We start from the raw sequence: 68596 nt of genomic DNA, 5'->3' as shown, positions 1-68596 counted from the left end.
TTGTGTTCAGCTTGCACACGTCCACAGCGGGATAACAAGGAACTTAGCCTTCACAGTTGCTTTTTTTGGATGTGGCTATCCTTCGCCAAAATGCTGAAACCGGTTGCTAGGCAACGCCAAATATGTCAGCAGCAGGGACATAGTGAGGTACCTCTTCTTGCTTACAACTTTAGTCTTCTCCACAAAGAGGGAGCACAGCCTGTAGGTCAGGAAATGACATAGGCACGACAGAATTGAGGCAAGCTAAAACATTGTTCCCATTTTCAGTGACTTAATCATGACTGAAACAACGTTACATAACAGAAGAATGCAGGGATGACAGATACTACAGCAGTGACTCACTGTCACCTCACAAATTACCCAGCAGCAAACATCTAAACAACAGGGCTACAATGTGCACAAAACATGTTGGCATTTTAATGGGCCATAAACACGATGTTTAACGCCACATAAAAAAATAATAATATCCATTCATTCCACACACTGCCCACATATTGCTCCGTCCTTTCTCTATTCTAATTATCGCTGCAGTCTTAAAAAAAAAAAAGCGAAGCGACCCATCTAAATTTCATCAGATCTTTTTTAATCTGGTCTTGTCATGAGACATTCCCATGCCCTGGCCTCCCACTCTGATCTTGTTGGTGTGAATCTTTTCAGTTCCTCTTGCTCAGGGCTTGGCAAGGATAGGCAGCGATGGATTGTGGGCGGCGTTCAGTTCTCGGCTTGTCACAGCGCGAGGAGATAAGGGGGCGAAACTGCGGTGACCTCTGCTGTATCCCTGCCCCGCTCGCCGCTGTGGCAGAGAGCAGGGGAGCTGGATCTCTGGAGAGCTCAGGGGGCAGAAGGTGATGGATACCTGGGATCACACCCAGAGGTTCTCCAAGGGAGACACAGTAGGAGGCCGGGAACAGGGGTTAGGAAAAGAGAGTTAGAGAGAGTATGTTGGGGCGAGGGGGTTGGAGAGAGGGGGAGAAAGGGAAAGAGAGGTATATGGTTAGGAAAGAGGACTGGAGGGAGAGCGGAGGAGAGGGAAGTAAGCTAGACAGACGACAGTTTGAGAGAGAGGGAGATACTTAAGGCCTGAATTCCCTGACAGCAGCTCTAGAGCAGATGTCAGGTGTGTTTACTCTTTCCAATACTTGGAGCCTGAATGAGACGCGTATTGTCAGGTTGAACCTTTCTGATCCCAGGGGTCTAGTCTCACAGTGCTGTTTGGCCCTGGGAGGAAACGCCTGGACAGAAATGCCAGTGTAGTGAGAATGCAGCCTATGGACAAAGTGTTGCGTGATGCTAGTCTTTCATGTCAGTCAACAACTCAAATATTGTACTATAGATACTGCACACACACACACACATTCACACACACAAACACCCCCTGTACTGTAGTGTTCTGCTCTCTGTACAGCTCTCTGCTCTCATATACTAACACACACACGACACAATCTACAAGCTTCCAATGCTTGTGACCCAAATCTGAGATCAAAGGAAGAATCCACCTTTCAGGCTAGAATCCCAACTGGGGAAAAAAAAAACACTTCTATTTGTGCCCCGACGACATGTTCCTTTCCTGTGTACTGCACTGAACATGCAGGCATCTCTCAGGGCCACCCCGAGCACTGCTCTATTTTGGGGAACAGAAAATCATACAAAATTCCACAATCACTGACTTGTACAGTAAATGTAATGTGAGTGAGAGTTCTTTTGAAATCCTGAGCTTGAAGTACTACAGTAGCACATCTCCTGTAACCCTTTGGATTTGGCAACATGAGATGAATAAGCAACACAAGGATCCAGCACCAGAGAGGACCAGCTCTTCCAGGACCAGCTCTTCCAGGACCAGCTCATCCAGGACCAGCTCATCCAGGACCAGCTCTTCCAGGACCAGCTCATCCAGGACCAGCTCCTCCAGGACCAGCTCTTCCAGGACCAGCTCATCCAGGACCAGCTCATCCAGGACCAGCTCTTCCAGGACCAGCTCATCCAGGACCAGCTCATCCAGGACCAGCTCTTCCAGGACCAGCTCATCCAGGACCAGCTCATCCAGGACCAGCTCTTCCAGGACCAGCTCATCCAGGACCAGCTCATCCAGGACCAGCTCATCCAGGACCAGCTCATCCAGGACCAGCTCATCCAGGACAGCCGGCCAGGAAGCCAGGCTGGCAGAGCTCCCCTCACTCTCGCTGCTCAGCTGTGGCCCCTGGCCCTCTGCCCTCAGGTCAGAGTTACTCTCTACCCAGAAAACAGTGGTTCCCAGAGCAGCAGATGGTGGATACATGATAGGCTGTCATCCCTCATGACCAGTGTTGTGTGGCAGGGAGATGTGTGTGTGTGTGTGTGTGTGTGTGTGTGTGTGTGTGTGTGTGTGTGTGTGTGTGTGTGTGTGTGTGTGTGTGTGTGTGTGTGTGTGTGTGTGTGTGTGTGGTAAACCGAGTCGGTAGGAGAGGACGGAGACAGTAACAAACATAATGTTCTCAGCAATATGTTTGTTTCAACTGCGCTACTGCTGGCAGAAAGAGAGAGAGAGGGAGAGAGGAAGAGGGAGAGAGATAAGGAAAGAGAGAGAGATGAAGGGGGAGAGAGGGAGAGAGAGAGCGAGGAGAATCAGCCTTTGAGGTTTCAGACTTAGTCTAATGTTCCAGAAAAGTGGCTCAGAAATCACAGTAGGGTGGTGGAGGGTGTTTTGGTTTCCACATTAGACCTCCCAGACCAGCCGTTGTTGCCCTTATACACACCCACACACACACACACACATCATCCTGAATAGACCTGGGTCAGTCAGAGAGATCAATTACATTTAAGTGTTTGAAAGCAATGAGTGCACAGGATTTGCCTTACAGAGGCAATTTCTAGTTATGTAATAAGTGTCTGATTACAGAGACATTACACATCACAATTGTATTTTAACAGATGTGTCTGCAGTGGGTGGGTGTAGCAAGATGTGCTCCTTTGCACTTGGCAAAACACCTGTTTTCTGATTGGTAATTTGCATGCGTATGGACACATAAGTTTAGCTTTTCGAAACTTTTGCATCCGTATTTCTGTAGAAAAATCCACCATTTTGAAAATGTACAAAGTTAAACGCACTAATAAGGATTGCATAGACATGCCACGCAGTTCACACATATATGCAACATTGTGAACCAGGTGTTAGGGGTATTTGATTTCTCCACACTCACTTACTGAGGCAAAGCAGTACTAATGAGGGTCCTGATGACGTCAGAGATGGTTAACCCCCGACCCCACGCTTTCACCATGATGATGCCCCCTTTCCCCATCTCCTGTAGCTAGGCAACATCAGCCTGCCGCAACCTAGCAGGGTAGAGCGTCTGAGCACAAATGGTCGTCACGTATTTTAGCACAGTTCAGAGGGCTAATGCCTCAGACAGAGGAGGGGGGTGGTGTGTGTGACCATCAGAACAGGACGCTGAAACACGTCAGAGCTGAGCATCAAACCCGACTGAACAGGCCAGCCTCTGAGCTGCAATTCCTGGGGTCTGGTGGCCATCTCTTTGGTATGACTTTGCAGCTTAGCAATTAGGATAACATCCTAATCATTTGTAACACAGATATTAATGAACTTTGAATTTGCCAAATCAGTTTCTGACACTGGCGTGTTCTTTTATGCATAGATGTGTTCTTCAGCCAGCTTCTGCCCTCTTGACATTAAGCAGATGTCTACACAGCCAATTAGTGTTGAAATCTGGGGCTGGGAACCTGTGTTATCGGAGCATACCACGGTGTGTGCGAGCGAATGTGTGTGCATGTGTGTGTGCATGTGTCCACATGAGGTGCACACCTAAATCAAGCTATCATAGTCCCTGGACACCAATGACAACAAGCCTGCAGGGAACAAGCGTAGGCCAGCTAGGGTTCATTGACCTCCACTGTCGGATTACCTGGGGTCACTGTCCAGCCAGCCGGTACAGAAATACACAGATACACTGAGATAACAAAGAAGTATGTCTCACTGGTGTCTGTGTCTTTCATCAGTATCACTTCCTCACTGACATGCCCTTTCATTGGTTCAATCTTACATTTTACATTTTGTCATTTAGCAGACGCTCTTATCCAGAGCGACTTACAGTAAGTACAGGGACATTCCCCCCGAGGCAAGTAGGGTGAAGTGCCTTGCCCAAGGACACAACGTCAGTTGGCATGACCGGGAATCGAACTGGCGACCTTCGGATTACTAGTCCGACTCCCTCACCGCTCAGCCAACTGACTCCCTTGCAGGTGACCACCTCGTTAGCAAGCAACACTACGAAATAACAATGCTGAAATGTCACACTAACCATGCTATAATATCTCAGATACATAGCTAGAACATTGCAGTCAAGTTCATTGCTAGAACGTCATAGCAACGTAGCTGGAAACCACACATTCCAGGAACATTTCTGGATGGTTCTAGCTGTGTAATGTTGCTGGGAGGTTCCAGCAGTTTGGTGGCAACCCACAGACTTCTGCTCTTCTCCCAGTGTTCCCAGCATGTTACTGAGAGCGCACAGGTTGTACAGGACTCAGCTGTGTGTGTGACTGGGTTGGATGAAAAGCTGGGCGGGGGGGGGGGGGGGGGCTCCACCCTCACACAGCCAAGCAGGGGGCACAAAGCACACACTATCGTAACCAGCCAAAGGGCCCCAGTGGAGTACAAGGTCAAGGTCACCAGTTGTATACCAGACTAACTTTATCTGGATAAAAATGCTAGTTAGTTGTATCTACTGGCTCTTGTTTGCTTTTATGACCAAACATATCTTGCTAAAAAGTTGTCAGGCACTATTGTGTAAAGACAAAATGATGAATTACTGAACCAGCCATACCGGTTCTAAACACCATTTACATTGACTTTCCTATTCCCGTATGAGTTATCTAGTTAAGTTTGGCACAGAATTGCATTAGTTTCCCAAATCAATGGCCCAACTCTGTGTGTTTGTGTGTGTGTGTGTGTGTGTGCGTGTGTGTGTGTTAATGCACATGTTACCATGCATGTGCTGTGCTCACCTGCCAAACCAACCAAGCAAGCTTAGCCCCAGTCACAGAGGCCGGCATTACCAGTGAGGATGTGTGTGTGTGTGTGACATCCTGGATGAGTCTGACACCTTTGCCATCAATGACCGGCAGGCACTGTGACACTAGCTCGAGACCAAGCCAGAGGTGGAGATGATAGCCCACACACATGAACACACGCTCACTTCCGATCCCCAGCCCGATCCCATAAGCCCCCTCTTTCCCCCCAGTGTAGTGGCTGTCAGCCCCCTAGTTCTCCACAGGATAGACCTGCACACACAGGCAATCCTATTATCTCCTGGGGAGCAGTTCAATCTACATGATGCCAAAAGGAGAAAGAAAGAACAACACTAATCGATTTCATGCTTGGCGAGAGCCCGATTAAAGCAACACAGGTCGATGCCGTAGTTTCTTCTTTTGAAGATATGAATTTCCAAATCGTGGGTGATGAGCAGCTACGAAATCCTTTTGTAGACTTCCATATGTTAGCTTGAAAATCAGACATCTGACCACTCAGATACCTTCCCAAAATCCCAAGTACCCCTTCGACCCCAGCACCACGATAGGCAGGTAATCCTTGCAAAACAACTATTCAAATACATTATTGACTGGAGTGAGGGGAGAGGGATTGTTCTGCAGGGCTTCCCCCATTCTAGCAGCCGCATCCCTCGCTGTGTCTGTCAAGGTCTGCATTGCATTACTCAGGCAAAAAAAACAGGAAGAAGACACCTTTTTCACAGCTCCCTCGCTCACCTCAGGACCTCAATCCCCTGATGGCTGTTTATGGAAACCAAGACTCATTATTCTAGAGGAAGCTGTCCTGCTTGGTCTGCAGCCCTACAGGGTCGAGCTAGGGTTGTTTCCTTTACCTCGGATCTTGCCACATGTCTAGGAGGGTCACAGTCTGAGCGTCACTAGTACAGCTGTGAGTCATTGAAAAAAACATACTTTGGCGAGCTGCGTCGTCCGAAATATCCCAAATGCATGAACAAGTACATAGAGGGCACCGAAACACATTTGGCTGGTCTATGATTCATTCAATAATTGTTTCAGACTCTCCCATGAAACAGACAAGTCAGAGTCTGGAAGCCTTTGTGTCATTTGTCATTACCAGACCTAAATAGATCCATGCGTCCCAGCTTTTCACATAGAGACAGAGCAGTGAAGGGAAGTCTGCTCTTGTTCCACATCAGAGGAGGAGATACCAGCAGGAGAAGAGCAGAATCTCTCCCCTTCCTATCCATACATGCATACACACTTAGTTACTGTACATTACTTTCCATACTGTACACTTACTTTGCATCCAAGCATTCACATACTTACTGCATGTACTGTATGAGTGTATACACTCACACAAACATATTGGCAGTTATTCATTATACACTAAAACCCACCTACGCAATGGAGCCCACCACTGCACACACATAGATGCACGTTCAAACACACTCTCACAGAAACACACACACACACACACAAATAACCCTTCTCTAAACAAGTCCACCCACACACACACATACACACAGACTGTGTGCTCTGGCCCAGATCCTATAAAGCACCACTGTTTGGTGGAATGTACAGAGAAAACACACACACAGACACACACACAGACACACACACACACTACAGCTCCTGAGCATCTCCATGGAAACAGGCTGGAGAGCTGCACATCCTGCTCTGCGTAGTGTCAGAGAGAGGATGAAGCCAGTCCTCATTAGGTGAGCTAGAGGCCCCACAGCAGAAGGTGCTTCCATTATTAACCGCTTGAGCTTCTCACAGTACAGAGCACACACTCGTGCCAGGATGAGAACGTGTCCTAACACTCCTGAGAAACATTTGACCCCAGGTCTACTCCCTACTTCCACCACCCACCTCACACAATCTCACTCCCAGAAGATCATGTCTTATGATGTTAAGTATGAGTTGTGGTTCAGTTTTGTGTCAACACAGCGGAATGTGTTAACCTCGCTCCTCACAGTCATCAATATAACCCGCTCATGCTGTCCGATAGCTAGCTATACTGTCTGTGTACTGCTAGCTGGCTAATGCACTGTTTGGAATAGGCGGGGGGAGACCAGGTGTTTGTAGGTCAGAGAACACAAGAGGGAAAATGGCGAGGGAGGAAGGGTTAGGTGCACGATTGAGCAAAGCAGTGACACCTGTGACATCCAACTGTAGCTTTACATTGAAACCTATGCTGACAAACTGTGGGATAGTTAGTGGACAGCACATTCTAGATCCTTCTCAGCCCTTCATAACGAGAGCAGCAGCAGAAATATCGTAGATACAAACTGAATTTGCATCAAGCTGAACATCCTTTTCCTCTGCCTCCCACACACTCCGCAACAGTACCACACTGGTGTGAGTGAAACGGCTTGGTTTCCCCGTAGGAAGACTGCCAGTCTTGTTCTTAACATGCTATGTCTTTTTTTTGGAAAGTTTATATCGTACCAACCAGATATTTTGACACTTTCACTCAAAGGGCTGGCTGCCACACCCAACACCAACCGTCCCACTAAACATTCCCTGCCAACACTAGGCCTAGACATGGTATGTGTGTGTGTATATCTATGTATGTGACACACTCAATATATTTGAATGGCAGATTGCTGTGTACACATGAACATGTATGTGTGTGTGTGCATGTAGCAGGCACAATGGATGTAAAGGCTCTGAATGCTCTCCTGTCAAACTCACATTCACTCTCCCTCCCACCCACTCACTCACACACCCACACTCACCCCATCCCATGATGAAGCACAACCACTACATGAGCAGTGATTCAAAGCTGTGTAGGCTGCAACACTATCATGTAGTGACTCTTCCTACTACACCCCTGGAAAGCCCTACTGTTCACACACACACACAAGCCTACTGAAAGATCCCGCTAACCTGCAGTGGAAAGATATACAACTGAATTTCCTGCACGGAACCATGAGACCAAAGCTATGAAGAGCGAGAGAGGTAGAGAGAAAGAGAGAGAGAGGTAGCGAGAAAGATAGAGGGGTGGAGGGAGTCCATACATTTGGCTTATGATCACAGGGCTCGATCTACACACAGCTTTTATGGCCCATAAAGCATTGCGTGAGGAATCCCATGACAGAAACTAAAGGCCAGATAAGCACATTACCCAGCTCATAAATTGAGGATGTATGATTGATAAGGACCATGCTCCAAACACAGAACGGAGCCTTGGGAGGGCAGAAGAGGATGGAGGAAGGAGGAGCAGAAGCGGCCCTTTAGGTGGGTTGATTGTGGAGCTGGACAGGGGAAACGCCAGGAGGAGAGGGCACCTGAGAGCAGCTACTGGAGCTAGCTGTGAGGTAACGAGCTGGCCAATCCCTCTGAGACTCTCCTTTGCATTCCTCTGCCAGGGATGACAAATGACCACCTCTACCAGACACCTTGATACAAATGTATGGTGCTCGATATGGTTCATACAGCAATGTGGACTAGAGATTTGTCTTTGCTGCATGTTTGTGTGTGTGTGTGTTACAGACTATGAATACATGTTTTCCCAACTGTACTGTTCCTCAGTCAGGAATTGAGGGATTATATCAATAACAGTGAAGATTAGTATCTCTTCATTGAGGCCAAGTATATCACACTGTACTGCCTGAAGCTAACAAGCCTAGCACTGGGTAATGATCTCCTAATGGTATACACACACACACACAAACACACACAGCAGACGTGGCCAAAGCCCTGTGATGCTGCTTAACTGCGGAACGGTGTGTTTAGTAGGACCTTGAGTAGCTGCCTCTCTAATCTACGGGGATGTTGAGGGAGGATGTGTGTGTGTGTGTGTGTGTTTGTGGGATGGGGGTTATGAGGTCTCCATGGGGCTTGAAGGTAGTACCAGCCCAGTGTGTGAGGGACATAAAGAAGATAGGGAAACCGTGGCTCAGCTGTACAACACCACATGGTTCACCCATTGAGGGAGGAGAGCTCTCTCGCTCTCTCTTTTCCTTTCGATGTGGCAGCCTATCTCTCTCTCTCTTTCTCTCTCTGTCTCCATTCCACCAGCCATTCCTGCTCCCATCATTTCTTTTACTCCCTCTCCTCTTTCTATTTTTCGGTATCTCTGTCTACATAAAAAGCACACACATAGCCATCAGTGGAATGTCAATACTGATGCCGGTAGTTAAACGTTTCAGTTTGACACCATTAAAAAAACATCGCTCTGACAGCAACCAATGGGAAAATCTTTTCCATCGGGAAACTGCGGTCGAAGGACTCCTGTATGAGATTATCTCTAGGCAACGTTTCTTCAACAGTGAATTTATTTATTTTGGGAATTTGTGATGAAACACTGCAGTAAGCCAGACACCAGGAGTCACATCTAGTGATGTTGGTCATCTCCCCAGGTTAAATCCCCCCTGCTGCCCATGAAGAAGGCTGGGAGGTTGTCCCTCCTACTCTGCTGACAAACACGCACAGGCAAACACACACATGTCCACCTACACAAACTTACACACATGCATATACACACCTATACCCACACACAGACAAATACACACATGTACAGACATACACACCCAACCACCCACCCCCACACACACAAACCCTTCTACATATCCATCCATGGAAAGAATGAAGCAACATGCTGTCCATATAAATATGAACGTGTTGCATGTAGCTGATATCTTCCACTTTCCATGCTTCAACCGAGCTTAGGGTGAATTTCACCTACTTGGTTTGCTGAAGACAAAGTACTTCACCTACACTGACAACTTTCAATCTGCCTGTTCCTTTTCAATCTGCGATACACCACACCTGACAAAAACAAGATGACATGCAGACAGGAGGAGGGAAGCGATAGAGAGAGAATGAGAAAGAAGTGGCGTCTTCCTCGCCATGTGAACACGATCGAGGCACTGTGGCTGGGTCTGCGGTCTTTAGAGTGTGGCATCAGGTCATGAATCCCAAATGTTCTTACCTTCCAGCGCGTCTAGGTTCTGGAGACATTGGAGCGCATACGCTGCGTCTTCACACGATGATGGGAGGGCATGGAACCGTCATGAGAAGCGCACGCACACAAATCTCAGCCTGCCGTCGGGTCTTCTGTCTGTCCCTACCGCTTACGTCTCTCTCTCTCTTGCTGTCTCACTCTTTCTCTCTTGATTTTTCGGTGTCGTTTTTCTATTTTATCCAAGCCCTCAGAGGAATGGAGTGCTGAGGAGGAGGGGGAGAGGCTATGTAACACCAGGAACAGTGTTGGGCTCTGCGTGCGCTCCTCCACTGCAGCAATGGGAGAGACAGAGGCGCGCGCTGCATGTTTCTCAAGCTCCAAGTGCTCAACGCAAAACACGGACCTGGAACTGGCAGCCACACGGATCCAGGATCCTGCAGCTATCTGGATTTTCAGTCCACAATCTCTCGCCCTCCCTCTCTCTCTCTCTCCCTGTTGCAATGTATCTCTCGCTCTTTATCGACTCCACCTCTCTCTCTCCCTCCCTCTCTCTCTCTGTCCCTCTCTCTCCCCTTCTGTCTGTCTCTCTTCACCTCTTCAGGTTGTATTGTATTTGAATACTTTCATCCATCCTCCTCCACCTCTTTTCCGGTCTGTTACTGTAACACTCTAGGGTGGTGGTCGTGGGGCCCGATACTTTTGGCAATAAAATGTCAAGCTCAATAAAGCACCAGCCAGCCACAATTCTGTAATGACATCACTTCCTCACCGGACCCACAGAAAGAGGTTTCCTCGTCTCGTAGGTCAGTGAGGGACACTGACATTACCCTCATAGATCGATCTCGTATCACCACATGAGGCTAGCATCATCAGGCAAGCCAAACTGACAGGATCTCATGTACCACAAATGTAATGTAATGAGAGACACGCAACAACTAAAACTCAAGTATAGGCTAAAGTATATATTATTAGTTAAGGGTGAATCTGATGGTTCTTGTAACCTTGTCCATCATAGAGAGACATACTAGTAATAGATAAAACATACATCGATATGGTTCACTACCTTATGTAATCATAAATGGTATGAATGTGATCAACTTTATTAATCTGTAAAAAATGACATGGATGTGACTGGCACATGGTGGACGCAAAGCACCTCTCTCCCCAGCAAGACTCATCATTAATAATGAGATTCCTCTCAGGGCAACCCTCAAATTCACCTCACGTACCCTCTCTTTCACTGATCTCTTCCCTCTCTGAACACTTTGAAGGGAAAATCTGGAGAAAACATATAAATACTAGATTCTGAGAGGATGCTATTGATTAGGAGGTAATGTGCGGCTAGTTGGCATTATGCTGAAGTGGTCATAACTTTGGAAGGGTGGGGTGGGGGCTACTGCTGGGGTGAGGAGGGCAAATTCCTGATAAGCATCTTATAAAACTATCAAAAATGTAAACCCATCCTGATTTAATCTGCAAAGCCGGAAGGAAGTCAATACAGGACAGCATAAGTCAATGAGATCCCATCTGACTTCACAACACATCACGTAAAACGGGGACAAATTAGCACAGAAACAAGTTAGCAATCACCAAACTGTATATTTCCACACATAAAAAATCTTCATCCTCAGTATAACTACAAGCTAACGGCCACCTCTTCATAGGATAAACTGATCCATGTACAGTTTGACTTACAGTAAACTGCTGCTTCGGGCTGAAGTCAAGTCATCAAATATACAGTACCAACCTGTAGGATAAATAACCCTGCTGTAGACATTGAACAGAGAACCCCGGTCCCTGCATTATTTTGTTCCTTCCCCTCATTTGAATAAGGTGAGCATTAATTATGGTAGTGCAGACCAGAAAGCCACGGCTAGTTATTTGCCTGCTGCTAGCTCAAGGACTACGCCTGGCTTGACGACTTGCTCTCCTCCAGAGAAATGCCACTCAACACCTCTCCACCTTCCCTCAGCAATAAATACAAAGTAGCATCCGGCAATTGACATTTGATTAAGAATGCATCTGTGATTTATTAGATTTATTTTAAGGGAGTTAGACCAGCACAGGTGCTTTGGTGGGGGCTCAGAGGGGGGAGTGGAATGTGGAGCAGGATGGACTGAGAGGAGCAGGAAAAGAAGAAATATGTTTTCAAGCCTGTTAGTTCTCTGGAGCCAGACAGGCTGGAGACCGGAGATAGATAACTCTAGAGCAGCAGTGATGCCTGAAGGTCGTCTAAACACAAACCCACACACATGAGCCAGACTCAAACGTATCCCGTACAAGACATACATAAGCAGGCTCCAACCTGGGCCACATATTTTACACTCATTCAAGACACAATATTACATTGAGTGGAACCTTAACCAGACAGACTGGCCCTTTGCCACATAGGAGGCTCTTCTCCAAGCAGAGAGTGTCACCTTGTGGTGGAGGTTGAGAAAGCGGTTGACTTTGCTGGTGGGGTGCATGAGACAGGGCACGCCAATGAGGATATACGGACTAGCATGTAGTAAGTATGATATATAAATAGCGCAAATACGATGAAAATACATACACATTCTTTTTTACTTTTAATGACTAATTAATAATTCCAATCTTTTTTCAGATGTATAGCTGTATCTGTCTTTGCTGAATAACCAAATATTAAAAAGCACATTCAATAACATCCCATTCCCTTCATATCAGCTCCTCTTCAAGGTTATTTTCAATCAGGAACCGAGTAGGCAGATTTTCCATCTCCAAATGACGCCTGCTGTAAGCAATTAATATGCACAGTCTCAGTCACAACCTTGGGAAAGTGATGAGTCAGGCTTGATCTAACACAGGGTCTGAGGAGGAACACTCTGGAAAAAACCCTCCGCTGATTTTCTGTGAACATCAAACCTTCATGTCGTTTCTCAGATGCTGAGATCAGATCTACGATGTACCTTCTCTTTGAGGGGGAATCATCATGCTGATGAAGCAACTAAACGTTAGCTCCCAGCCTATACAACAAACGAACAATCAGTACAATCTTGATCATACATTGTTGGTGGACAACTGTAATCACAGCCCAGATAAGCCCAACTTGATTACATGGCCACTGTACAACAAATTGCATAACTATCATTCATACGACATCTCTGGCAGGAGGAAATAAGGATGGTTTAAGTTAAAGAAACTTACCATAGAAGTTAGGACTGGGCTGTGGATGTTGTTTATGTATTCTAGAAATAAATGGTCTGTATAGTTGGCTGGCCCAAGTCTAAAATATCCTACTCTACATCTGTGGGGTTCTTGAGGGGTCGGGGCCACCCAAAGGCAACAAACGACTTTTTTAGCTGATTTGAGGCCATTTTACTAGACGTTGTTTTGCGGATCGGACACAGTCAAGGAGGCCCCTGGAGGCACAGGGGCCCCATGTGCCCATGTGCAGCACTTGATCTGCTTGTTGGCAGAGCTGGCTCTGGCTGTGAAGTGCTTTCAGCTGAAGTATGTCATGTTTCTTACTTGAGTAGGTAGTGCAAGCAGCCTACAGCAGGGTTGGAAACTCTCTGCTCCCCCACTTACTGCTCAGCCATTCTTAGATCATTGCTACTGAATTGCTGCTTTCTGTTTGATGGATGTGACATTCATTCATGCATCATGTTGATTTAGTCAGCGCTCCGACATCTTACCTGAGCTCTTGTCAAGGAAAAGCCAGCAGTGTGTCCGAAGTAGCCATGGCAACACCTGTGACAGATATGAAGTTGAGTCACTAGACATAAACACAGAAAAGCTTAATGTATCATGTAACATGTATAAGACAAGGAGAAACGACAGCATAAGCTCTATACTTACTAAATCCATATAAAACTGGCACTGAAATGAGACATTTAAGATGTAGACACGATATAATTTAGATTAGCGTACACATTGTACCCAATTGGTGAACTAGATATCCAACATTTTGAAGAGCCTTATGTCTCAAGATAGAGCTCATACTGATCTTTTGTACATCTGCTCAGTGTAACGTCAATCACACGTGCATTACCTTGACTAGTTCAAAGGTTATACAGTGGCCACAAGTAGGCCTACATATAAACGCATAGCCTTCAGTGCATTCATTTCCTCTGTGTTGACTTCAAAACAGCTCGACTCCTAACCCCATCACATTAAACACATAGTTAAGGTTTTGCTGAAAAGGGTTGAAAATATTTTTTCCACAAACTGCACTAAAACATTTTTTTTTCCTTTGACTTCAGTTAGACATTAAGTTGTTTACAGTTGCTGATGTTAATCTTGATAATGAGCAAGTAAGGGTTGAGTGAACTTTATGAAAAATCTGGCAGCTATTTAAGAATTAATTCTAGTCTCAAGGATGCTGCTAGTATGTATGTCCTGTGAATATTTAACAGGTCTAACCTAGATGGTTCCAGCTTGCTAGAGCCATCAGTGTAACTCCCGTCAAGTCTTCAATGACGGAAACTAAATTATCTGTCTATACAAACTTTAAGCTCACCTCCTGTAATATTAGTGTCATCTGTCAAGATGTCTTTCTACCGATGGTCTTTTAAGTCAACACGAATCTAGGCAGTTAGCAAAGTAGCGCAATGGCTCGTCGATGTATTTGTATAATGAAAACAAATGCTGAAACATAATACTTCACTTTAAAAATGTGTTAAGAGCATCTTAAAGTTATGACCATCAAGCATGATATAATAACTTACCTTTTTCAGTGAGGACATTCTACCCTCTCTTCATAGCCCTAAATGAGAAGGTCACCCTTGAAACCAAATTGTGTCGCGGTGTCAACAAAGAAACGGTAAATGTGCCAGTCACATCCATGTGAATGAAATTACGCCTTTCACTGTTATTGCTTAACTGTTCAGGAAAGTCGCTGCTGCGTGCCGTTGCGTTTTTATGAGGCAATAGACAAGCTGATGGGCTTTATGTTCTAGTTAGAGATGTCACTAGACGATCTCGTGTTAGATATATTTGTGTATTTTAGCCAACATCCAAACAAGCGCAGTCTCCTGCAAGCCCTCTCGAAGGCTTTCTGTCCATACGCCTTTTTTGCGTAAGACAAGGTGTGAAATATGGATAGACGCCATTTTTCATGAGGTATTATAAGGTATACCTATTTATTACTTTCTAAGTAGGTTTGTCCACAGTCGGTTTCAGGCATGTGGCACTTTCCTAGTCAAAGTTAGCAGGGGGTGCATTGTATTTACATCAAATGGAAAATGCACCCCACCTGTAATTTCTGTTCTGTATATCCCATCATCCAATGATTCTTACTGAACATTGAGGGGACTAGTATGAGTAACCATAGTAAATTTAATGCATGTGACACTTTCCTAGTCAGAGTTAGCAGGGGGTGCATTTCACACAGACATGCCATGAAATGCCCCCCTCCCTGTTATTTCTGTTCTATATATCCCAGCATCAAATTATTCAAACTGTATATTTGACTAGTATGAGTAGCCCTGTAGTTACAAAAAAAATTGGAACAAAAGTTTTGAAAGGTAAAACTTTTTTTTTTTTTACGTTTCCCAAAAAAAGTGAAAGGAGCGGAAGGAGAGTACAGGAGGCTAAGAGAGAGAGAGAGAGAGAGAGAGAGAGAGAGAGAGAGAGAGAGAGAGAGAGAGAGAGAGAGAGAGAGAGAGAAATACAGATTACAACTCAAGTTACGAGCCTGGCTTGAATATGTAAGGAGTACAAAATACAGATATTTGTGTAAAAGATACAAGGAGGGAAAATAAAAAGTTGGCAGAAAAATGTATAGTGACGTAAAGTAGGCCTACAGATACCAGAAAGTACGCATGTGCTCCAGCATTGCGCTGAAAATTGCAGATTGAACGCGCAGATTCAAACTTCACAAAGCAATGACTAATTACGGGAACGTTGTTAGTACACAAATAACACCTTTCATCATGCCATGCCTCTTTCCAACCGTAGTGATTTACACAAAAACAATACAATAATAAATATTAGGCCTACATGATGTTTAATATGATCGCCAGATATTTTTTTGTCAACGGTGTTAATACATTCAAAAACATTATCTTTACATTTAGTCATTTATTTTAGTCATTATTTCTACCTAAGTTCCTCAAAAACGTCATCTCAATTCTCTTGCCATTTATTTGTTTTTTGTATCTATCTATGCTAAAACTTTCATATGTAAATGTTGATCTGCTCAGTTAGCCTATAGGAAATGTCCGTATCACCCACCTGAATACAAATTGCATGTACTCTGGGATTTCTCCTTCTAAGACAAATTTGAGTTGGAACCGAGTGCATGAATCCTTAACGTCTCAAATTATAATAAAACCTGGTTGTGAACGTGATTTTTTTTTTCTCTTGAGGCTGTCAGTTTGCCGCATTGGGATGCAATCCGCGCAGAAGTGAGTTCGGCGCGGGATTGAATTAATTCTCCCCTTTCTCCATTCAATAATTTTCAATCATCTGCACAAGAATTACAGAACACGTAGCTACTAAATCATCTACCCCGATCTGCATGGATGTAGATGCCTGGATGTTAGGAAAGCTGTAGAGGAAAGCAAGATTGAACGCGGTGCTGGGAGGCGGAGGTGAGCAAAAGGAAGGCTTTTCAAAACCTGACGCTTTAAGGTGGTGACGCGGTTAGTTACATGTTTCGTATTAATGGCCAAAAGCTTATGCCTTCGTCTTATTTCAGAGTGTTTTTTGCATTTAGCTCAAATGTTTGTTTGCCGTTTGCTTTGTATGTCTGGTCATTGACACGTGTATTCAGCAGGTGTAGCATTAGGCAACTACGACCCATATCGCAATCACCTTAAACATTAATAGTAAGTTAATTTGCAAGTATTTAATGCGATATTTTGTATGTATCTAGTATCCTATTTACTATCCTACATTTCATCTTGAGAACGGATATGGCTGTGGTATGACCCACTCATTTGACTTCACTACAAAATTATTGGTATAATCTATTTATTTAATATGCGGATCCTACCCTAAAATACAATTTCACACACTAATATACCTCTTCCTGAGATGTAGCCTAGATGGCCTTAGGCCAGTCAACATAATGATACTCGGAACCAGCTATCAGTTCTACAGATAATATCCTGGCCATGGGACAGTCTTTGCTTTTGAGCTTATAGGCAATGATGAGGTGCAGCTCATTGGTGGTGGTGTTTGCATTCAGAATGATGTCAGTAGTGACACCCAGCACAATTTCTATTTGATTTAGTTTCTCCTAATATTGTAAAAAAAAAAAAAAGTCTTAATAGGCAGATAAGGCAGAAGGTATTTTCCACTGAAGTGAGGTTTGGCCAGTGTAAGTCAAACAATAATGAAAGATTTATGAAAATAACTTTCTCTGCTCTCCTAGGTGTTGGTACTGCCCAACCTTACTGCAGTGGCTCCGAGACAGAACAGGACAAACAAGAGTGAAGGACCCTGGGATACATTGCCCAGCTGCTTCTCTGCGCCTACTACATCATGGGTAACCACGCTGGCAAGGACGGCCATGGCCCCACAGGTTTCCCACCTGAGCCTGCAGACACACTATACAACTGTATCTCTTCCTCTCCTTCGTACATACGAGCCAACATGCACACGCACTTCTTGGTCTCGTTTGTGAATGCAGTCAGTATCACTTATCATTACTAAACTAACTCTCAGACAGGAACTCTTTCTAAAGCAGCCTGCTTCTGTCCCAGAAAGAACGTTCTGTTCCAAATTACAATTTATTACCGCTTTTTCTGCATTCTAACATTTTCCACAGTATGTTGGTGTGTCTGTATATGTTTGTGATTGAGTCAGAGAGAACATGACTAGTTTTTACCTCAAGCAGTTAGTACCTCTGGCTGTTCTCAATTCCTGCTCTGTCAAGTTTACATGGAACTCATTCTAACACACACACACACAAACACTTGCTCCTTACATCCCTCTTTAAGGAAGCCTTCTGGTTTAAGGACGAGAATAGCTCTCATGATTTTATGCGTGCGCACATACACACACCACTATAGCAACGTGCAGTACATTAGAAGCAGCTAGATAACTGATGATTCGCCAAAACCTACAGCTTTACTGGGGAAAACGGGAGACTCCAATGCTTGCAATGAATCTCAGACAGATTATTCTGGGACTGTCTCACTTGGGGATACAAACAGAAGATGGTTACGCATGTTGATTAATTGATTGGCTGGTTTTAACCAGCACAGTAATTCTGTGGAAAGATGTGTCTAGATTCAAGGAGGGAGTTTGTCTCTCAGGATGTGGCCACTTGGGGCGTGTATGTGTGTGTGCGTGTGTGTGTGTGCGCGCGCGCCAATGATGTTGGCAGTAGAGGCTCTGCAGCATCAATCAGGCAGGGACACTGGCTGAGAGGGACATTGACTGCATAGATCTGCATCCATAAAAGCAGCCCAAGTTGGGTCCTCTCTCCCTCGGAACATTTTAACAGGGAAAAAATACTGATTTAGCTGCGGGCAGCATTATTCAGTCCCCTCCCCTCCCCTCTTCTGTGCCTTCTCATTTCTAAGCTCATGTTTCTTACACTCTGTCTCTTTCTTACTCTCTCTCTCTCTCCCCAGGTTCTCATTTAGATCTATTCCACACCCCTCCCAGCTCACCCTCTGACTCTGATCTGGCGGCCATGGCCTTATCTCAGGGACTGCGGGGGACCCAATCGCCAGGAACGGCCAGTAAAACGGCCTCATCCAGCAACACCACCATCACTGACTGGAGCCACACACTATCAGTCCCCCCGGAGTGGGCTCTTATTGGCCTGGATAGCAGCAGTTCTCCAGAGGGGACGGGGATCGAGGCGGGGAGCAGGGGGAGGGCTGTGGGCCGAACCAGCAGTCCCTCTGGCCCAGCTCCCCCAGGGCAGAGGGCTACCTCCGGGAGCTCTCCATCGGGGAGCTGCCCCTCGGAGCACAGCTGGCTGGAGCGGGATAGTGGGTTGGGCTGCCAGGCGGGATTGGACAGGCCTGGGGAGGAGATGGTTCTGGCTCTCCTGAATCTGTTGGAACACCACCGGGCTTCACTAGGGCTCCATCCTGGCAAGGATGCCACAGCTGGAGCAATCGGTAGGAGCTTGCTGTTTAACCACAGTTTACATATGGATTAATGATGAGTCAGTGCAGCTGTCTGTACTTTTTGGGTATCGTGTGTGTGTGTGTGTGTGTGTGTGTCAGAGCTGCTGAGACATTTGCTGGTAGAGAGAGAGGAGCTGGCTGAGGAGGTGCGCAGCATGAAGGACACACTGAGGGTGAGTCAGAGGCAGAATCCCTCCTCTCCTATCCCTCATTCACTGCAGTGGGGAGACAGGAGATCCCTAAAACAGAGCAGATCTTTCCGTCGCTCACATATCTGTATTTAGTCTCAAGCAATTTTGCGCCGAAGTAACATTCAATATTCTGAGAAGCTGCAAATCCGATTAATCAATACTTGCTGACCAAAGTGTGTTTGTCTGTGGCTTAAATGGGATGTTATAACTGCATTGAGGGGTTTTCCACACACCCACCTCAACATGGTGCAACTACAGTAAGCAGCTAGATGGCCTGCAGGTTGTCTGTAATATGGATCTCCAGATAACTGTCATGAAGTGTGTAAAGCAGGTCACATTACAGGCATTCCTCACATACCCGTGTGGTTTCCTTTTAGTTAGCTGGCACAAGCTGTGAACTGTAGCAAAGTCATGATTCGTTTTCCATTGGGTCAATACAAAGTCCCTGTTTATGGGATGTTTGCTATGGGATGTAGCTGTATTGATTTTCTGAGATACGGTGTACATTGCAGAATATTTGTCATTGACCTTGCCGTTTGAAAAATAAGTGCGAGTCATCCACTTGTTTTTGATGGCCTTTGTTTTCAGACAGTGTTTTTAGAATGGTAAACCAAATTGACCGCTGAGCAGAAGGTTTGTTTCAATTCACAAAACGTGTGCTTTAGAAGTCATGTGGCTTTACCAGCCTACAATATATTACAACTATACAGTGCCATTACACATCATTCTACTGAATGGAAATCTATAGATATATAATAAGTTGCGGTTGGTTTCACATGCTTATTTTCGTAATAAATGATGTTGTAGTGGAGTGGGGGCAGCTGTTTGTCTTTACTGTTATTGTTCCTGGATTCCATGAACAACCCTCTCTCTTTTTCCACGAGCCAGACAGAGAGGGAAGAATGGCAGCAGTTCCAGAGCGACCTCCAGGTGGCGGTGTCTGTGGCAGACCGGCTGCGGATGGAGGCGGAGGAGGCTCTGGGCACGCTACGGGAGCGCCACAGGGACACGGAGGGCCAGCTGGACCAGGCGCTGAGCAGGGAGCAGGAGAGGGACCGGGACCTGGAGACCTTGCGAGCCGAGCACAGGGACACCTGCCTCAGACTGACTGCCCTCACCGAGGAGCACCAGCAGAACCAGGCCCAGCTGGACGCACTGAGGAGCATGCTCAGGGAGAGGGAGAGGAGGGAGGGGGATGGAGAGACGGAGGGAGGCCAGACGGAGGAGAGTGCGAGGAGGACTGGGAAAGATCTGCAACTGGTTGCGATACCGGCTGGGACAGACAAAGTAAGGGAAGATTTGGATAATCAGAGAGATTCTGAAGGAGAGAACAGAGCAGAAGATCAAGGAGGGGATGGTAGGACACAGGGGTCTGTTCCTGAGGAGTTCCCTAAAGGAGAAGAGAGTCAGGTGACTAGGAAAGGGGTGGCGGAAGCCTACTTGCAGAAACTGGCAGCCGTGGAGAAGAAGAGGGAGGATGGGTGTGGCCTGAGAGACCCGCGGAGGATTGTGATGATGTCAGAACGTTCTTGGTGAGATCCTCACACATTCTGCACGTAATATTTTTAGGCCATTTTCTTAGAGGAAGCTAACCTGGCTGACCATGCTAACCTGGCTAACCATGCTATTTCACAGGAGTCTTTCTCGTCTTCCCCTTCCAATTGATCCCCCCTCCAGACAAAATGGTACCTCCCAGAACCCTACCAGTACGACATTACCTCTATGCAAGGTAAAACTAATATTGTCGATTTTACATCGCTGCACTAATATTATTACCGTGGTCTTCTGGTCTCAATCATTGTATCCATCATTATATCATTTCTATACAGAAAGAAGACTCAACCAAGGAAAAGAGGATGGACCGCATTCTGAAAAGACAGGATAGCTGGTCAAGTTTCTATACAAGTGTGTTCATTTTATAAGTTAAGTGTTATCTTTATGTGCTTTTTGATACTGGTTGAGTATAGAAGTGTAATTTTAACTTCTGTATCAGAAAAACAGGAGGAGGATCAAAACACAGACTTTGTCAGGTGAGTTCTTCTTTATAACTTCCATATGAGACTGCTCTCTCTCTCACACACACGCACTTATCACGATACTTTATTGTTCACCACTCATCTGAAGACCTCAAGATGGTTTCAGCATGTTGCTGCGCCGACACGGAGGATCCAGGAGGAACTCTCTCCTGCGTTGGTGTCAGAGCAGAACACAGGGTTACGAGGTGAGGAGAGTGAAAACCACCTGTATAACTGACTTAGAGCTGGAACTAATATATGGTTTTTCCCCATTTTCAACCCAATGTGTCCTTGGACAGAATATTGAGATCACCAACTTCAGCAGTAGCTGGGAGGATGGGCTAGCCTTCTGCGCTGTGTATCACACCTACATGCCCACACACATTCCCTACAGCAGTCTCAACCCTGAAGAAAAGGTGAGAAAATGACAGGATCACAGCTAAAGACAAAGGACAAACACGTCCCTTTGATTGATATTAGTTTTTTTTTTATTATTCTTTGTGCAGAAGGAAAACTTGTGCCTGGCTTTCCAGACAGGAGGGAGTATAGGAATTACAGCAACACTGGTGAGACTTTTTATAACCACGTTAAACTACAACAGCTGGCAGGGAACTGTAGTTCAGGGGCTATAAATGTCTGTTACAGAATTACAGACTGATATTCTGATGTTCTTTATTTAATCACCCCTGCTTGAAAAGGCACAGGATTGAGCCCATCTTTAACCGTGTTTGTGTATCTGTGTTTGTCAGACCGTGGAGGAGATGCTAAGAGCGGGTGGCCCTGACTGGCAGAGAGTACTAGGCTATGTTGAAAGTATGTATCGCCACTTCGAGATGTGAAGGGCATTTTTCTACACATTCATCCCCTCAAGCTGTTTGCCTCCGACCAGGTATATTTTTGCTTACAGACGAGGGACTGAATTTGAACCACAAGAGGGAGTGCTTTAATTGTGGCTCAAAATGAACTGTGCTTCAAACTGCTTTTATTACCAGAGCCCCCTGCTGACACTTGAGTGTAACTGCAGGATATCTATACACAGTGGTGGTTAATTCACTCATGGGTAAATACACTAACCTGGTATCAGAGGGTGCTGCAGCTAAGAGCTGTTTTGAAGTTAAACACACGGTTTTCCCTGGACACTGAAAACCCATTGGACAATTTGTACCAAATAATGATCAAATTGACTGTGGATGCTGATCCACAAGGGGTAGAGTACAAGGGATAGAAAATCTGCACTTGATCAACTCTACAATTAATTTACTTTGGTCACTTTTGGGGATTGTTCACCATGTTTTGCACATGTTGTTGCCTTTGTATGAGCACTTTATCCACAATGTGAATTTAAGTTTTAAATTAATTATTTTAATGCAATGAGACACTTCAATCCCAACCTCTGACATCTATTAGCCTATGTTGGCAGTCTGATGCTCCTGTAGCAATTTGTTAAGTTCCCATGTTGGTATGCATCCAAACTCAAAGCACAACAGAAGGGTGGACATCTGAAATGTCTATCAACATGTGTATAATAATGAGCCCTGAGTTTATTTAGTGGTGATTGTACATAATCAACAGGATTACTTCAAAAAACTAAAAGACTGCCTATCCTATACAAGTAAGCTATGTATGATGTCATATTTTTAATTCACATATAGCATATTTATATACGTTAACTGTTTTAATTGTATGCAAATTAAAGTGCCATTGGGTGTGTCAGGTGGACAAACCAGCTACGGAGTGCAGGCATTGGTCTTCTGAGTTGCACCTTATGATGATGTGAGGACTGAGCCTTCTATAGGTCCTCTCCTCCTACATGATGGATTCTGTTTTTTTTTGTGTCTTGCTCTTGTCTCTAATCTCTACAATGTGTGTCTATTTCGTTAGCAAGTTGAAATACACTGAAAAGTTTTACTGTGACATGCCTAATATTAATGATAATAATTAATGTTGCCAAAGCCTTATTGCAATAATAAAGTTTATGCTAGTGTTTGTTGTTTACTTTTTTTACTGTAGAGAATAATTGTTAGAATGTTACCAAAGTAGCATTTATTTAATACTGGTACATCCTTAAGCAGTAACAGATGAGACATTGGCAGTAGACAAATAAGGTATAAAATAATTGAAAAACAGAAGATTTATAAGGAAGATGACTTTAGTCTACTATTTGACAACCTAACAGTACATGGTGAAAATGGCCTCAATGTAAAAAAACACAAAAATAAATACATCAAGAAGCAATTGACAGTTCAAAGTATCACTTATACATGTATTTCATTTGAACCCTGGAACGCAGTGAGTACTGAATTGTACTGTACTGGGTCTGTATTTAGTGTTTATGGGAGACAAAAACTAGTAAAGTAACAAATGTTTCACTAGAATACACTAGGTGAATAAACATGAGATGAGCTGGAAAATTAGGAGAACTCGCATCCACATTGTAACTTATGAGGCTGGAATGCCCCCACCTATAGGCGGAGTTGACAGAGGTGGCAAGAGTAAAGACTTCAATTTAGCTGACATGGCTGCAATTTCAGGGTCCTGGGTTTCATACATCTTCACAAGTCTGGCAAATTTAAGGACACCTAAAACAAAGATGAAGGTATGAGCACTCATAATAATCTACATATCTAGTATAGTTGTAGATAGTGTGCATTATCTCACCTTCTCCCTCGTTGTTGAAGCCATAAGCTTTGATAACCTCCTGTTGGATCTGTGTCGAGACCGGGAGCACAAGCTGCAACATCTTGCCCATGTCGTTGCAGGCACTCTCCCGTGCCTCTTCCATGCGGGCTGCATTCTCAGGCACCGAGAATGCTTGGATCACCTCACTGAGTACCACTGCAACAAAAGAGGGGGCAGTATGAGTGGTGTGCCTATCACAGCTGACTGGACATCAACTTACGGTATGATCTGACAGCACTCTCACCTCTGGCCTGCTCAACAGTAAGGGTGGGCTGTTGTGCTGGGGCTGAGGCCATTCTGTGTCTGAAAAGAAGGATGATTGACGTGGGACGAACTCAAATATGAAGGAACACGTAGCCTATAGCTTGTAATTTCAGGGGGAATCACAAGTCAAACAGCTAGCTAGCTACGTATTTTTCTCTGCCCATTTTGACAGAAAACAAATTAACATGGGATTGAAATTATTTTAGCTGATGATACTTATTTGAAGAGCAAACGCACCGACCCTAGTTAAATACCATAACACTGGGTTAAAACCACGACTTCCAAACGTTATTTACTCACCAGAACGTAACAATTTGCGAGCTGCTGAACACTCGGCTGGAATGCAAATAGTTTGCAGAGAATACAAGAATACACCTGAACAGAATTGTTAGAGAGTCTAAGGGCTCATGTCAATCCGTATACTATAAAGATCTACCCATTTACGACACATGATGTTTACGACATCATGACTGTTTTCAGATACTTCTAGCTCCACAGATGGCGAGCCTAAAGGTAAACAGAGACGTGGTAGGAATATCCCCGATTGAAAACAGAAGTATATGTATTGTGTAGTTTCAGTGAAAGTATCTACATATTTTGATAAGTGTTAAATATCAAGTAATTGCATTTAGTACAATTTAATAATACGTATGCGTTCAGTGCAGACGTTTCCTACTGACTGTAGCTTACAGCACACCTTGCCACGCAATCTATGATCCTCTGACCAGTCTTTCTGGGATATGGAACGAAAACTTGCAGAGTTCAGAGCCAGAAGAAAAGTTGAAATGGCAGTTGAAAAAAGCGAACATGCAGAAATGCAAAATCAAACAGACAACACTTTCCAGTCCGACAGATGTGATTCTGTAACAGCTGACTATAAGGCCGAAAAGGATCTGTCAGAATATCCAAAACCATCGCCTGTTTCACAGAAGCCCCATGATATGGCGGTATGTAGTCACTGGTCGATGCTTAATCCTCTACTCTAAACGGACACAGTAAATTAATTAAATTAATGGTTGTGTTCTTTACTCTTTACTCTCTCCTTTAGCGTGTTCCTGATTGGCTGCTGGACAGTTCTCTTGGTCGCTGGCTTGGTTCCAAACGTCTAGCCTTCACAAATCTGACGTGGTTAAAGGTGTTGCTCTGGCTAGTTCTTTTGGGGCTTTTTAACGAACTTGACTTTGGACTACCATTTTTCCTCATATCACTTTTTTACTGGCTATATGAAGGGTTGCGCAGCCCAGCTGCCCGGAAACCTGGAGAGCTGAGTGCCTACTCAGTCTTCAACCCTGACTGTCAGCCTATCTTGGGGACCCTCACAGCGGAGCAGCTTGAGGGAGAGATGGGCTACTTGGCACTTGGCAATAGATGAAATCTCGGCAACTTCCAACTGGACTGTCTATGAGCGGTTTTACTTAATACTCAGGAATGTAAATAATCTCCCCACGATGATAAGTGCAGTGCATATTATTATTATGTCATATGGTGCCTTCCAAATTGTTGATTTTCATCACTACGTTGACATGACACTGTGCTTCTTGAATTAAATATAATTAACATGGTTTACAATTTTGACATACATTGTTACCTAAATATTTATAAATAAACGGATCTTCAGTACTTACTGCAGCAATCATATCCGTACCCTGCTTTAAACCTTGAAGTCTAAACCGTCAATAGTCCTATGTCATTCCCACACATTTATAGTAGCCTATGTTGATTTGATCATCATGTATGATCAGTATTCCTTAACCAAAAACCATGAAGATCATCTGTGTGATGTCAGGAATGTACTGAGGTTTCTGCCGCCTTTGAGAGAATAAACTAGCTAGATGGTCCACATTGTGGCTTTTGATTTATAGATGGAGGTTGTCTTGTTGAAGAATGATCCTCCAGTACTAGAAAGATCATCTCACTCTGTAGTTTGTAGTTCTATAGCAACCTCTTTTAGTAGAAACATGGTGAGTTCTTGTGAAGACTTTGCACAAATAAAATATTTCTGTGCATGGGTCATGACAAGAACACAACCTATAGAAAGGTAATTATCAGGCATTAAATTACTTAAAAGTCTTCAGTAAAGTTTTAAAGTGGGTCTGCTGATTTCACTGTGGTGATGGATGATATGTGCATGGTTAGTTTTGTTTTGGGAAGACTTTGTAGTAAAAAAAAATAAATGTTAGGCTACAATAAAATATTATTATATATTAATTCAGTATAATGGCTTTCTGTCACTCATGACATGTATGAATTGTAAAATTTAAACATTGAGAAGGTCAACCGGTTTATTCCAAAGTGGGAAAATATATGCACAAAATATGCATACAAATCCAACATTTGTCAATTCAAAATACCATACACTAGACGGGGTTGCCACTGTACCTACATTTGACGTAGCCTACACGTAATAGTTCACTAGCTTTTCCTCCCACAATCCATTGAGCTCCACCATCCAGTCATGGCCGATACTAAAGACAAGGGACTGCAGGATTATCGGAAAAAATTACTTGAACATAAGGAGATTGATGGCCGTTTAAAAGAGTGTAAGATCTATAGTGTATCTAAAGTAACTTTTACATTGTTAGTGGTGGAAAATTGTGACTATTAAAGTCACAAAAATATGCTTGCGAAACAATAGCTGTTGGCTAAGTCGCTTTGTCATGCAGCAAACACGACCATTGAAATGAATGGATTTTAACCTAGCTGTCTAGCTAGCTAGCCAGAAGGCTTGCTAATCATTACCACATAACATTAGCAAGCTAGCTATATAGCAGCTAGCTCTTAACTCATCTGTCTAAGCAAAATTTATTGAGAGACTAGCTAGCTAGCTTGAACTCGAGGCTTCTCGTGCTATCACCGGGAGCTAAAATGACTAGCGTTGCCACGAACTCTAGAATCAGTTTAGTATGCTTTATTTATATGTAGCTACTGATAGCCAGCTGTGCTCGTTATGCTAGTCTAGCATTTGTATGCTAGACTAGACTAGCATAGTCTAGCATACAAATGCGTTTGTATTTTTAAACTGATTTTAGCTTTATTTCACTTCTAGTGAGGGAGCAACTAAAGGAACAGACAAAGCAGTATGATAAATCTGAAAATGACCTGAAGGCCCTCCAAAGTGTTGGTCAGGTAAGATTGTGTGTGTGTGCGTTGTATGTGAACGTACAATACAAGTAAAGTATCTTGTATATTTCCAAATATTGTTGACACTGTGTCTCTTTTTTAATGAAGATTGTTGGTGAGGTACTGAAACAGCTGACAGAAGAGAAATGTGAGTTACACATGGTTAATGCACCCGTGTCATGTTAAATTACATCGTGAGACATCTGTTGATTTTTATGATACTGAAGTTGAAATCTCTAATTCCAGTCATTGTAAAGGCAACCAATGGTCCTCGCTATGTTGTTGGCTGTCGGAGACAAGTAAGTATTTTTCCTGTCCTGAGTTAAAATGATAATGAAATACTTCTGATCAACTCAGTGGTAATTTAGTCCGTTCACAGTTGAAACCCACGTTGTGATTCGTTTTCACACAGTTGGATAAATCACAACTCAAACCTGGCACCAGAGTGGCATTGGACATGACAACACTCACTATTATGAGGTAGACCAAAGGCATCAACTGTGTAGGACAGTCTCCACAGCTGACATGAATTGTCCCAAGATTCAAGGTGAATGTGTTCAAATATTCTCCAGTGGAAGTTCTTATGTTTTCTCTCCTTGCCCTCAGATATTTGCCCAGAGAGGTGGACCCTCTTGTATACAACATGTCCCATGAAGACCCCGGAAGTGTCTCATACTCTGAAATCGGGGGCTTGTCTGAACAGATTCGTGAGCTGAGAGAGGTAAGTTTAACAGGAGCACTGTTATAATCAAGAGTATGCTATTGTTGTATGTTATTCAACAGCAATAGAAATAATTTTATGACAAGCTTTTCCTTTTTTCTAGGTGATCGAGTTGCCCTTGACAAATCCGGAACTATTCCTGAGGGTGGGGATCATTCCCCCAAAGGGCTGCCTGCTCTATGGACCTCCAGGTAAGTCAGCAGCAGCCTGATCTCAGGGATGGGATAGGGTTTATTATGGTTCATGAAGAATGACAGAACATGTGTTCCTGTTCTTTTCAATAGGCACTGGGAAAACTCTCCTTGCCAGAGCGGTGGCCAGTCAACTGGACTGCAATTTTCTCAAGGTGAGCAGTATTCCCCATTTTCACTTGACAAAATCTCTGAACAACATAGCAACCACAAAGCGAAAGGCTCTGAACTGGGGGATTTCTCCAGGTGGTGTCTAGCTCCATAGTGGACAAGTACATCGGTGAGAGTGCCAGGCTGATTAGAGAGATGTTCAACTATGCCAGGGACCATCAGCCTTGCATCATCTTCATGGACGAGATTGATGCCATCGGTGAGTGTTGTGATGCTCTTAATGCCTTTTGGACCAAGGAAGAAAATCTGTCCACTGTTTTGTTTGAATAAATCAAGATTGTGTCTGTGGTTCTTCAACAAGGTGGTCGTCGCTTCTCTGAGGGAACATCTGCGGACAGGGAGATCCAGAGGACGCTGATGGAGGTACTGACGCTCATCCAAGAAGACTCTATTAATGTCCACAGCAAAATACTGAAAGTTGTTCTTTTTCTCTTGTTTTGTTTGGAAAATGTGTTCATTTGTGATGATTGAAACTGTGATTTGGAGCAGCCATACTAGAAATATAACGGCTTACTGGCTAACATCTTGCTCAGTCACCTACTCAAATCTTCCCGTACTCAGCTGCTGAACCAAATGGATGGCTTTGACACCCTACACAGAGTAAAGATGATTATGGCCACCAACCGGCCTGACACACTGGACCCTGCACTGCTGCGTCCCGGAAGATTGGACCGCAAAATCCGTATGTAGTCCCTCTTCTGCTTCCTGTTTATTTCATTATCATTATGGGTATAGCTCACTAGTATAGAATTTGACAGCAGATCAAGATATTGCAGGTTCAAATCCCCCTGTACTTTTCTTTGGATAAAAGCATCTGATAAATTAATAAGTTGTCTTTTACTTTAATTTACTGTCGTCATTCTTCGGAAGCCACCATAACAACTTGTATTATCTGCATTTGACAGGAAAGTAGAACACCTGACACCATTCTCCTTTTATTCCTAGACATCGAGCTCCCCAATGAGCAGGCCCGTCTGGACATCATGAAGATTCACTCAGGTCCTATCACCAAGCATGGAGAAATAGGTGTGTGAGCCCAGCATAAAGACACTAGCATGACACATTGTGCACAGTTGTGTGCGTGGGGGGTCACAGTTTAGAGGCTTAAATGGCTGCCTCTCCTTGTAAAAACTGTTACCTGCTCTGGCATTTCAGATTATGAAGCAATTGTAAAGCTCTCTGATGGCTTCAATGGTGCTGATTTGAGGAACGTTTGTACTGAAGCAGGTAAACTGTCTTACAAAGCATCTGTTTTATTTATGTTTGAATCCTGTTGATGCTAAACATGAATATGGCACATATGGTGCTGGTTCTTATTCTTGTTTTCTTTCACCAGGGATGTTTGCCATCCGTGCTGATAATGAATTTGTCACTCAAGAGGACTTCATGAAAGCAGTGCGCAAGGTGGCAGATTCAAAGAAGCTGGAATCCAAGCTTGACTATAAGCCCTTATAACACCTATAAATGTGCTTGCGTGTAAATGTAGTTGGAGAGTTAAGGGAGGATTTGCTGTTGCTCTGTTGTATCCGATGATTATATAAAGAGACCACCATCAGTAAAAACGTTGTATTTTTTTTGTATGATTCAGAAAGCTTTGTTTTTGGAGAATCAGATCCTGCATCTGTTATTTTATAGGACTATTTCTATACAGTGTTGCCCATAAGTGACCTCAGCAATTGAAAACGGGAATGCATTCTGATGTTTTACTTACGGTAAATGTTCAGTTGGTTGAATTTGATCACAAATACTCTTGCCTATAAAGGAGCAATATATGTACAAGCATATAAATGGAGATATGTCACATTAAAGTCTTTGATGTACAATACAAATAGTTCACTATTTTGTGAGATATTGTAATTTAATGATCCTGCCACCTGCTGGTCAAAACATTTATTGATAGGATGGAATTAAGAAATTCAACCTAGAAGCTCAATTCTATGTATTGTAAGTAATACATTGCACATTTATAAACATCCCCTTGGTAGGAATTTCCATAAATACATAGCAGTTTTGACTTTTTTGCTACTTTTTTCAGAAACCTATTGTCTTGAAGACTGAAATACATAACTTGAGCATATGTTACATTTAGCCTGCAACACATTTACAAACTATGGTATTAGGTATGAACAAATAAATATTCTGTGTATTACATATTAGTTAAGTTAATAACTTTGTTTTACAAAACAATTATTTCTCTTTCCACATACACTCATCAACATGATAAAATAAAGCATGTGGTTTAAACACAAGTATCAAGAACTACCAAGTATCATATCCTGTCTATGATAGCATAATTCCCCTTCAAATAATACTGAAACATTGTATGTCCGTATATACTACCAATGACCTTTAGAATCCTACTCATTTTCATCCTCCAAATATTCTTCCTCATCTTCCTGCTGCTGCACAGGTGCCTGCTGGGATAGAGCAAAGGACTCCAACACGAATGCTCTGCATATGGGGCAGTGCTGAAACCGTGAGACACAGCCGTCACACACACAGGCGTGTCTGCAGGGCAGAAGGACCCGGTTCACAGGTGCATTCTGACACACCACACAATCTTTCCCCTTTCCTTCTGACCACTCCTCCTCCTCCCCTTCCTTCAGTGCTGGTTCTGCATCATCCTGCTGGTTGGGTATCATGTGCAGTGGCTCAGGTACCTTTGTGTTGGGGTCAGGGTCAGTGACCCCAGATGACCCACCAATATCCGCAGACATGAAGAGTGGCTGGGAAAAACAAACAAAATAAATAGTTACAGAACAAATGTCAACAAAATATCAGATACTACTTGTAAAACTGTAGTGCTATCATACCTTTAGCTCATACATGTTCCCTTGTGCCGTGAGCAGGTATTGAAACAGGATCCGTCCTGAAAGGCTATACTTCTCATCAGGTACATGAACCACTGTGACGCTGGCCACCTGAACAGCAATAGAAGACCATGAGTACAGCACCATTCGGGTCAAGCCACTACAGGAAGACATCCTGGTTAGGATGTGGACTCCACTAAAGGGTTAAACCCACTGACGTGCTCATCACATATTATTTATATGTGATCGTTTAATTCAAATGAGTACGTTTAGCTTTAAAAAAGATTTTTTTTTACAAGGACTCACTATGTTGTACACATCTCTGGCTTCGGACTCCGCCAATGTTAGGAGTGCAACCAGGGGATACCGTTCCCTTGGCAACACTCCGAAATCTGTGATGCCTAGATCAGTTGGCATCTCAGCGTGTCGCTCCTCCCTGTCATCGCTGCCAATACTAAGGGCATGGTTAAAGGAAGGATCTGACAACATTAAAGTGCTTTGAGAGGCATATACAATGAGCCATAGCATCACATTTGAGGAAGGTTTGGATTAGCATGATGACCTGTGTAGAATTACACTGTAATGTCGGTGGTATATAGTAATATTATAAAAAATTGTTCAATTCAACATAGGCTACATGCACTTAAATCCTACCAGATAACTAAAATTGGGTAGCTGGGCTGCTATCGGTGAAAAGGGTACTGGAAGCTCTGGCAGTGGTGGTACTGGAAATGTAAGGCCTCTTGAAACTGCTGAGGGGTGCTGATCCTGGGTCCATGCTGGTGGGTCTGGAGCGCTCCCTGCAAGGCGTGAACCCCACAACCCCAGAAACAGCTAAGAACACAGGGCTCCAGGCAGCAGGGACGCAGAAGAACACCATCTGAAGGAAAAGTATACTTTTAAGTTATAATGAATAGCCATGATAGAACATCATTACTCCATCACATGCATCATCACATGCCAATCGAAATGAATGCAGAGCTGTTTTTAAAGAACAAATCATTCATTCATGACCTTCCATCAATTATGGAAATATTATGCAATGCTGGTCAGAATATGGGCAAGTGTCCAAAACCAGTTCCTACCAGTTACAGAGGCAACGCCTGAACCTATTTCCAGGGCGAAAGGATTGGTCACCTGCACCATTCTCTTCTCTGGAACAGGTAAGACAGACTCTGTTTCATCCGAGCTACGCAGAATCACGGGCACATCAAAACCAAACCTACAGCGAAGAAGGAAAAAAAAAAAGATTCGATTCTGAATTTGCATACATTTATAGAGCCTAGTTGAAGCCTAATACAACTCGACTGATCCTACCAAGACACCTGCTGCACATTTAACAATATTATTCATTTGAATAAGCTGCCAATTTAAAACCAGGACAGATAATTAAATAATGTGTTAACTACGAGACTAGCTGTCAGAAGAGTTGCTGATGTCACAACATGGTTTGCTAATAATGGTGCTAAATCGCAAGGACCACTGTAACCTACCATCCAAGAACCATAGCAGCTGTAACAACGAAGCATAAGGATATGACACTTATATAAAACAGAGGAGAATACTCGTACAACATGACTAAAAACACGGCTGCCATTTTTTTTTTGCTTGTCTGAGTCTAAATAAACAAATGTATTAAACAAATACGATGATAAACAATCCTCACGTCTTCCATGACTAGAATTTCCGCCTCACCTACGGTGTCCTGTGTGAATCATTCCCCCCTTGCGCATTTTTCTCACGCATTTGGGAGGAGCACGTAGTTACCATTGTAAACTGTAGTAAGCAAACCGCAGATAGGCATGCGAATAGGAAATGTGAACAGGTAGTTTTCCCAAGAACATGGAACAGCCAACATGGATCCCTGATTTTTTTTATTAATGAACATCTAGAAGCCTCTTGCTTGGTCTATCAAGATAAAGCGACTGTGTCGGCCACAGATGATGTCAGTTGCGTTGAACAGGGGGAAGGTTTTCAAACCGTTATGCCTGGATCCCAAACACTTCCGACAAATAAGGTAAACGCGAGGCTGTCTACGAAATTGTATTGCTGAAAACATTTCAAGACCCTCCTCCGTTTTGGAAATATTATAATTTTTGACATATAAAGGAGCAATTTAAATATGGACAAGTCGACCGTCCGCCAACAGAGCTCGGAGAATAACTCTGTCAGCAGTAATGACTGGGATATGGCAAATGATGTGTTTGTGTCCTGTTACGAGGATCCAATGGGCGAGAGTATTCACGGCGAGATGGACTCAGTCCAGTCCGGTTTGGACAGACACCTGCCACTGCTGCGAGGCGAGCACCGGTTATCGCAGGACGGCATGATATTGGGCCTAGTGGAGGAAGCCTATTCTGGCTACCATTCTCATTCTGATACAGGAACAACCTATCTGGAAATCACAAACGACCCTAACTACACTGAAAGTGATGGGAATATCACTACAAAAAAACGGAACCGCTCTAACAGTTCTAGGCACCGTGGCGAGGTAGTAACAGAGCTCGGACCTGAAGAAGTGCGGTGGTTTTACAAAGAGGACAAGAGAACATGGAAGCCATTTGTTGGCCACGATTCTTTGAAAATTGAAGTAATTTATCGCAAATTCTGTGAATTAAACCCAGGAACAGTGAAACGCCAGGGTCCCACCGAAACAGAGGACACAAGGACTGGCTCCGAGGTGCAAGCGGAGGAGCTCACAGAGGGGGGAGCTGTTAATACGGAGCCAGTGACAGCCGAAGAGAAGAGTAGTAGGGATGGCGTATCTGTGACAGATGACAGGGAGTTGGATTCTATTAGCATCAACGTAGAGGCAGTATGCGTTAGAGGGGGTCTTTATGAAGTGGCTGTCAAAGAAAAAGAATGCTATCCTGTGTATTGGAACCGTGAGTATAGTTAATTTAGGCTATAGCCTACTTCAGAGTTTTTGAAATGTGTTGTTGACATCATTGGAAGGGCGAGTGCCATAGATGTGGTATGCTGAACAACTTGTTGAACAAGCATGACCACAGAGTTCTCTGTTCACAGAGCAGGACCGTATCCCTGTGATGAGGGGGCAGTGGTTCATTGATGGCACTTGGCTTCCCCTGGAGGAGGACGAGAGTGACCTCATCGAACTGGAGCATTTAGCCTGTTTCCGGGGGCAGCAGATGAGGGATACCTATGAGGCAGAAGTGGTGCAGACCACTGTGGACGGCAAGGATGGTAAAGTCGATGGACTCCTGGGTAAATTTGTGTGCTTGCCGGACATGACTGTTTCAAAACATGGTATAGGAATCGCTGCTATTCAGGATAGTCACAAGGCTGGTCAGGTGACCTTATTTTAGCTGACTTCAGCGGAACTGTAGGACATTCAGAAGCTCATCTGTGTGAGTGGAAGCCACGAACATGCTCATAGTTTTTAGACACACACACCCATGCACACATGCACACACCCACACACACACATACACACACACCACATCTTTCACTCAAGGAAAGACAATACTATGTTATGCAAACACACACACAGTGTCATTCACAAAATCCAGTCTCCCTGTTTGAATTTCCAAGCGCGACCTCTTCGAAGTCCCAAGAGAAATTCATTCACATTAGACTGAGGAAAGTAGGTTGGCGTTAATTAATTTGTCTGACTCTCTCAGCTGTTCACAGTCTGAAGCTGAGCCGGAACCATGTGGATTGGCACAGCGTGGATGAGGTGTATATCTACAGTGATGCCACCACCTCCAAGATAGCACGAACTGTCACTCAGAAACTGGGATTCTCCAAGGGTTTGCATCCCCACTGACACAGAACTGCATTGTGTGAGATTTGAACCCAACTCCTTTTCGACAGTGTTCCTGTATTGAGGTGTAACAATGTGTTCTGTACCCCTTAGCCTCCAGCAGTGGGACCCGTCTCCATCGAGGCTACGTGGAGGAAGCAGCCCCTGAGGACACCCCACCTGAAACCACGCACATCGTCTTTGTGGTGCATGGGATCGGCCAGAAAATGGACCAAGGACGCATCATCAGGAACACTAGCATGTGAGTCATCCAGCAGGACACAGGGACTGCAGCCATATCGTTATGACAGAGTGGACTAAAAAAAGCCTAGAAGGTTAAGTTACCCAGCTGAAACTGAATCATTTTGGTTCGTAGGATGCGAGATGCCGCCCGAAAGATGGAGGAGAAGCATTTTTCTGATCGTACCACAGAGCACGTTGAGTTCCTTCCTGTGGAGTGGAGGTCTAAATTAGCTCTGGATGGAGGTAGGAGGATGGCCTGTTACCCTTGACTGATGGAACTGAATGTACTGTATCATAACCTTGATGTCTCTCTCTGTGTGTATGCACTGATACAGACACAGTGGACTCTATCACTCCAGACAAAGTGCGAGGACTCAGAGACATGCTCAACAGCAGTGCCATGGACATCATGTACTACACCAGCCCCCTTTACAGAGATGAGGTGAGATGAGACGCCTCTCTTTGTCTCTCTCTCCCTCTCTCTCACTTTTAGACATGTTCATATCCAGTCACTTTCCACAAAGACATCGATATGGAAATTACAAATACTGCAATGGATTTGTTGCCTGTGTCTGCATGCATACAGATCACCCGAGGTCTGACTCTGGAGCTGAACCGTCTCTACACGCTGTTCTGTTCGCGGAACCCAGAGTTTGAGGAGAATGGGAAGGTGTCCATTGTGTCCCATTCCCTGGGCTGTGTCATCACTTTCGACATCATGACGGGCTGGGACCCCGTACGCTTCCATCATCAGGAAGTCCCAGATCCTGAGGAGATCAAAGCACGCTGGCCAAGTTACGAGGAGCGCCAGCTCCAGGAGCAGCTCAGACTCACTCGACTGAGGTAGTCAGCTCTCCCTCGCCAGCTCTGGGATGCGTGCGTGTGTGATACAGGATTTGATCCCAACACTTGCTATACCATGCTTGTTTGGCTCTGACACGGGCAGGTTGAGGGATTTGGAAGACCAGTTCCAGGGTTTGCAGACCTCCTCATCAGTAGCTGCCCCTGCCTTGAAATTCAAGGTATTTTTGATAGATCATAGAATGTATTTGTTTATGATCTTATGTCCCGTAATTCTATCTAGGTTCTCCCATGTAACACCTCTCCACCATTTGTGTGTTATAGGTGGAGAATTTCTTCTGCATGGGTTCACCCCTGGCTGTGTTCTTGGCATTGCGAGGGATCCGACCAGGAAATAACCGAACTCAGGACCACATTTTACCCAAATCCATCTGCCAACGTCTCTTTAACATCTTTCACCCCACTGACCCAGTGGTGAGCCAGGATTTACATACAGTAACACAGACGTTAATTAGCCCGAAATGGCTTCCTGTTATATTTTTTTGCAATGTACTGTACGGGGTTGTATTTGCAGGCATACAGACTGGAGCCCCTTGTCTTAAAACACTACAGCAACATTTCACCTGTCCAGATACACTGGTGAGTTGTGACTTGTACACAGATATCTTTGGTGAGGCACCAGTGTCAGGAGCCAGAGGACCTTTCCCCTGCATTAAATATAACTTAACATGTACATATCGTCTGTTACGTGTTTGCAGGTATAACACCACCAGTCCCACACCCTACGACCAGATCCGTCCCACTCTGCTGAACCCCCTGAAGGAGAGTGCCTCTGTGTCGGACACAGAGAGCATCCCCAGCCCCTGCACCTCTCCTCCACAGGCCCGCAGACACTACGGGGAATCCATCACCAATCTGGGCAAGGCCAGCATCATGGGTGAGGAGTGGATGGAGATGGAAGCAGTGATTGAGTACATGTGTGAATGGGAGGATGAGGGGGGGGTGGTGCAATGTGCTATGGTACTTGGATCTTTTGGCTATCCTCAGGGCCTTGTGTTTTGGACAACATCTGAATTTCATGTGTTAGTATTTTCAAATGTTTTTTTGATATCAGCATGGACTTAGCCACTGTTTGCATTGGGGAAACAGAATCAGCTTGCATAGCTGATATCGGAGCAAGGCCAGCACGCACAGCCTACACAGATCAATATAGAGCAATTAGGCCATTTTTTGGACTGACAGCACAGGACCCATGATCTTACTGCTTCCTGTATCCATTAGATACTCAGCATTGGGAGTAAAGTGCGCTCTTAGACAACAACAATAATGTAGAATAGCTAAGAAGCCTATAACCCCCCTGTGTGCTGTTTGTAGTTGCGTGGTTCAGTGTATTCTTACTTAAGTGTTCCTCCTTTTTTGCCTCCCTAGGTGCGGCCAGTATTGGGAAGGGCATCGGTGGAATCCTCTTCTCTCGCTTCTCTCGCTCCAGTGGTCAGGTAGGCGGATTGGAAGAGGAGCCCTCTGATTCTGAGGGCGGGGCCTCTGAGGTAGAGAATGTGATAGGGGAAGATGGTGGGACTACGGAGGGAGAGGAGAAGGTAGATGAGAGGAAGGAGGGGGAGCCCACCATGTCTCAGTCCACCTCAGCTATCCTAGATAACACCTCATGTAAGTATCGTCACCCCACGCAAACTATATACTTCTAATAAGATGTCTTCTGCTTTTTTTATGAATATGTGGCTTTGTATTTCCTGTTTTGCAGTGGAGTTGGAAAGGCGCATTGACTTTGAGCTGCGAGAGGGCCTCGTGGAGAGCCGCTATTGGTCGGCCGTAACCTCCCACACAGCCTATTGGTGCTCTCACGATGTGGCTCTGTTTCTCCTGACCTTCATGTATAGACAGCAAGATCCAGCGGAAACCACTGATGATAGTCCAGAGTTATCATAACACACAAACACACACTTTTCTTAGAATTTCACTCAACACATTTCACTGACCCACAGTTTACTCAGTGCATTAACCTTTGACCTGACCCTGGTACCCACACAGAGCAGATGTAACTGTGCTTTAGAAACCACTTTACAGACATGTTGTGTCCATTTGATCAAAGACTTTTCCTCTTGCTCCCCCCAGACCCTGAACCTGACTGTTTAACCTCTCACACTATTCTTCTACCCTGTGACTGTGTTAGTGACAGTCTCTCCGACTGCTAAATACAATGATGACTGTTCCTTTCCCCTGTGTTTCTGAATGATAACGTGAGTTTCCATGAGCACCTGTTCATCAGTCAGGACCCAGCAGTGACTGTGACTAAACCTTCTGCTACTGTAGCCATAGCTAAAGCCTAACCTCTCTCAGCATGCAGCTTCAACTCTCATTCAGTGTCTGGCCTGTTGAGGGAGTCACATTTGTACCCATCTCTACATATTGTATTGCCTCAGAGAAGAACATTTCATTTCAATCGATTTGATTCAGACTTGTGAGAAAGCCAACTTGGAATTGTATGTTAGCCTTTACACTGGAACCATTAAGAAAGTATGCCTATCTAACTGAATAATAGGCCTGCTTGTTCAGCTTAAAATACTAGGACCATTCGGGTAATTGTGAACCGAGTCATGTTTACTGCAAGTGCACAACAGTGTATCATGTGGAAAATTATTTTGTTGCTTTTTTGAGGAACTCAAACTAGTGGCCAATTGATCATCATAATATTGCCTGGTGACTATGTTTTTCTCTTCGATTATATGTGAGATAAACACTTTGTCCAAATAGTTGGTCTTGGTGTTGGTCTTGATCCAATACAAAGCACTATCTTACCAACACTGACATGTTGCACATGAATTTCTATTTAACTGCACTTTTTAGTCAGGCAACAAACAAGTGTTCATACATATCGTTCATGCATGAAGGACCCATGCAGAATGTCACATTTTCAACCACGGGTTTGTGTTTTAATCTTTGTTATAGTACAGGGACTTGGATAACACAACAGCTTCAATATTTGGTCACATTTCAGTTTTACTGTAATGACAATTGATAATTCATCAAGAATTGAAAGTTAAATCAATTGTGTTTTGGTCATAATGAAGCATGATATGCAGTATGTACAGGCCATTTATATGGGCTTTGTTGAAGATTGTCTTGCTATGATTTAAGTGAGGGACAGAAGCATGCAGAGAATAATTTAAAGCCAATTGGACAGGTTATTTTTCAGATATATAAGTTGATTCAGATATTGTATAAGGTTTTTAATCAAATGAATTGCCCTTACATTGATTGATGTAATTTCATTGTGGTCACCAGTCAGAAACGGTTAACATTTGCCATATTTTATGTTACCATCAGTTATTTTTTATTTATTTAAGTTTATACTTTATTTTGCAGATATGTTGTAAGTTTTTCATGCTACGTGTCTGTGTTTCTCCCTTGTGAAGTCTTACCCCTTTACCTCAGTAGCGTATCTAATATTGCCTTTGGTCTTAACAGAAACAGACTTATAAATACTTGTCTCCTTAGTTCTGCTTATATGTGTTGACATATCACACTGTTTAACAGAAAACTAGTACGCTTATTCCTCCTGCTCCTTAGGATACAATATAGGCCTACCAATTCCTGTGCCATATCTTGTAAGTGACAGATGTATTCTCATACGTTTACATAGAGACTCCATGCTAGACAAACTGAAAGTACTGTGCCCTTTAGGAAACTGAACTGTTTTGTGATGTGGGTAGTTAACCCATCAGTTGTATCTCCCATTGCCTTGCACAAGATGACACTATTTTTTGTCATGCTCACCCTTTCTAACCTTGGTATTCTGTTCCCTCTTCAAATGAATGACGTGGTGCTTTAATTACCTTGGTAATTTTTTTGTTTTTCATTAAAATAGATCTCTGCACCTCCATGACTGTGGCCTTTTTATTTATGTTAAATAATTTAACATAATTTATTGTATTTTATTGTATTTTATAGCGTTGACGACATGTATATGAACAGGTGTTTCAGATCAAGTCTTAATCAGCACAGCCTCAGAAAAAAAGCCGACCGTGATCATGTTTAGTTTCGGACGGACGGCGGCGATTCATGCAGCAACCTGGCCATTCAGTTTTAAAGCACATGCCACCCAGCCCCCACCCCACCCCCCACGTGATATTTAAGTTGTTCAAACGGGATAGGACCCACCGTTGTGTCGCCTTGTGCTCAAGGCACGCCATTGTGGTGTTCGGTGCGAGTTTTAGCTGCAACCGCATAGTTTAGGGAAGGTCGTTTAACCGAGATAAACTTCGGCTTCTTAAATTGTGATTGTTTGATAAACTCTTGACGTCTTGTTAACCACAACAGGTAAGCTAAAACTGTTCTGTCTTTCAAAGTTATTGTAGAATGTGAAATAAGGTTTAGGTTCAATTTAATTGAAAGAAATTGATTAATAAGGGTTTACAATTTAGAGTTTAATCAAAATTTTATGTTTGACAGGCTACTCTGTTAAGATGTAGGTGACCTGTCACCTGTGATGTAATTTGGAAAGCTGTACATTATGATTTAGGCAAGAAGACAAGCTACAATTTAATTTAATCATTTTTCTCACATTACCTGTCCATGTCTCAGAACTTCAAACATGACGATCCAGTCAGCCATCAACAAAGAGGTTTTTGTCCCTCGTGATGAAAGGATGCTGGTAGCTGTGGAGGTGAAGAGGAGAAAGAGGAAAAGAGTATCCTTCCTACCCACAGGAGGAAAGGGGGAATATGCTACATACATCTGCCTGTCAGGTAGCCTTCTATACCACATCTTTCATTTACTTTCCTGTTGCAGCATGTTGCTTATTTTACTGCTTTAACAGAAGCATTGTTTAGCAGTATCAATCAGCCATTGTCCTGGTTGATACAGGGGTGCCAGTGTTTATTGGGCTAAGTTGTAGCTCTACAAAGATCACTAACATGACATTAATATTGTAGCTGAATCTGGTCAAAAATGGATGTCAGGAGGTGGTGGAGCAGTTTGCGTTAGCCGTGCATGGGAAAGTCATCCATCCCAGTTGTTTAAGCTCCCTACCCTGTGTCTGAATACGAACTTCCTCTTCTCAATTACAACAGACTGTGGTGGGTGTGCTCAGCTGGTACGGCCAGCCTCACCCCCTCACCCTACCCCTAACCCCCTCACCCTACCCCTAACCCCCTATCTGCACCAGCCCAACTTGCACCCATCCTCTTGCCCATTACACAACACTAGCCATGTTAACTCAGCGTGATGAATGATTGTTGTTTTTTGTTGTTGTAAATATTTAGATTGTCTTAGGTCAGTCAATCCAGGAGCATTGTATTTTATGTATTCTAGGCAACCTGATTTGTGCTTATTTATCTGTGTTGATGTTTGTCACTTGACCCCCCTCCCTCCACACCCCAGTGACCAATAAGAGGCCAGCTCAGCTCCTCGTGACCAAGGTCAAGAAGTTTAGTGGCTCTTCCTCCTTTACCAGGCGCTCTCAGTGGATCATTGAGCAGCTTCGCCAGGTCAACGGCATCAACCCCAACAAGGTCAACTCTGACTCTGCCCTTCCCTGTTGTCACAGTCATGGTCTACTCAACCCTCCGACAAGTAGAGTCTGAACCTTCCATGTGCCTTTCTTCCAGGACTGTCCAGAGTTTGATCTTGTGTTTGACAATGCCTTCGACCAGTGGATGGCCAGCTCAGCAGCTGAGAAGTGCATCTTCATCCAGATTATGTACCATGCCTGTCAGACCTACTGGCAGGGCAAGGAGGGCAGAGTGGCCCAAGAAAGCAAGGCGAGCAGGGAGGGCGAAGGTGCCCAGGTGGGCACTGTGGCCAGGGAAGGTGTGGTGCAGGAGGATGTAAAGGGCCAAACCACTCTACTGCATCCAAAAGGTCAAAAGACTCCTGGCCAGAAGAAAAGCAAAACTGGGCTCAGAAAAACAGAGTTTGTCAACTGTCAGTCTAAACTGACCGGAGGTACAGGAGCTTGTGTTTTGTTTTAATCATTATTGGGGATGGGAATTAAACTATTGAACATCTGGCTGTTTGCCTGTGTTTGTCCCAGATGCCTGCACCATGAACCTGGTCATCTACCGCTGCAGGGTCTTCTTTAAACGTATGAAGAACATGGTCTCAAACCAAGGGCGCCCTCTGAGCAGAGGTGAGCAAATCAAATGGCCCTTATTGAAAAGCCCACAGGCCCTGTCCTTCCTCCATCCTTGACCTTACCTCTACTTCTGTGACCTTTTGAGCCATGAATGCGCCAGTTATGTTCTTGGGTTCCTCTCCCTCAAGCGCCAGGGGTTTTGTGCATTGTGCTCTGCTACACCTCTGTGTTGCAGTGAGAGAACGCCCCTTCTATTGTATGGCGGCCAAATAAGAGGGGACTTTGTTTTTGCTAGAAGGGGTGACACAAAGCCCTGCCTTCAGGGCCCTGGCCAGTGAGAGTGATTGAAGGGGGCGCTGTGCCTCTTCGCAGACACAGACAGGGGGATTGTGATGGGCAGGAGAGGTGCCAGGCTGTGACGGGGAAGAGGAAGACAATAGCAAACCCAAAACTGACCCATTAGGTTGGGACTTACTCACAGTATTTAACTTTGACGTTGTTATTTTTTGATGATCTAACTCTCTTATACTGGACAGGTTCCTTTAGTGTGTTTCAAACTGACCTGTGCTGTGCAGGTTTCCAGCACCCTGGTGACCAGAGGCTCCCGAGGAGCGGTATGGGTAGTGTAGTTCAGAAGGCCAGTCTGGCTCTGACGGAGCGCGGCAGGAGACTGAGCCGTGCTGAGGACAAGACTGTGGACCTGATGTACAGAGCCCAACAGTTTGCAGACACTGCCCACAAGGTAAGATGCACTACAGTTAACAAGGCTTGTCAAGCAGCCTAGTCTTATTTGGCCTACTTAAAATAGTTTTCCTCCATTGACAGTTCCTTGATAACTTGACAACTTGTATTTAAAAGGCATGCTTTCATATTCATGTCAGTGAACTGGTGTTTTCTGTATTGATTGAAATGTTTTTCCTTTAGCTGTCCCTGAAGAAGAACTAAAGGTTTCCTCCTGTTGGGTCCAGAGTGAGGTCATTGTCATGTATTTTACTATACCTAATCACTTATTCTGCTAACATTGGCTGAGGACCAGCCTGAACCTAATGGACATGCTAGAAGAAGTCTCCGCGTCTTAAACTGCATCAACAACTGTCTCCGTCCAGTGGAAAATCCAAGGACTTTTATATAGGCAGTCAAGAAGACGAGTCTGGAGACCCCAGCTTGATATTCCATCTACTGACCTTTCACCTCTTGGAGAAATCTTCAGGATCCTTTAAACTTGCAACTGTTCAACCATGGGGTGGCTAGACATAGTTGATGCACTAGGTGGCGCCGATGTGTTACAATGCACCAACTGTATGCTAGTCCCTTTGCAGTATGTTACCATGTTAACCTCCGGTTTGATGGAAGGTGTTGTCGAAGTTGTAAGGAACGCCGTTACAGGTTGTCTTCCGAGCTTTGACGATTGACATGGGTTCAGTTTGTGGTCTCTAGAGTGTATAATTCCAAACCAGCTACAGTAGTTCATTTCTGACTCTGCCGTGTTGTCTTTTTAAAAATATGCAAGTCATGGTTTTGATATGAAGCTGTCATGGTGACACAGTACATGCGGCAATTCTGCTTTTTCTTTTCACAGGCAGAGCGAGAGAAGGGGATTACAGCAATTCAGAGTGAAACATTTTAATTGTTATTTTAATGAACGCTTAATTTTTTGGAAAGAACTAATTTGAACCATGTGAATTATCCAATTTGGTTTATTGTCAATATTGGCGCAGCAGTGGAAGAGAACCAGTACTACTGGAAGGTGGTAGTGGAGGAAAGTGGAATTGCATGATTGATAATGCACTGTGGTTTGTCTTTCAGTTCCTTCAACTCACCTCAATTGCATTGCAGGAAGCACCTTAAGTCTCAATTGTTTTGAAAATGGACCAAGTCCAATGCCCTTTATCTGTTTTGTAAAACAAAATGAACCTTTTGAGTAAACTGAATGTTTTTTTTTTTGTCTTGTCTATTCTGATTTTATGTCTGTAGGTCTAAGGTTGCTGTTCTTGTCTTTACCATTTGTCTTGTCTTAAATGTGAGTCGTTGAGTTGTTACAAATGTCTTACTTTTAATGAAATTGGGTCCATGTCCGAGAGTTGAGTGCAAGTGAAATGCTGGGGTTGGGTATGTGGAACTGGGTTAGACCACTATAATGGTATGGAAGGGCCAGGGCGAGTGGAGGAATGGAACCCCTGAAGGGGTTTGTGCTGAGGGCCTGTAGCCAGATGCAAGTGGAAGTGTTTTTTAGCTATAGTTGAACTGGACTTCTGATGATTTAATTTCCAAGACCATATTTCCATGTATGCTTAATCTGCTTTACGAATGGTGTATTACAGCCCCCCCCTAACCCTAACCCAACACCAATCCTCTAGGAAGGGTGACCCTTTAATTGGGTTTTTACTGAGCTGTTTGTAGTGGATACAGTTGATAGAAACAATAATGGTCAATGATTACAGATAATTCAATGCTTGTTTAGAAGGCTCCTATGTTGTTGACTGTAAATTGTGGAAACGAATGAAACGCTTGTCCTGATCATGGTTTCTTTGTTACCCATTCTGGTGGTGAAGCTTAATTAATACTGTCTAGTCTTCAATCTAAAAGCTGCAAAAGCAAATAACAGCTTTTCTAATTCTTTAATTCTTATTTTCTGTACTGGCACTAGCCTGTGTTTGTGGCACGTGGCAACTATTTGATATGTTAATAAGATATCTCTTGCCCCAGACTTTAATTAAAAAGTTCCATTTTGTTAATTCTCTTTGATCCAATAAATGAACTGGGACCTATACTCTGGTGAGCTACTGTGGTGGTGTGTTTGGGCAGCAGATGGGGGCTCTTGACTGATGCATGCTTTCAGAGGACTAAACAAAGTAAGGTTAATGTATCAGAGGACAACACATATGTTAGAAAACATTGTGATCAATTATTTGTTCTGCCTAGTTGCAAGGCAAGCTAACCACTCAATTACACCTCAAGGTCAAACCACAGCCGATCAGCAACTTATGTCTTCAAAAGAAAAACCTGGCTGTATCTCCTTTGTCTTTAAGTTTACCAGGGAGGCTTGATGAGTAAGAAGAACAGAATTAATTCTGAGTCCTGGACCAACAATCTGGAAAAAAACTAATGATGACATCTATAATGCATAAGGATCTGGCTGTCTGCGTCTTAAGTGCGCCTGTGGTATGGATGAAGGCATCTTTAGACATGAGTCAAACAAACCTGTCAGCCCAGAGATGCAGACATGTTCTGCTGTGGATGAAGAGCGATCAATGATCTGTGTCTATAGCTTATCAATGGGCTTAGTCTGAATATAAGTATAGCTCAATTACGCCCTTCTGAAGTATGTATTATGATATACTTATCAGCATCATTGTGACCGATCAATACGTTTAACATTCACGGTCACACCAGCATGTGACACCAGCGTGTCGTATCGACAAGGGGGATATATTTCTTGGTAGTTAAAGTACATGCATCAGCAAAAAGGACTGGCCATGACATTGTGGCCATGGGCCTGCAATGACTTTTGCATCAATTGCACATTGATCCCACCTGTCTGTTCCTCTGTGGGTGTAACATGGCACTGACCCGGTGTTGCATGCTGACCCAGTCCCAGCCTTTTATGCTTTAAATCAGACCTCTGACATCGCTGGGTCACATGGATGAGCAGTGCTGCTTGAAACGGGACTTGGGTGAATATAGCCATACCCATCGTTTTAACCTCCTTAGTGAAACATCTGATGCATTGTTTATGGTCACTTTGTAGTGTGCCACAGTGTGTCACTGCTGAGCAGGGCAGAGGTTTGGGGTGCTCCACCTGTTCAGGGGAGAGGGAGGTGAGTCCGTCTGATGTTCCTGCCAAGCCAAGGTTGTCAACCTGCTTTCTATGAATACCATCTGGCTGCAGACAGGAATTGAAAGACCACCACACTCTGACGTTTCTGTTGAAACAGGTCAAATCATCCTTGTTTGTCTGTCTGATTCTTCCTCCCTCCCTATCTCTCTCTCTCTCTCTCTCTCTCTCTCTCTAACCAGTTAATATACCGGCCACTACAGCTACACAAACAAAAAGCAGGAAATCACAGTCCACCCATGTGACCCTAAGTGTCGAATCCATCTAGTTACTTTCATTTTGTTGTGTTTTCCCCACTTCCCTGCTACATCAAAACACAGAGAAACCTAACCTAGAAACAGTGATTAGCGACACAGAAGGCTTTCCTTGCAATCCTTAGACGTTTGCTTTCTGTGCCCCAGACAAACATTGTGTGAAGACAGAAGAAAAAAAATCCAATTTATTTGTAACAGACAGAAAACACAGGATGGCAACCTCTGGTTAAGAGGTCCACTCGCAGGGATGGGATTAAGGACAGATGCTGGGACACACACCAGGGAACACAAGAAAGTGGGACAGGAGTGTGTGTGAGTATACATACGTCTGTGTGTGTGTGTGTGTGTACATGCACGCATGTGTGTGAATGCGAGTGTGAATAGAATTTGTGTGTATGTGAGTTTTCTTGCCCACTCAAAGTGTGGAGCCCCCTATCACCTGGCTGCCCCCTGCCTGTCTTTAACAGTCTATCTAGGGCAGGACTCAACAAGGAGGTGGACTTATCCACTCACTTCCATTACACTGATGACATGCATAGTGATGTCACTGAGGTACTGTATCTCATACTGACAGTAGACATATAGTCTCTATTGGGTGGTATTTTGCTGTCGTGGAAGTATTATCCGACTCTACTGAAAGCAATGAGGATGATTGTACCCATATTTGAGATACTATGCTCAAAGACACATACAAAGGTATGGACTATCATAAGCTAGCCTGTAGATGGACTAGTCCACTAAGGCCTAGCTTGGAGATGTACCACTTCACAAAAACTTTAATGAATGAATCCACTGGCGTAATAAGATTTTGCCATTCTCTGTCAGAGCCAGATTGTAATCCCATTGATAACACTATCACAGTGATCTACGTACACATGACATCTTACCATTCTGTCTCAGAGAACAACAACCAGGGTGTCTTCCAGAGGACGCTAAGCTAACAGGGCTAGCTCTGCACTACACCCCCTGCATGTGCGGCTGGCTAGCCCTCTAGCACTGGATGAATTCAGCTGAGCTCTAGCAAGTCAGTTGCCTCCTCCAGCAGCGCCGGCTGGGCCACGCCTCTCACAGCAGGGCCATATGGTCCTCTCCCAGACGCACCTCTGGTCACCTTCAACCAAGCCTCCCACCCCCGTTTCCTGGCCCCCTTCCGAGCTCTGCCATGTATACCGTAGGTTCTCTATTTGTCCCTCGCTTACCTTTGCCTCTTTTGATCTCTCTCAACTTTTAATTTTGATCTCATCCTCCCATCAATCATCCTGTCGCCTGTTCACAAAAGATGATGTCTCTGCCTCTCCTTCTTTCTCCATCATTCTCTCAGCTCAGGTGTATGACAATAAGCATTAAGCTGTTTTAAAGAGAACATCCCCAATCAAACAACCTTTGATTTGTGAACGTGTGTGTGTTAAGGAGGGGGTCATGACAGGATGCAGAGTAGATATGGAGTAATTGAAAACTCAGACAAGGCCATGGGCTTGACGCCAACCACTCCACAGATTACCAAGGAAACCAAAATAACCATGTGTCGGCCCAGCAACACAATCCCTTCTTAACTAATGTTGAGAGCGTTTTTAATCAATAATTTTGTTTTGAATTATATAATTTCCAGCATGGTGATTGGTGCTGAACTTGTACCAAAGAAAGCAACGCCCTGATTCTTCCTCACAGCCATGGAATTTTGGTGACTTGGAGCCACAGTTAGCTGTCTTTATCATGACATTGTAAACAGTTATTTTATGGTAGCCGTCAGGGACAGGTGTGGGTGTGGGTGGGGGAGGGGGGGGGGGGGTGGGTAACACTTCTGATCCCACTCATTGATTAGAGTGAGATGTGTGTGCCAGATGAATAACTCCACACAGCTCCCAGAAGAGGCAGCATAGCCTGCTGATTGATGGAAGTGTTTACGTTTACATGTGTGACAGCTGAGCATCCACTGCATTTGAGCTGATTAATTGGTTTCTTCTTCTTCAGAACTCTTTGCCTCTCTCCATTTTCCATGGCTCAGGGAATGAGATGCAGCCGAGGCTAAAGCTACTTTGGTCTGAGGAAGAAATGTGCTGACTGGACATAATCCCTGTGTCTGTGTAAACATATACATCTGTGTTCATTAAAAAGATTGGATGCAAGAACCTCCACATTAACTCCAGGTCACCTGGTCCGGTCAAAGACAAGCCTAGCAGGGACTGTGAAGAGAGAATACCTAGCTCAATGTCTATCTGTCCCTGGCACCCGCATATCCCAAACACTGGGCTTTGGGTCAGGCCTGGCGCCTGCCTCTGAACAGATGTTTGGTAACATCACAGAATTAAGCTGCTGTTTCTGCTGGACTTTTCCTGCTCTCTGAAAATGCCCTAGCCTCCCCACTGGCTCAGAGAAGTGTTTCATTTCAAAGAGAGAGAGGGGGGGGGGTTAAAGGGATGGGTATAGGGGAATGGGGGAGGAGAAAGAGACAGAGGGATGAAAGCAATAATGAAAGATATATGGGTGTGAAATTGGTGAGGGTTTGAAGAGCTTGCATTGAGGCTCTCCTATTGCCCAGTTCATTGTTACTGTCCATTAAAGTATAAAATGTTCAACATATTCATTTGCCTGTCTTTCCATCTTTCTATCTGAATAGGGCTACGGTACATTTGTAACTCTTTAGGAGAGGAGATTGGAAATCACTAGAAAATGACAGAAAAATGCACTCTGGCTCATCAACTTAATATCTCTCTCTCTAACACACACATGCACACCATATGTCAAACTGCATCGTGCTTCCTCCCTGTCTATTTATAACTACGGTCTAATCCTGTAGTCCTTACTCTAAATCCCCTTCCATTTTATCTGGAATGTAGGGATCGACATTAGCAGTTTGTTCGATGGTTATTTGTCTGTGGACCAAGCTAGCTTCTTCATGTGTTTAAACAGACCAGCCAGGAGGAGAAAGCTTATAATCCAGCAATGGTAGTGTGCAGAGTAGAATACAATATGACCTTATGTGAGGTCAGTCTTAAACCAACCAGTCTCCGGCTACCCTCGTTATGTAATCCCATTGGCTGAGCCACGGTATGGAGGATTTAGACTGGCACATCTGTGGAGCTGCTGGTCAGAGCACATGATACAAAGCTTCTCCTGGTATGTTGGTTGGTGATGGGTGGTGTGTGTGTGTGTGTGAGTGTGTGTGTGTGTGTGTGTGTGTGTGTGTGTGTGTGTGTGTGTGTGGGGGGGGGGTTATATCCTATTTTAGCCCTCCTCCAGGCCTGTGGGCGTCCGGAAGAGTGAGGAGGATGAGCTCCTGTCCGGCAGCCTCCGGCCTGGCTTACATTTCCCTGCCCGGCTCTTTTCATGGGGCACTGCACGCAGTTCACTTGTCCGTGCAATACTTCGCCCGGCTGGTAAGACGATCCGCACTGATTGTGAGTGGACTGTGGGATGCGAAGACAAGGGGAGGAAGGGAGCGGGAGAGAGATGAGGGGGTGAGGGGGTGAGGGAGTGAGAGATAAAGGCTTCTCTACTGACCCTGCCTGGTGTGAGCTCTGAAAGGGCTGAGAGGAGGTGGCCCAGGTCATCGTTCAGTAGCTAGGGTTAAACAGTCCTCTGGCTCTGGTTCAGGAGCACCAAATAATGCAGAGGCCTGTCTTTGTTCTCACAACACTGATTTGGCTGTGCTACTGCAGGTGCCTTAAATAGAACTACCGCACGCAGAGATGCTGAGAGCCAGAGTTTATGGATGCATGCAAAGACAAGCGCACTCAAACTCCTCATTCCTTACGATGAACAATTTGGTGCAGTGGTTAGCTGTGTGGTTTTGGGCTAGCTGAGGGACATCCACCGGCCATAAAACAAACCCTCTTCAGGGTAAAAAAAACCCACAATAAAATGTAAGTCTCCTTAGACAAGTGTGATAGCCCTGTAACCTGACCACCAGCCTTGGGACCAGACTGGACACATTCATCAAAACTAGACAGAGAAAAACACAGAGACAGAGAGAGAGAGAGAAAGGAAGAGAGGGAGAAGGGAGAGAGAGAGAGAGAGAGAGAGAGGGAAAGAGAGAGAGAGACAGGGAGAGGGAAAGAGAGAGAGAGAGACAGACAGACAGAGAAAGACATAGAAAGACAGAGAAAGACAGAGAAAGACAGAGAAAGACAGAGAAAGACAGAGAGAGAGATAGAGAGAGAGAGGGAGAGAGAGAGAGAGATAGATAGAGAGAGAGAGAGAGAGAAGGAGAGGACAGGGAGAGGTAAAAAGATGGGTAAAGAGAACAGCACAGGTAGCAGAGTCTCATTATTAATGACAGAGCTCAGCATAGCTGTCCTCTCTCCTTGAGGTATTGACCTGTGCTGACTGCCATTGCCAGGGAGGTTTGTAGACATGGACCCACAACTTCAGTTATGGTGTCCCAAACCGCTGGCCTACTTCAACTGCAAAACAATGGGAGGAGAGAGCTGACAGCTGCAAATCCCATAATCCACACATTCTGCCCCTGCCCTGGGATGATTAAAAGAGACCAGTCTCAATAACGCACTTTGAATAACATCCAACCTGAAAACTCCCAATGGTCTTTCAGGAAAGACAACAATTCTGGACTATGCAGTCTAAGAGGAGACTAGGAAGGTTGTGTGTGTGTATTCTGTACATCCAGAAAATAACCTTGACACCATGTCATACAACATGTTTATGACCTCCCATCCTTAGAGTCAGCTAACATAAGGAATAAATGGGTTGGTGGAGGATATGTACCCCAGTGTGTGTTTGTGCACTGATGGCATAGACATTCCACTTGACATCACTGAATGAGCCATTTGAGTGGGTGGTTGAAACCCTTTTATTGAGTGCACATCTCAATTGAGTCTCTATTCGAGTGTGGTGCGGCAGTGTGGTTGTAGCTGGCATGTGTTGTGTGCTGGAGATGTGTGCTCCTGCTGGCTCCATCCTCCGCCTCTGTTGTGCTGCCATGGCACCATGCTGCCCTGCAATCTCACAGCTTCTCGTAGCCGACCGTATGCAGGGGAAACGGAAAAGGAAGCTGAATCAGAGAGGGAAAGGATGAGTCTGCTGAAGGCTTTCGGTGGCCAGACCATCAAGGCCGCTTTGCGAAAATTACAGAAGTGCTTGTGGAAGTTCTTTACTATCTGTTTTGCCAACTATCCCACCATAGCTTTTAGAAAAAAAGACCACCAAGACCTTTTAGAGAAAACGGCAGGAAATGTGAATATTGAGTCTGCTCTATGAAGTATGCAACACAGGGTGAGTTAATGGACATTCACTGCAGTGCACTTTGCTCTCTTAGAAATTAGGACCGACCTAACCATCCTGGACTCGTCCACTCAGTGTCTCCAGCATGACAGTCCCTCACTTCCCCTCTCCTCCACTGGTGCATCCTGGGTAATGGCAGAGTGCACTTCCAGGTGTCAGCAGAACGCAGCGCGGGATGTCACAGCAGATATTTCACGGTGTGACGGCTCATCTCGTCATGGAACGACCTCTAAAGTCATGCGTCAGCAGGACTACCCGGGACGTGTCACAGTGTAGTCCTGCACCAGCACAGAGCTGAGGAGAGGACAATGCTGGCCCAACAAAGTGTTTGCAGGGTAAAAACACAAATATAAACAATGGCTCTCTCACGAGTTATTCATCTGTTTTGTTTTTATTGTGTCAGGCTTTGTGTGAAACCCTGTGACAGCTCATCAAATGAGACTTGGTCATGACTGGTGAAATGATGGCAAATTTTATGATGTGAAAAGTGTCATGAAAATCCCAGTGTGCTCTGTACACCCCTTTGTGTTGGGATGTTACTGCTGTGTGAAAACCGCTACCTGATTTTGAGCCGGAGCCTGTCACATGGGGTCAGTCACAAGGAATTCTAAATGTGACTCAAGCTGTATCAAACCACTTATGAGAATGAAGACATCTCAGCCATTTTCTCCCAACAGGTCACAGAGAGAGATATAGCTAGAAAGAAAGAGACATAGCTAGAAAGAAAGAAAAATAGAGAGAGAAAGAGAGAGAGAGACAGAGAAAGAGAGAAATTCAACCAAACCTACCCTCAAGTTCTCCAGTAGGCTGGGGCTCCTGAAGCCCTCCAACTGACCATCAGGCAGGAGGAGCTCTGATGTCCAGTCAACCATCCATCAGAACAGGGGTGGGTTGGGGCAGGGTGTGTGTGTGTGTGTGTGTGTGTGTGTGTGTGTGTGTGTGTGTGTGTGGGGACAGGGGGACAGGGACAGGGACAGGGCTGAGTGGGCCACGCCCCTGCCTCTAGCCTCTACAGAGCTATCTCATGTGATGGATCACCGGCTGGCCTGGGCATTAATCTTCCTTCAGCCAGCTGATCTAGCACTCCTCCGCCCAGCCAGTGTCCACCGCACCACCAGCCTGCCTCACGCACCCCCCAGACTGGGACAGTATTGTCAGACCACCCCCCACCAGCCTGCGCAGGAGGAGGACCAGAGTCTCACCACACCATAATCAACAGGGCTGCATTATATATGGGTCTGGATGAGCTGCTGTGACAGCCTGGCTGTTTGTCATGTGTGGCGGTGCTTTGCTGAAAAGCTAAAGGGGGAGGGATTTCATCAGCTCCTTCTATGTCGCTGGAACTTCAACTGGGAAAGCTCAAAATACAAGGGCACAACGTTATTTCAAATTTCATCTTTTAATGTCGCCATCATTCAATTGATATTGATTGTATTAAGCATTCCTCAGACACAATTGTTTGGTTCAGCTTTTCTTAGTCTGGGATCCGTTTTGGGTTTCAACATTAGGCTGTTTAATGTCCTGCTGCTGGAGCTGCTGTGGGAGTGTGAAGGCATTGGGAGGTTTTGTCGAGGTAAACACCACAGGGGCCAGGGAGCAGTCGGATGTCACACCCCCACTTGACAGGAGTTACAGTGCATCGATAAATTCAACTCTAGCCGCTGTTTCGGTTGCTATTATCTTATTGATTGCACATTCTCATCAGGCCCTCATATGCAGGGGGCCCTGGAAATCACCCATAAATCTTGGCACAAGTGGCCCTTGGGTAATATGTCAAAGTCTAGGTCTCGGACCCCCGCCAGCCACCTCCCAGACTGGGGCCTTGGCATAGAGCCGCGTAGGTGGGGCGGGGGTGCGAGAGGGGGGGGGCAGTTTACACAAATCTCCACTCTGAGGAGTGTATCTCCCTCTGGCTGCGTATAGAAATAGCCAGATCATTGGGGTTGGCTGAACTAGCTGTACCACACGCCGCTGTGATTGTGTTTCATTGTTCTAGAGGGATAGAGACGCCTTCACCCCGTCACTGGGTGTTAGGGTCACTGGGTGTTAGGGTCACTGGGTGTTAGGGTCACTGGATGTTAGGGTCACTGGGTGTTAGGGTCACTGGGTGTTAGGGTCACTGGATGTTAGGGTCACTGGGTGTTAGGGTCACTGGATGTTAGGGTCACTGGGTGTTAGGGTCACTGGGTGTTAGGGTCACTGGGTGTTAGGGTCACTGGATGTTAGGGTCACTGGGTGTTAGGGTCACTGGGTGTTAGGGTCACTGGATGTTAGGGTCACTGGGTGTTAGGGTCACTGGGTGTTAGGGTCATGTAGATTCACAGGAAAGGGGGCAAAGGACAGAACATTGCAGGGGGTCATACACAATGGGGATTATGTCCACACACACATACACACACACTGCACACACACTGCACACACACACACACACACACACACACACACACACACACACACACACACACACACACACACACACACACACACACACACTGCAGACACACACTGCACACACAGCACTTATTGCACAGTTCAGAAAATAATTGCACTTTTTAATGATCAGGGGTTGTAACTTAATAGTTTCAGCAATGCTCAATGTTCCCTTCTTCCTCTCCTCTTTTTAGTATGTGACACACACACACACATTAACTCAGATGCACACTAGGCTTAGACAGGCAGAAGAGCTGAGGGCCAGCTGACACCAGAGTGACGGACTGCGTGTCTGACAGAGAGCTGTGCGTGTGCAGCTCTCAGTACAGGAGGACAGGTCCCCTCTCTGTCACAGTCTGTCACTGTCACCACCCTCAGCACACATGTCATACCTTCGTCTTGATGCCCCTCAAATTCACACCTCACCTTTGAGCAACTTGATACAGTGCAAACTACACTCCTTTGCTTTTCCTTCTCATACGACATGCACATAATGTGGAGTTAACAGTGTTTTAGCCGTTGCAATTGGATTTGTGTGGTATGTGAATACATGATGTTGTATGGGGTTGCCTATATGTGGCTTAGTAACTGAGTAGATGGCTTCTATATGGAGGGATCCTCTGATCACTAATCCATTTAGGATGTACAGTGAATTGGGATTACAGTTATCTAAGCCCCTCTTTGGTTTCTTAGAAATACCTGTCTCTATCAAGCTCAATGCATGTGCAGTGTGTGTGAATGTGTGTGTGTGTGTATATAGAATGCATGCGCAAGCATTTATGATATATATGCGCGTGTGTGTCCAGGGGTGTGTGCACAGGATTAGTGTTTGTTTGTGAGTGGATCTTTAAATAGCCTTGGACTGAAAAAGAAGCTTCCACCCCTCTCCCTCCTGTGGTTGGTGCTGGACGCAGTAGAGGTCACAAGCCTGCACAGCCAGAGACTCTGAGGTCGCAGAGACAGGCAGAGCATCCGTAACTGGACACCAGTGTGTCTTCCCAGTGACACGGTGGAAACCGTATCCCCACCCTGCCACAGAGCAGAGAGGGCACAGTGAGGGGGGGGGGAGAGAAACCCTCCCTCTATTACACCCCTGCTGGTTCAATGTAATCAGCGATTTTGAGGATACGACTTTATTACCGATCGGAAGGCACTCAGCAAATCTTCAATCCGAGTCAATTTAATCTGGGAACACAAAAATGGATTTGGGATGTAGACATGACAAAAGGATTTTTAGGTGAGGGAAGGTTTAGAGCACAGAGTTGAAAGGATGCGCGTCTAAATGAGGGGCTGACCGCTCTCTGACCGCTGGGCTCTGTAGCATGCATGCTCTCAAGATATCACAATTGTGAAATTACTATGATTCATGCATAGAGACAGCACCTATTTTGACATGAATCCATCTGGGTTGTGTGAGTTTAAATTATTAGTATGAGTGGATGTGTGTGTTATGTGTGTGTATGTCTATGTACATGTATATTTGCATACTGAAGTGTGTGCGCATTGTGGATGGTGGTCGTGTGACTATGTTCATGCATGCTGACGGATGTTGTGGGATTATGGTTAGAAATGAGGGTGAACACAAGGACAGGCCTGGGCAGATGATATCGTGGGGGGGTGGGGTTGGGGTGGGGTGAGGGGGTGTTCACACAAATCCCAAACCAAGCACACTCCCTCTCAGACAGATATGTGAGAGATAATGACTGTCTGATATTAGGGCAATAGTGTCTGAACAAGATGGTTTCCCATGACTTGTTTTTCATGTGTGAGGAGGACTAGTTATAAGACACTTGAAGCTGCTGTGCAGAGCGAGTGATGCTTGGTGAGTACAGAGAGGTAGCGCTGTTCTCTGCTCTGTGAAATATCCTGCTTGACAGATAGAGGCCTCTGTTCATTAGCAGCTCTCTGCCTGCTAAGATAACACCTGTTCTTTTCTCACCTGGGGTGGCAACTTTGAGAACTTCATAGCGCCTGACTAGACAGTTCAGAAATGCTGCAACCATAGTTACTCCAGCAAGTGATATCACACCACCATAGTGCAAGGGGAAAATAAACTATAACATATTTATTTTTTGTGGTTAATCTTAATGCGTCATTTTTTATTTGATTAGGGACCGGGATTCTGTTTTTTTTTTGTTAATCTTTTTTGTTGTTTTTTCTACCTTATCATTTTAACTAATTAGATTGTTAAACTAATTAGCCAGACCTAATGATCTCCACAAACTTGTCGATATTCATGGATGGGTCCGTCTGCCTGCCTCTTGCACTCTATCACCCCCTCTCTTCTCATGTCTGGAGCCCCTCTTCCTCATCTCCCTCGATCTCCCTCTCATCTCTTTTCTCTCTCCCTCTCGCTCCTTACCTAAGCCTTGTGAACCTTAGGGACAATCCATATTTGACAGGGTTGCTTGGGCTTGAGGTGTAAGCTACATTATACATATACCTTCTTTAGATCAGCAGATTCAGGGAATGGTTTTGAAATGGTTCCTTCCTCCCACACGGAGGCTGTGAAGAATTCTGAAATGTATTTTTTTAGATGGCCTAACACCACACATGATCACTGATAGGACTTGCAGCCAAACACACCCATGCCATGATGAAATACAGTAAGAGCGAGATAGAGGATAAGAGAAAGTGAGAGCGAGGGATAGAGACAGAGAAACAGAGAGAAAGAGAGAGAGAGATCACTGACTGAATTAAAATCAAAGGGAATAGGTAATGTCAATGCCATCAAAAAAAACCTCCCTGTCCCCCATAGGGACAGACTGGATGGAACACGTTGGGGTCACAATGCAACATCCAACTCCAACTGGCTGTGCTTCTCTTTGATCATATACCGGTACTATCCCCCTACACAACCCAAATACCCCTCATATACCATCCCCCTACACAACCCAAATACCCCTCATATACTATCCCCTACACAACCCAAATACCCCTCATATACTATCCCCCTACACAACCCAAATACCCCTCATATACCATCCCCCTACACAACCCCAATACCCCTCATATACTATCCCCTACACAACCCAAATACCTCTCATATACTATCTCCTACACAACTCAAATACCCCTCATATACTATCCCCTACACAACCCAAATACCTCTCATATACCATCCCCCTACACAACCCAAATACCCCTCATATACCATCCCCTACACAACCCATATACCCCTCATATACCATCCCCCTACACAACCCAAATACCCCTCATATACCATCCCCTACACAACCCATATACCCCTCATATACCATCCCCTACACAACCCAAATACCCCTCATATACTATCCCCCTACACAACCCAAATACCCCTCATATACTATCCCCTACACAACCCAAATACCCTCCAGTAGTCAGGCAAACAGACAGGCCGGACGTGAGGATGAAGCTCTTGGGAGGCCAGACACAGTAGGTTGTTCTTTGGCTGGCAGCAAGTCCTTTGTTTTGGGGGAAGTCAAGTTTAAGCCCAGATGAGACTGTGGGAATCTAATGAGGTTTTCCTCTATCACATGTTCTTACCATTGATCCAAGCGATCCCACCCGCGGCGACTGGCTTCCTTCTCTCTTTGAACTTAGGAATAAATCTGTCCGTTCTTTTTTATGTCAGACTGGATCTGCAATTACAAGAGTTTGTTTATAAAGAGCTTGGCAGCGAGAGTTTGACTAATTCTTTAATGACTTTATCACATACGCTGCAGTCCAGCCGCTGTGACACTGCTCAGTATTTAAAAAGCTCTGGGCTGGCTCTATCATGTCTGCGTTTGAGTGACAGTAATTCCGCAACGCTGGATTCAGATCCTGAAACGAAAGTGTTGACAGCACCAAAACACTGTCGCTGCTTTGACAGCACTTCCAACCCGAAACCTAAAGGAAGTTTAAGGCGGATTCTGATGAGCTTGCTGCTTATTCCAACGAGCGGCCAGGTCCTGCTCAAAGTAAAAGACACACGGGGCCGGCGGATCAGACAGGAAGGGCTGGTGGTGTGCTCTGCTGGCAGCTGGGCTGACACCATTGGTGGGCAGGAGATGACAGGGTCGGATCTTCCTGAGATGGCATGAGTCATTAGCGTCTCTGCTTCACCTCCTCGTGTTCTGCTGCTCTGTCGGGCCCTCTGACCTCATAAAGCCTTAATGTAGAAGGCATGGGGCCCACCTCCTGGAGAAGTCCAGTGGGCACCGTGCCCACATAGGGAAAGGCCCTGGTAGACCTGCACCACCTCTCTTTTTCACTTTCTCTCTCTCTCTCTCACTTTCTCTCTCTCTCTCTCTCTCTCTCTCTCTCTCTCTTTGCACATCTCCTCTCACTGCCCATCACTGCCTCTTTGAAGCTCTCAGAGGTGATGCTGATGCACGGAGATGGCCCGGCTCACTTTCAAACAGAGTGTGAATTCACACAGAGCGCGTGAATCAATGCGGAACGACAATTCAAGCCCTCACCTCGTAGAACTCGTGAGATACGCTCCCGCTCGCCCCAAATCTGTCGCCTCTCCTTTTTTACAGAAATATCCTCACACAATCAGACAAATAAAAAGAGGGTCTCATGAATATGGATCCTTTGTGTTGCTATTGTGGAGTGTTTGCCTGTCGTCCAGCTCCTATTCCAGAGGAGTGGGGTCTCACTGAACGTGAACAGGCCTCCAGCACTTCTCGTCACATCGCTCTCTGTTTCCCATGGCTGCCTGGCTGCTTTGAAGCCATAATCTGCCCTCTTTTCCTCTTCCAGAATAGAGAAAAGCAGGTGGAGGTGAAAGACAGAGCGCTGTGGATATAGGAGGAGGCCTCATGTTCCCTTTGATGTGTGTTCATACATCTGTCAAAAGGAATTATCAAAGAAGTGTGCCGTGCAGTCTAATGAAGAGAGTCTATGAGATGACTGCATCTGTGAGAATACTGCATGTCATGTCTGTGAGATGACTGTGGGATGATTGCATTCAAAACCACCTCTTTGGGTGGTTTTGTATGATGCCATGGACTCCCAAGGAAAACGTTGTATGGTTCAGGATATGCGGATGGAAATGATTTGATGAAACAAGAAACAAAGGAAAAAAGAGAACATACTTGTTTCCAAACAGAGACTGAGTGAGGGCAGCCGTTTGTTTCAGAAGAGCCTATTCATATGTTTTCTGCCAAGGCTACTTTGAGAGACAGGTCATTGATCATAAATGTACGCTGTAAGCGAGTTTTATATGAATATTTATGGTGTGAGGTTAGGTATCGGAGGAAGCTCTGAGTGGTTCTTACTGCAGCGTGTGTATTCTCCTGGGAAAACATACACTGGCCAACGGTAATGGAAACAAACACTGGCTCTGTACAATCACAAGAGCTTTAAATGTTTCATTTTTTTATAGCTTTAACGCTAAAAGTGGCCTTGCCGTTCTAGCTAAATGCATTGTTCTGTTGAAAAGCAGCCAGAGCGCTATACATTATGGATGAGATGCATTGGAATTAATGTTGATATTTACATATATTGTAATGTTAGTTTTACATCAGCAATCTGTTTTCAAAAGCTCACATGAACAATGAAACACAACCCAAAATGAATTGCCGACATACGCTATAGGCATCAAACGATGAAACAATCTATAATAAAGTCTGTGTTTGTACCTTCATATAATACATGTGGTTGACAGTAGCTATTTTTAGTTATACTCCATCCCTGCCATGTGTTATCTGATGGCTTCTCATGGAGGTTATAAAGGGAAATATTAGAAATCCTCAATCCCATTGAGCAGATCTAAACCATGGCTCTCTGGTTCTGCAGAGATAAGTCTCACTTCTGTTTTAGAATGTGTGCACGGGTCTTAGATCAGAACATGAGTCACCTCTTCTCCACCTCTGAATTAGCATTCCTACTCTGAAACTGCCTCATTTGCATGGAGGTTCTGTGGTGAAACCCAAGCAGGTAGCCTAGCACAGGTGGATGGGATACAAAACTACAGCATACATGGAAATAAAACAAGCAAGGACAGGCAGACGAAGAGAGGGAAAGGAATGAGGATGTAGCTGCCAGCCAGCAGAGCGGAGCATGTTTTCTGTTGGAGAGGAGAATCTCAGGTCCCTGCTGAATTTGAGATTGATCTGTCAGGGTCTTCGCTCTTCGATTTTTCTTCTTGCAGTTGCAGAGTCATCTTGGCAGCAATACCTGTCCATATCCCCTCTTACACCCACACACCCAGCACCCTGACACACACACACACACACATTCACACACAAACGCACACACTTGCATCCTGGCTGGTCAGCTGGGGAGCACTCTCAAGGGCGCGGTACTCAGCACTTTCTCAGTGACCTTGAGGAAGTGCAGGCGACCTCGGCTTCCTGTCTGAGTGAACCTGGGCTGCATCTGCAGCCGCAAACAAGAGGATGAAGCTGAGGAATGGGTCGGATTCAAATATGGCTGCCACCCCCTGGGTTGCAGAAGAAACTGTCTGAAACAGTGACAGATGAGCGGACTGAGTCTGCACTGTGTTACTGGAGTCAGGGTTTTGTCTTTGAGTCTTAATGTGTCTGTTGAACTGATACAGATGACTGCATATACACACAACCTCGGTCTCAGTTTGGTATTGAGGTAAAACTTGCCATGTGATCAAAATGTTCAATATGGACACAATATGATATGACCATTAAAATCACGCATCACACATATAGGCTATTATATACATGAATTCCATTTTTATTTTAGACTTTTTCACCATTCAGGGTGTTTAGACAATGATGGAGTTCAAATGGAGTTTCATTTGGAAACTGGTAGCACCACTGGCATTTATTGCCTGTAATCAAATTTGCACTGTAAATTTAATCATGACCAATATATCTTGAATACACTATGGTTGTTTTTTTGATTGTTTGTGTTGCTAAATAAAATCATAGATGACAATATTAGTAGCATACCATTTCCATATAAACCACAGTTGTTCAAATAGAAGAGGACGACAGCATCAAAATCTGCAACAGGTATTTATATTTGAAATATGCATTTCTGAGGATGAAGGTTATAATATTCTATATATATATCTATATATCATGTTTATATTTATGTACATGTATGGCACTTGATGACACAAAATCAAGAAATATATTTAACAAACGAAAGCAGTGGGCGCTTGGGTGAAAAGAAGAAAAGACAGATCACAGCCGTCTGCAGCCCGTTTCCAAAGTCCTACTCTGCTGCACAGCAAGCGAAGATAGTGATCGTTTAGGTTAAGGACAGTGGTGCTAGCGCAGGCAACCAATACATCGACAATTATTTATGTAATAAATCCAAAAGTAAAGAGATGAGATGATTGACATAATACAGGAATTAATTAACTGAATTACTTAATCTCTAGGCTATAATTAGTCTTAAACGTGTCTCCCAAATTGCCTGATGATGTATTTCATTGCTATGGTAGTTTGAGGTGTTTAAAAACCAATGGAATGTCGTAAAAACACCGTTCACAGCACACACCGGATAGGCCTTCTTTTTGGCTCGCTGTATTCATATTTAGTGCAAGTATTTATACCTTTGACTATAAGAACACATTGATTAGAGGCTAGCTTCTGCTTTTAAGAAGCACTTCATAATCTATAAATGATAATAAAAGTTGCATCAGTGCCTTCTCATAAATATGACAAATAAATGTTTGGTCTGTTTTAGTTGTCCGTTAAAGACAAATTAAATCGCTACCCCACCCACTTCATCACTGAGGTCGGTGAGATACACTGTCCACCACATTCCTCATAAATAGATACAGAATTATTTGTACAAGGGTCCCATGTCTCCCTTCACTTTCAGCTACTGGGCGTTAGGCTACACATACGCAGAGTCACTCGACTGAGTGCGACCGAAGTTGGGCATGCTCATCCTTGGCAAATCTTTGTTGCGGATCTCATAGATTGACTTCCTTCTCGCCTGCACACCTCTCACAGCAGTTTTGATCTTCCTCCAGCCAAGGTGATTGAGTTCAGCCAAGTTTAGAAGAACACATACGCCACTGACCGCAAACATGAAGACCAGAAACACGGTCTTCTCGGTTGGTCTTGAAACATAGCATTCAACATCTTTGATACAGGGATATCGATCACACTCATACACCGCAGGGACATTGAATCCATACAGGAAATATTGACCCACCAAAAACCCTATCTCTAACGCATTTCTGAAAACCACTTGGATGATGTAAAATCTTGAGATGCCCTCTTGTCGCCTCATTTTAGACTTAGTAGTTCTCATGGCCGAATTGGGAATGTCCTTCGAATCCAAACAGTCAGGCTCCGCTTCTTTCGTGGAGTTTTCTGTGTTCTGAAGTACTCCGTTAATGATGGTGTTTTTAATCTTTTTGCTGTCGTCTCTCTTCATGGAATCCTGGTCCTTGTCTAGGGAGAGGTACACCGTGGAGAACCTCCGCTCCTTCTGCTTGGCAGACTGGTGCACAGAGTATGTGATGAAGCAGAGGCTAGGACAGCACACCATGATTATCTGAAATACCCAATATCTGATATGGGAGATGGGGAATGCCTTGTCGTAACACGCCTGGTTGCATCCTGGTTGCAAAGTGTTACACACGAACATGGACTGCTCGTCGTCATAGACAGTCTCTCCAACTATAGCTACGATCAGAATCCGGAAGATCACCACCACAGTTAGCAGGATCCTAAAAGTAAACAAAAATGCGTAAACATAAATGCAGGCCTATAGAGCAAATCTGTAGTGTCGATATATGTATATTCACAAACAGAGATTAAATTATTTTGTGTATTAAAAAGTAGAATTGTATGATGTCTAGTTGTAGGGTAAACGTGTGTTTGGGAGCTGTCCAGTGCTGAATTCACCAACTAGCCCTGTGAAAGCCCTACCAATCATTTAACCTAATGTCTGGCTAAATACGAAGTAAATACGTTAACATTTTTACTTGTCAGCAATTTATCACAAGACATGCGTGTGTGATTTATTTGTGTGTGTTTTACGTATGGGATTTAAGTATTTAAGTAGAACGGCCGCTTCGTGTTTTAATGCTTTCAACACTTGATTAAAACCCTAAACTCTTGGTAAGACTTTTTACAAGTGCCTGCAGCTCTCCTTCTTACCTTCCGATCATAGTAGAGTGCTGCTGGACAGCAGCCTCCAAGAGACGCTCTAATATTGTCCACTCCCCCATGGTTGATCATTCGGAGACGATGGCACTCTGTGCACTGTGCAAAATTCCTGTGGAATCTACTGCTTCCCGTCTTTATTCCTGAAGGCTCCGATGTTGTCTGGTGAACGCATTGATACCGCGCCGCTCCTGCTGCGCTCCTGCCCTCCTGCCTTCTACGCCTCTGCTAAAAGCTCATTCGACAACACAAGCACTTTCTCTTGCGCGAGTCTGAAGTGCTGATAAGAAGAAATCACGATTTTCGATCGTGCGCGCCGTACAGTAGCTCGCGCGATGCTTGAATGGAGGCAGTTGAGAGAACGTTGAGCGAGCGCTAATCTGCTTTAAGTAGACTCCTCCTGTGTCACGTGCAGACAGGTTGGTGGATAAAGTCGGACAGTTTATGTAGTTCCATTATAGTCTTCTCTCTATTCCTGTTCTGGAGACCTGGGATATTTATCTGTAGAAATTAAATAATTTCAATGAATCAATGTAAATGTGGAGTATTTTAATTAATACTCCTACAAAACACGCCAAAAGCAGAGGAGCCGAACTGTACATTGTGCCTGAAAGAGAGATAGGCTGACACTATGAGGATTATTACTGGGGCAAGATGCACACCAAAGTCTAGACAGCAGACTCCCGACCTCTGTCCGTCAATTTATATCAAATTCCAGTGCAACGGCAGCCTAAAGACAGATGCTGCAGTCTGACAAATACATTGGGCTTCATCATCAAGGCCCAAAGCATTTGTTTATTTGATAGGTTGTGCTGATATTTCCTTGGATAAACTTGAACGTGAGTGCACGATCCCAATTGAGATATCGCTTAAAGGGGTAGCCTTAGAGCGTCTAAAGATAGAAGCAACTTGGAAGCTTGCCCAGTAGTATTTCTTTGAATCTTATCATGTCCAAATATATATGTGTGTTTAAGGAATACCGTACTCTGCCCTGTGTTATCAGTGTATCATGAAGTCTACAACAAGCATCTGAGAATAATAGGATAGTCTACAATGAATTCATATCGTGAATTAATCAATACTCTTGTGTGCAAGTAACCAGGTCTTGTTTATTTACAAACCAATAAAAATTCACATATCATTATCTTCATGATGCAATAAATCACCACATATGTAATAAACAAACTGTACAAAATTTAAATGTTTAAGGAGCGGCTGCATGGATCTGTATCTCTATATCCAGAGGCGGAGGTAATGTGAAGAGTCAGTGAATCCAGGCAGCAAAGGGAGGAGTCATGGGGAAGAGAGGCCGCAGTTTAGAAGCACTTCCTGTGGACGATGGAGGGGCCTGCCTCGTCGTACTCCTGCTTGCTGATCCACATCTGCTGGAAGGTGGACAGGGAGGCCAGGATGGAGCCTCCGATCCAGACAGAGTACTTACGCTCAGGGGGAGCAATGATCTGAGGAAGACAGAGACAAATACAGATGACCTAACTGCAAAATCCATCTCCTACATATGTTTTTAGCCATTCAGAATTCCTATAATAGTACATTTTATATTGATTAGACATACATGTGTTCAGCCCATAGGCCCCTTCATATATACCTTGATCTTCATGGTGCTGGGGGCCAGAGCTGTGATCTCCTTCTGCATGCGGTCAGCAATGCCAGGGTACATTGTGGTACCGCCAGACAGCACATTGTTGGCATACAGGTCCTTACGGATGTCGATGTCACACTTCATGATGCTGTTGTAGGTGGTCTCATGGATCCCAGCAGACTCCATGCCTGTAGTCATAAAGATGACAAAGTTCTAAGAATGTGTTTTGAATAGTACTCAATGCTAGCTCTCATCATTTCACCCAAAGCATTACTGTTTAGTGTTCTATATTTCCATTATTGCTGTGTGGGTGTAGTAGAATATTACTTGGCATTGTAAAATATTTATATCTGTCCCATTAATATACTGGGTTACCTACCAATGAAGGAAGGCTGGAAGAGGGTCTCGGGGCAGCGGAAACGCTCGTTGCCGATGGTGATGACCTGACCGTCGGGCAGCTCGTAGCTCTTCTCCAGGGAGGAGGACGAAGCGGCAGTGGCCATCTCGTTCTCAAAGTCCAGGGCCACGTAGCACAGCTTCTCCTTGATGTCACGCACGATCTCACGCTCAGCTGGGAAGACGCGAAAGACGCAGAAGACGATTGAGTTTAGCTGCGTAGCCTTCCAGGTGTGGATTTTAATGAACTTGGATACTTAAATATGAGTATGGATAGTAAGTATGCACTCACCGGTAGTCACAAATGAGTAGCCGCGCTCAGTCAAGATCTTCATCAGGTAGTCAGTCAGGTCACGACCAGCCAGATCTAAACGCATGATGGCGTGGGGAAGAGCGTAACCCTCATAGATGGGGACGTTGTGGGTCACACCATCCCCAGAGTCCAGCACGATACCTGGGAGGGAGAGAATGAACCATTCAGTGGTATAAGTATAATCTTAAGTCTCGTGGCACAGATCTACAGTATACTGTATTTGAACTCTGCTCACCTGTGGTACGACCGGAGGCGTACAGGGACAGCACAGCCTGGATGGCCACATACATGGCGGGGACGTTGAAGGTCTCAAACATGATCTGGGTCATCTTCTCACGGTTAGCCTTGGGATTGAGGGGGGCCTCGGTCAGCAGGGTGGGGTGCTCCTCGGGGGCCACTCTCAGCTCGTTGTAGAAGGTGTGGTGCCAGATCTTCTCCATGTCGTCCCAGTTGGTGATGATGCCATGCTCGATGGGGTACTTAAGGGTTAGGATACCCCTCTTGCTCTGGGCCTCATCTCCCACGTACGAGTCTTTCTGTCCCATACCCACCATCACACCCTACATTGGTAGAGAGTAAATATGTATTAACAAAAAAGACACAGCTTAAATCAAACTGTACAATGATAAGCATTCATTTGTGGAATGCCATAAAGATATAGTCACAATTCCCCCTTATCATTTCATTGATTGTCTTTATTGTATTTATGTCATGATCACCAGGTAAATAATCATAAAACATTCTTTACCTGGTGACGGGGACGACCGACTATGGAGGGGAAGACAGCGCGAGGTGCGTCATCACCAGCAAAGCCAGCCTTCACCAGCCCAGAACCATTGTCGCACACAAGCGCTGTAGTCTCGTCGTCGTCGCACATTATGTCAGATGGGTGTCTGTAGATAGGAACAACGAACAGCGTCAGTGTTTCTGAAACAAGATCATGTTCTGTAAGCCTATTAAGCATAGGCTAACTTTATGGAAAACATTAGTACGTGTTTAAACATAATGACCCTTAATTAACTATAGACAGTAACTTAAAGATACAAAAACGACAAGTTCTATAAGTGGCAGATGTAAAAACGGATGTATTCTTCTAAAAAACTTTGTTCACGTCCTGGTTAAAATCCTCAAGCAAAAAAGAAAAGAATATTTATTTCCAAACCGATTCACTCAAAAGCGCCTGTTGAAAGAAACACACTGCTTTCCTGAACACACTGCTCTATTAAATATTTTCTAGATCCTGTTTACAGTTTGTCGTACTGTAGGTTGGCAGGTTACTGTAATTCCTGTTATGGGCTATTCAAAAGCCCGTCGTCCTATAGGCAAAGTTCATGGGCAGACTACTCACCAGATCAGCACAAGAAAGCTGTTATTGAGAAGAAACAGAGGTAGAGTGCAAAAGGGAGACTGCAATTTATACTCTGCAAGCGCTTCCCCCATAGACAACCCCCTTTGCCATTTTTGGAAGCCCCTACGCCATGAGAATGGAGAAGCCATGAATGGAAGGGGCGCGAAGAGGAGGGGAGATACGTGCGCTATGACTAGGGAACCAAAAGGCCCATGTATGGAGTGCCGCGCAGAGCGGGTGGCTTGTAACAGCTGTATAGGCCATACGGTATTCCACAATTACACGTCAATGGGAGTACAGGAATAAAGAAAGATGTCATTTGATGGCTCAAGTTTCACGAGCATGTCTTCCACAATGTGGAATTGACTATGCAATTTCGAGGATCCACAATGACGATGCTCTTGTAATGATAAAGATAGTGACGTCAAAATTATGTTAATTAAGGAACACAATAAACCCACTCATCACAAACTGTTCCTTGATCAATTTGAGTGGTGTAGGCTGGCAAGGTTCATGGTCATCAATTTATATTTAAATGTAATATATTTAATTTATTGGTAAATCATTATTTTTGTAAAATATGATTCACTGTTTGAATTAAGATTAATCCTACACCAAAATATGTAATATCCAATTTAATATTTTCTGAGTTGGTTTCAGTAGTTTTGCATTATTATTATTTTTTATTAATATTTGTATTTATTTACTTGGCTTTGCGCAACGTAATGTACTGTATGTAATTGACATACAGATGAAAAAATGTGCACATTCATTTTTTTCCTATACCCTTTCAGGGATTATTCATTCAGAGGGCAGCAAAGCCTCACCTCTCCCAATGTGATGGGTCCATTAGTCCTATAGGCTACCATTGGCTGGCTCACATGTCCCAGCACACGCCACTGTCATAACCACATACCGTATCTGCACACCAATGCCGTAGAATTCCAAAGTATGCTGGTAGGCTATTGATATGGAGGTGACCACTGACCAGTGCAGTGGTCTCCTGTGAAACAAAAAGCTGTTACCTGATGACCAATCATTTTAATAACCAAATAACAGAATCTGTCAGTAATGAAAGGCTGGATCGTTTACACATTCCTTTGGTTGGTTATGAGATCCTTCTCTTCTTGCAAATCCACTGACTCATTCTGAGAAGAATGCGCTTCTCATACTTTATCACCAGTCCACCATATCAGGAATAGAAGTGTTCTTTGCAGTAGATGGACATGGTTTCTCATAACGGTAGCAATCACACCAAGTTTGACCCCCACCACTGATCTCTAAGTGGACTGTCATGTGACAGTATTTATGAATGATGTAATGGACAATCATTATATATTTTTGGGCATAATCCCACCCACATGCTGTGTTTGAGCATGTGTCAGTTGGGCTCTGTTTCCTGGCACAAATGGTCAGGCAATAGGAGTGGGGGTGGGGGAGACTGGGGTCATGGTCCGGAATAACTATGATGCGATTTGGCTCATGGCAGGAAAAAAAGGCAATGATTTGCCTGCTGTATAGTATGTTGGTTTCAGTAAAACTGAGGAAAAAGGAAAGTGTCAAAACATTTAGACACACTGCATAATAAAATTATTAAGTTGAAGTACTAATTCAATATTATCGTGTTGATTTTGATCAAGAGGATGCATCAATTATGTACATTATTCATGCTGTACAGCAGTTGCTTGTAATACTTACTTTGGATGAACTTCTTAACTCCGACTTTGGCTTTGAACTTTGCTTCTTGAAAATTAGATATTTAAGAATTCTGAATGATCCTATTAGTTCATGAGGCCAAGCGTATTTTTTTATGATTCAAGTAATCCCCCCTGCTTGAGCTAACTTAGAAAATCTTTCACACTGCACTTATTTGACTAATCGCTGGGTGGAGGCCATTGCATAGGACTAATGCTTCTTCATGACTCACACTGAAACCCACCATTTTCTTTGCCTAACTATTTTTTGTTTTGGTTTTCTGACAAATGTAGGTTTTAACTGATGATAATGTGTTTAAGAGGATTTACAAATGTCATGATTAGTGTAAGGAATATATGTGGAAATAATAGCACATATTTA

At 44.4% G+C, this 68596-nt stretch overlaps 9 protein-coding genes across 10 annotated transcripts; 5 read left to right on the top strand and 4 right to left on the bottom strand.

Annotated features, from left to right (window-relative positions):
- The first annotated feature begins 21157 nt into the window (after nt 1-21157).
- Nucleotides 21158-22011, top strand: LOC136948070 (cytospin-A-like). Its single transcript, XM_067242338.1, has 5 exons — nt 21158-21187; nt 21282-21378; nt 21472-21588; nt 21679-21738; nt 21922-22011. Exons 2-5 carry the CDS (start codon nt 21301-21303, stop codon nt 22009-22011), a joined length of 345 nt encoding a protein of 114 aa, XP_067098439.1. The 5' UTR covers nt 21158-21187; nt 21282-21300.
- Nucleotides 22012-23210: 1199 nt separating this feature from the next.
- grcc10 (gene rich cluster, C10 gene) lies at nt 23211-24605 on the bottom strand. Its single transcript, XM_067242337.1, has 4 exons — nt 24416-24605; nt 24096-24154; nt 23831-24007; nt 23211-23751 (listed from the first exon to the last, which is right to left on the bottom strand). Exons 2-4 carry the CDS (start codon nt 24145-24147, stop codon nt 23612-23614), a joined length of 369 nt encoding a protein of 122 aa, XP_067098438.1. The 5' UTR covers nt 24148-24154; nt 24416-24605; the 3' UTR covers nt 23211-23611.
- On the top strand, nt 24577-26323 carry saysd1 (SAYSVFN motif domain containing 1). The gene is made up of 2 exons (XM_067242336.1): nt 24577-25062; nt 25164-26323. Exons 1-2 carry the CDS (start codon nt 24856-24858, stop codon nt 25485-25487), a joined length of 531 nt encoding a protein of 176 aa, XP_067098437.1. The 5' UTR covers nt 24577-24855; the 3' UTR covers nt 25488-26323.
- Nucleotides 26324-26560: 237 nt separating this feature from the next.
- LOC136947466 (26S proteasome regulatory subunit 10B) lies at nt 26561-30152 on the top strand. The gene is made up of 14 exons (XM_067241561.1): nt 26561-26655; nt 27162-27241; nt 27344-27383; nt 27482-27534; nt 27648-27715; nt 27842-27956; nt 28060-28147; nt 28241-28302; nt 28394-28517; nt 28620-28681; nt 28880-29000; nt 29264-29344; nt 29474-29545; nt 29655-30152. The coding sequence occupies exons 1-14, from the start codon at nt 26571-26573 to the stop codon at nt 29771-29773; spliced, it is 1170 nt and encodes a 389-aa protein (XP_067097662.1). The 5' UTR covers nt 26561-26570; the 3' UTR covers nt 29774-30152.
- A 43-nt stretch (nt 30153-30195) lies between these two features.
- cgrrf1 (cell growth regulator with ring finger domain 1) lies at nt 30196-32829 on the bottom strand. 2 transcript variants are annotated; one of them, XM_067241563.1, is made up of 6 exons: nt 32795-32829; nt 32214-32350; nt 31831-32008; nt 31435-31582; nt 31132-31239; nt 30196-31044 (listed from the first exon to the last, which is right to left on the bottom strand). In XM_067241563.1, the coding sequence occupies exons 2-6, from the start codon at nt 32272-32274 to the stop codon at nt 30676-30678; spliced, it is 864 nt and encodes a 287-aa protein (XP_067097664.1). In that variant the 5' UTR covers nt 32275-32350; nt 32795-32829; the 3' UTR covers nt 30196-30675. The 2 variants fall into 2 exon arrangements, with proteins under 2 accessions (XP_067097664.1, XP_067097663.1); XM_067241562.1 differs by having other exon boundaries at nt 32622-32825.
- A 415-nt stretch (nt 32830-33244) lies between these two features.
- Nucleotides 33245-38707, top strand: ddhd1b (DDHD domain containing 1b). Its single transcript, XM_067241542.1, has 13 exons — nt 33245-34013; nt 34156-34353; nt 34770-34898; nt 35006-35153; nt 35268-35377; nt 35470-35576; nt 35721-35977; nt 36081-36156; nt 36260-36409; nt 36510-36574; nt 36694-36872; nt 37364-37603; nt 37698-38707. Exons 1-13 carry the CDS (start codon nt 33251-33253, stop codon nt 37880-37882), a joined length of 2607 nt encoding a protein of 868 aa, XP_067097643.1. The 5' UTR covers nt 33245-33250; the 3' UTR covers nt 37883-38707.
- Nucleotides 38708-40121: 1414 nt separating this feature from the next.
- stxbp6l (syntaxin binding protein 6 (amisyn), like) lies at nt 40122-44799 on the top strand. Its single transcript, XM_067241785.1, has 7 exons — nt 40122-40273; nt 40538-40701; nt 41336-41466; nt 41563-41899; nt 41988-42083; nt 42605-42771; nt 42954-44799. The coding sequence occupies exons 2-7, from the start codon at nt 40548-40550 to the stop codon at nt 42972-42974; spliced, it is 906 nt and encodes a 301-aa protein (XP_067097886.1). The 5' UTR covers nt 40122-40273; nt 40538-40547; the 3' UTR covers nt 42975-44799.
- Nucleotides 44800-61388: 16589 nt separating this feature from the next.
- On the bottom strand, nt 61389-62928 carry LOC136947876 (gap junction delta-2 protein-like). Its single transcript, XM_067242105.1, has 2 exons — nt 62858-62928; nt 61389-62424 (listed from the first exon to the last, which is right to left on the bottom strand). Exons 1-2 carry the CDS (start codon nt 62926-62928, stop codon nt 61581-61583), a joined length of 915 nt encoding a protein of 304 aa, XP_067098206.1. The 3' UTR covers nt 61389-61580.
- A 1227-nt stretch (nt 62929-64155) lies between these two features.
- actc2 (actin, alpha, cardiac muscle 2) lies at nt 64156-66064 on the bottom strand. Its single transcript, XM_067241515.1, has 6 exons — nt 65921-66064; nt 65408-65732; nt 65152-65313; nt 64843-65034; nt 64470-64651; nt 64156-64323 (listed from the first exon to the last, which is right to left on the bottom strand). The coding sequence occupies exons 1-6, from the start codon at nt 66047-66049 to the stop codon at nt 64180-64182; spliced, it is 1134 nt and encodes a 377-aa protein (XP_067097616.1). The 5' UTR covers nt 66050-66064; the 3' UTR covers nt 64156-64179.
- Between the last annotated feature and the right edge of the window lie 2532 nt (nt 66065-68596).

This window comes from Osmerus mordax, chromosome 8 (assembly GCF_038355195.1).
Source record: "Osmerus mordax isolate fOsmMor3 chromosome 8, fOsmMor3.pri, whole genome shotgun sequence".
Classification (NCBI taxonomy): Eukaryota; Metazoa; Chordata; class Actinopteri; order Osmeriformes; family Osmeridae; genus Osmerus; species Osmerus mordax.
This window is presented reverse-complemented; position numbering and strand designations above follow the sequence as displayed.

Excerpts from the sequence above, each read along its gene's own strand:
- LOC136948070 (XM_067242338.1), top strand. The coding sequence starts at position 21,301 with ATGTTGCTGCGCCGACACGGAGGATCCAGGAGGAACTCTCTCCTGCGT. Across the intron at positions 21,379-21,471 it reads GCAGAACACAGGGTTACGAG|AATATTGAGATCACCAACTT; the intron begins GTGAGGAGAGTG and ends GTCCTTGGACAG. Across the intron at positions 21,589-21,678 it reads GTCTCAACCCTGAAGAAAAG|AAGGAAAACTTGTGCCTGGC; the intron begins GTGAGAAAATGA and ends TTCTTTGTGCAG.
- grcc10 (XM_067242337.1), bottom strand. The coding sequence starts at position 24,147 with ATGGCCTCAGCCCCAGCACAACAGCCCACCCTTACTGTTGAGCAGGCC. Across the intron at positions 24,008-24,095 it reads TACTGTTGAGCAGGCCAGAG|TGGTACTCAGTGAGGTGATC; the intron begins GTGAGAGTGCTG and ends CTTTTGTTGCAG. Across the intron at positions 23,752-23,830 it reads CTTCAACAACGAGGGAGAAG|GTGTCCTTAAATTTGCCAGA; the intron begins GTGAGATAATGC and ends TCTTTGTTTTAG.
- saysd1 (XM_067242336.1), top strand. The coding sequence starts at position 24,856 with ATGGAACGAAAACTTGCAGAGTTCAGAGCCAGAAGAAAAGTTGAAATG. Across the intron at positions 25,063-25,163 it reads AGAAGCCCCATGATATGGCG|CGTGTTCCTGATTGGCTGCT; the intron begins GTATGTAGTCAC and ends TCTCTCCTTTAG.
- LOC136947466 (XM_067241561.1), top strand. The coding sequence starts at position 26,571 with ATGGCCGATACTAAAGACAAGGGACTGCAGGATTATCGGAAAAAATTA. Across the intron at positions 26,656-27,161 it reads TGATGGCCGTTTAAAAGAGT|TGAGGGAGCAACTAAAGGAA; the intron begins GTAAGATCTATA and ends TTTCACTTCTAG. Across the intron at positions 28,518-28,619 it reads GGACGAGATTGATGCCATCG|GTGGTCGTCGCTTCTCTGAG; the intron begins GTGAGTGTTGTG and ends TTCTTCAACAAG.
- cgrrf1 (XM_067241562.1), bottom strand. The coding sequence starts at position 32,725 with ATGGCAGCCGTGTTTTTAGTCATGTTGTACGAGTATTCTCCTCTGTTT. Across the intron at positions 32,009-32,213 it reads AGGCGTTGCCTCTGTAACTG|ATGGTGTTCTTCTGCGTCCC; the intron begins GTAGGAACTGGT and ends CTTTTCCTTCAG. Across the intron at positions 31,583-31,830 it reads CACCACTGCCAGAGCTTCCA|TATTGGCAGCGATGACAGGG; the intron begins GTACCCTTTTCA and ends CCATGCCCTTAG.
- ddhd1b (XM_067241542.1), top strand. The coding sequence starts at position 33,251 with ATGGACAAGTCGACCGTCCGCCAACAGAGCTCGGAGAATAACTCTGTC. Across the intron at positions 34,354-34,769 it reads TAAAGTCGATGGACTCCTGG|CTGTTCACAGTCTGAAGCTG; the intron begins GTAAATTTGTGT and ends TGACTCTCTCAG. Across the intron at positions 35,978-36,080 it reads CTCAGACTCACTCGACTGAG|GTTGAGGGATTTGGAAGACC; the intron begins GTAGTCAGCTCT and ends TGACACGGGCAG.
- stxbp6l (XM_067241785.1), top strand. The coding sequence starts at position 40,548 with ATGACGATCCAGTCAGCCATCAACAAAGAGGTTTTTGTCCCTCGTGAT. Across the intron at positions 40,702-41,335 it reads TACATACATCTGCCTGTCAG|TGACCAATAAGAGGCCAGCT; the intron begins GTAGCCTTCTAT and ends TCCACACCCCAG. Across the intron at positions 42,772-42,953 it reads TTGCAGACACTGCCCACAAG|CTGTCCCTGAAGAAGAACTA; the intron begins GTAAGATGCACT and ends TTTTTCCTTTAG.
- LOC136947876 (XM_067242105.1), bottom strand. The coding sequence starts at position 62,928 with ATGGGGGAGTGGACAATATTAGAGCGTCTCTTGGAGGCTGCTGTCCAG. Across the intron at positions 62,425-62,857 it reads CACTCTACTATGATCGGAAG|GATCCTGCTAACTGTGGTGG; the intron begins GTAAGAAGGAGA and ends GTTTACTTTTAG.
- actc2 (XM_067241515.1), bottom strand. The coding sequence starts at position 66,049 with ATGTGCGACGACGACGAGACTACAGCGCTTGTGTGCGACAATGGTTCT. Across the intron at positions 65,733-65,920 it reads TCGGTCGTCCCCGTCACCAG|GGTGTGATGGTGGGTATGGG; the intron begins GTAAAGAATGTT and ends CTACCAATGTAG. Across the intron at positions 65,035-65,151 it reads CTACTCATTTGTGACTACCG|CTGAGCGTGAGATCGTGCGT; the intron begins GTGAGTGCATAC and ends GCGTCTTCCCAG.